At 42.0% G+C, this 60,948-nt stretch overlaps 1 protein-coding gene and 1 long non-coding RNA gene across 3 annotated transcripts; both read left to right on the forward strand.

Annotated features, from left to right (window-relative positions):
• Positions 1-34,897: 34,897 nt before the first annotated feature.
• On the forward strand, positions 34,898-36,822 carry LOC135491541 (uncharacterized). 2 transcript variants are annotated; one of them, XR_010447845.1, is made up of 4 exons: positions 34,898-34,990; positions 35,886-35,946; positions 36,297-36,372; positions 36,580-36,822. It is a non-coding gene; the product is annotated as an uncharacterized LOC135491541 (long non-coding RNA). The 2 variants fall into 2 exon arrangements; XR_010447844.1 differs by lacking the exon at positions 34,898-34,990 and adding an exon at positions 35,065-35,213.
• Positions 36,823-40,259: 3,437 nt separating this feature from the next.
• On the forward strand, positions 40,260-45,900 carry LOC135490674 (uncharacterized). Its single transcript, XM_064776007.1, has 4 exons — positions 40,260-40,277; positions 42,154-42,217; positions 44,726-44,791; positions 45,008-45,900. The coding sequence occupies exons 1-4, from the start codon at positions 40,261-40,263 to the stop codon at positions 45,311-45,313; spliced, it is 453 nt and encodes a 150-aa protein (XP_064632077.1). The 5' UTR covers position 40,260; the 3' UTR covers positions 45,314-45,900.
• Positions 45,901-60,948: the final 15,048 nt, after the last annotated feature.

Below are 60,948 nucleotides of genomic sequence, written 5' to 3' on the forward strand. Positions count from 1 at the left end.
CTAAGTTACTTTATAAAAGCAGAGTTGAAAGACTTTTGAACATGCATTGTGATTTCGGCTAAAGCAGTTAAATACACCTAGGAGAATGAGTTCTCCAAATTGTCGAGCATCTTATCAGGCCTTCCAACTTACCGAGCAGACTGCCCTGGAGAGTTCTTCTTGAGGCCTCGGAGAATGGCTGCCTCAGACGAAAAACATCCAAAATGAGCGCTCGCTGGTAACTTTTGAAAAATAAACTGTGTCCGTCTGGTAACATGGACAATATGTCATTATATGCACTAAATTTCGAGGTAAATTAACCAATCTGTAGTTCCTTAGCACGGTGACGGAGCTAATTGCTGTCCCTACGGCGAATGCGTAAAAAGTGTCAACAAACCCGCCATCCCTCGGGTAGTCAGGATATGCTGACACACGTCGCTTCGATGCTTTCGTAGGACATGGTAGATTCCCTCACTTACTATTTTTCCAGGAAAATATTGTCTTTACGTAAAATAAAACGCATTTTGGCTCACCGTAGGGGAGTCTATACGATACCGCAGTGTCCGTCGTCCGTCGTCGTCCGTCGTCGTCGTCGTCGTCGTCGTCGTCGTCGTCGTCGTCGTCGTCGTCGTCGTCCGTCGTATCCTAGTTCAAAAACAGTGGCACGTTTTTTAACCGCTAGCCCTATGAACTTTAAACTTTGTACACATGACCCCCTAGGTCAGATGACCCGTGACACTATATTTCTGTCCGATCTGATTCTCTACTTTGCCACCAGGGGGCCAAATGTGGATATCTAAAAAGTGTGATATCTCGCTTATTAGTGACTTGTTTTCGATAAAACTTTTGTGGTAGGTACTCATAGCAAGGATACATCATATATCTTACGGGTTTTTAATTTGATCTACATTTCAAGGTCGCAGAGGTCAAATGGCGTGAATTGGCCGTTTGAGTGTAACTATGGCACGTTGCTCAACCACCAAAGCTATGAGCTTGAAACTTGGTACATATAACCCCCTATATCAGATAACCTCTGGTGCTGAATTTCAGCCTGATCTGATTCTTGACTTTGCCACCAGGGGGCCAAAACAGAAAAAATAAGAAGTGCAATAGCCTGCTTATTAGCAAATTGTTTTTGATGTAATTTTTATGGCAGGGACCCCTAGCAAGGTTACCTCAGATGTTGCACGATTTTTCGGATTTGACCTACTTTTTAAGGTCGCAGAGGTCAAATGGCGTAAATTTGCCGTTTGAGTGTAACTATGGCACGTTTCTCAACCGCAACAGTTATGAACTTGAAACTTTGAACAAATGACCCCCTAGGTCAGTTGACCTTTTACACTGAATTTTGGTTCGGTTTGACTATTGACTTGGCCACCAGGGGGCCCAAACTCAAAACTCAAAAAGTGTGATTTCTCGCTTATTACTGATTTGTTTTTGATAAAAGTTTCATGGTAGGTACTCCCAGCAAGGATACATCACATATCTTACGGGTTTTTGATTTGACCCACCTTTCAAGTTCACAGAGGTCAAAGTTGAAAACTTTACCGTTCTTGGTACGTTTTGTCGTTGTTCAATGTAAAGAGTTTTAATTTTGTGTAATGATGCATCTAAGAAGCCACTATTTGTATGCCAAGTTTCAGCCAGATCGGAATTCAAATATGGCCGAAATTGCATGTTTTGTGGGTTTTTCCTCGTATTGTGGCAATCCAACGGTCGTGAGTTCAAACCCCGGTCAAGGACAGCCAAAAATATTTTTATTTTTCATCTTTTCCTTTTTTCTTTTCTGAGTTCTATCTTACATTTTCTTCATTTTTTGATTTATTTGGTGCCATAGATTTAATTAGGCGGCCATCTTGGAAATCGTTTTTTGCCGATTGCTGTAGTGTAACGAGTGATGAAATTGTTATGGTCAGGTGGATGTGTCTACATCACATATCACCCTGGTTTGTTATTTGACCTACCTGTCAGGGTCACTGAGGTCAAAGTTAAAAATATATTCACCATTGTCATGGAGTGGCACAGTTTCTTCACTATCATTTTCACCTAGACTCTACAAGCTTGGAACCACAAGTCTCGGATTCACCACTTGGCCAGGGCCGGCTCTGAACTGGTCACAAATGCATGTATAAATTATGAGAAACCTACATACTGTAGCACTTTCTGTAACTGTCTACTAAAAATACTTACGGTGAGCACAATGGCCCCTGGCCGTTTCATTTCTTTGGAAAATCTCATTTCGGAGACAAGACCACCATTGATTGTTTAAGCCTTTTAACAGTTCAATTGTCAATGTTTGACAGCGACGCATCGAATACTGCCTGGGGTTAAGAATCTGAAATTTTGATATGATATTCTTGACAGTCGGGCAAGTAAATGGTGAAAAGTAAACTGGTAGTCAGGATATGCTGACACACGTCGCTTCGATGCTTTCGTAGGACATGGTAGATTCCCTCACTTGCTATTTTTCCGGGAAAATATTGTCTTTACGTAAAATAACGCATTTTTCTTTGGAAAATCTCATTTCGGAGACAAGACCACCATTATTTGTTTAAGCCTTTTAACAGTTGAATTGTCAATGTTTGACAGCGACGCATCGAATACTGCGTGGGGTTAAGAATCTGAAATTTTGATATGATATTCTTGATAGTCGGGCAAGTAAATGGTGAAAAATAAACTGGTAGTTGACCACCGACATTTTTTTTATAATCGACAAATTGCACAAACATTGATATTTCCACTCTTTTCAGCCAACTGACAGAAAAATCTCAAAACACGCCCCCTATTGCCAAATTAGCAAAATTGAAATTTAATTTTTTCAACAAATAATTTCTTTATATCTGCAGACTTGCCACACCAAAAATCTTTTCAATACCTCTCCAAATGTGTACTTGATAGTTAAAAACATGCACGCGTCTAATTGATAGGTCTGGAACCTCCAACCTATGAATATTCAATGGTGGCCATGTCTCTCGCCTATGTCATGTGTGTGACGTCACCGCCAGAATCTGGAGGTGACGTAGCAAGTTTGATCTATGACCCGTCTATTCGGGCACTACGTGTCAGCATCGTTTCAACATTACCAAAACCGTTTGTAGCCGACCAAATAATTGTGAAATTGAACAATTATCTCAGGGAGTATACAAACAAAGAGGCCTTATACGTAGATATAAAAATTAATTATCAAAAGGGATTTTGAAATAATATTTTCACAGTGCTTGCGCGTTTGGCATTTGTAACACGTGATTCTTCGGTTCTATTTTGCTCCGGATGCTCGCATGGCCCGACTAAATGACACAATTTTCTTGTAGAGGCAAGTACTTTCTTATATCAGCATTAGGTCATATATCAACGGTGTCCATGAAGTTATATTCTGCCGTCAATTGATTTGTGATCGCATTTGGGTAATTGGTTGTAGACTGATAAGTCGCCCTTTTCGCCGATTCAATATGCCATGAAAATGCCAAGTGTCAAAACATTTTTTACATCTTATTTGCATGTCAAACATTATTCGTTGACCAATCAAATATGCTTTAGCTCAGCATGATACCAGGGGCAGTGCAAGTTACCATAAGAGCTCGCAATCACCCCAGGGTAAAGGAGGTTGCAACCGACCAACGTGCTTTGGCGTTTTCAAATTATGATTTCAACAACCTTGTTTCATCAGGTAATGATTGACCAAGGAGGATACCGCGGTGACGTCACGGCTTTTCCAAGATGGCGCTGCATATTGTAAACAAACTCGATCCACGGCCAAGGGAAAATCAAGTCATCAAAAAGTTAGATTTTTCGCATCAAATCAGAGTTATTAGTACTTTTCTGCTATGAAATAAGTCTTCAGACAATAAGCTATCATTTGAATAATGAAAAGTGCTGTTTTGATGGGGAAAAATAGGGGTTTTTAAACCAAATAGCCGGGCACCGATCTTCCAAAATTAGCGATGGTTTCAAAACAGTCTCCCAGATATGGGGCAATCTCTTCATTATCATAATGGGATTTGGAGTCATGTTTACAGATTTTACAAGTTCGAGACCTGTAATACCTAAAACTCGCATAGATCCCCATAGATCCCCTCGATTTGTCGAGTTAGCGCCCCTGTAAGATCATGCATTTTCGGACACTAGAACGAAATCTTCCTGCGGATATTGCGGTTTCGGTGATGATTTAAGGAGAAATTGACTGTTCTTAGAGTTGTATGGGACAGAAATGAGTTCATACTTCATGAATACATGAATATATTATGATATGGGCGGGCTTCTAAGTCAAAACAATAACAAACTCAACTGCATCTCTACTGTATATTGCGTAGTGCATTGCCTAGTGTATTTCGTAGTGTATTTTAGCGGAGACATTATTTCCGCACTTTGGCCACGCCAAACGTCTTTTTTATTCGTGGAAGTTAATCTGCTCTGTAAATTTTATTTTACACAGGAAGAATCCATACTAGGTATTGCAATATTTCATGTCTATTGGTGTTTTTGTGTACAGGAGCGCACCAGACAGTGAGACGTGGAGATGTGTTCAGTGCTGGCGCTGTCAGTAGACTGAATCTGATTGGCCATAGCGATCACTAATATGGGTCGGGATCACGTGATGTGACGTCACCGCGGTATCCTCCTTGATGATTGACAATGTAGTCGAGGTTAAACGGTGTGCCATCTAGCGCCGATTATAAGAAACGAAGACTCGACAGAGTGCTAGCTCATTTAGAAATATACGAATCTTTGCCCGATCCCGTCTCTTTAAATCAAATTTCTCGAGAATTATACTCGACGAATTAAATCGAAATTAGCGCTGTTCGTTAGAAGAAATCAATATGTTTATTTTGACACCAAGAAAGCCAAGTTCTGATTAGATATAACTGATTGCTTTACAATTATCTGAAGAAAACGCCCAAATAACGTAATTTCAAGTTGAACCGTTATGTTTATTCCTTTATGCTAATAGGCTAATAGGCTAATAACATTATATCCAATGCATGTCCTTTAGACATAATTGTCTTAAAAGATGTTTAATTCATCATCACATTTTCCCTGTGTACAATGTCAACGTATGATGCATGCATACCGAAGTTCACAAACTAACAGAAAAATGAACCTGTTATTGCTCGCCTTATATATTTTGATGTCAAGTAATAATGCGTGAGAGTTCTTTTCAACAGCCTGTAGGACTATTATGAATAGTATCGTTTAATCTTTAGCTGACTACAACTGGAAATTTGATGGTTCAGATCCAGCTCTCAGGTTCGTACAATACATCCATTCTATTAGATACATCGACGCTTCGAATTTCGGTGAACAATTTCAAAAAGTGAATACCGGCCTAAACACTTCATTTTACTCTTCAATGAATAGTTGCAGATCATCTGTTCAACTAACATCATTGAAACCTGTGTCTTTTGCATTGAGGAGAACGAAATATAATTATGCACGCTTAATTTGTAAGGCATGATAACTTTATTAAACTGACATCAGTATTTTTTAACTGAATGGAAACTGGAAACAGAAGATAGATTTTGTGTCGAAGGAAAGATAAAACTAAACCTTGATGTATATATTACGAAAAAATTGCTGTTCATTAACTCCCCCTGACTAAAAAGGCCTGTTCTTGAAGGCATACGCTGTTCATTGAAAATGAAAAATGAAATTTGTAACTGAATTTGAACTTGAAAATATTACCAATTGATCGAGTAACTTCGTTGTAAATGATAAATTCTGCACTGCCCGTTGTGAAGACAGATATCCCAAAAAATAAATACAAAGTTTCAGCAAATTCGTTTGCATTGGTACGACATTGTGTATAAGTGCATTTTTATTTTCCTGGCCGACCAGTGATTACGAACGGCAACTACTTCAAGAGCAAATTGAAGGGAAGGAACTAGTACCGAAATCAAAGAGTTTTGCCCCAAGGGGAATCGGATCAGGTTCAATGATTACATAATTCAAGAATATTCCAAATGGAGCCACCACGCCACCATACACAATGATGTCTCAACTAAAATAAGCCACATTTCTTTCAGTATGTTCAGTTCGGAGGCGTCATATACGTCAATTCTTCTTTATTTGGGAAGGTTATGTCTTTCAATGAATATAAACCCGGTCAGTGTGTAATAGCACCGGATATCAAAATGTTTCAGACAGGTTGGACTAGTATAATGCTCTACATTCGACCACATGTATGTGCGACAAGTTTCGGACTTTTAACAATTATTAACCGAGGCGTCTCTCTAATTCTTTATATAGAAAAAGGTATTGAACTTCATATTCATTTTTGGCCACTTGCAAGAAACAGGTATAGAAACATGAAATCTAAAGTCCAGTTTTTTTATTTGGCTCGTTTTGGTGCCTATTGGCTGTTGCTCGTTTTAAGATGCGAAATGTCCAGTTTAACATGCCACCCCTCGATGAATGGCAGACCACTGAGGCTGCTCCGAAGAAGAGGTGTCGGTTTCAAGCATGATTTTGCAATTGGAACTGTAATAGGTTGTAACAGACATCGCTCACGACTGCAACATAAAAGGAAAACTGCCTTTTATCATGGAAAAATTGCCAGAATAAAAATGTACCGTGCTAACCTCGAAATAGAAGAAATCCGGAGACTATATGAAGAAGATTGTGAGTACTTGCGATGATTCTACCGTCCCAAATTTGACGTCGCTGGCAATAATGGCGAGAAGTTACGTTCTGCCATTGATGTGATCCGTTTCAACTATTCCAAGTGAGAACGAAACTAAACTAGAATTCCGAAATTTGCTGGTAGCAAATTTGATAGTCCCCAGGTAGTCGTCATGTCAACAGAGTAGAAAGCGAGAACATTTTGCGCCGTCGTATTCCGATTTGACTGGTTAGTGGTGAAATCTGCTTTTTCTTTTGCAAATTAACATATTCGTTTTTCTAGTTCTAACGTTGTCTGAATTAAAGATGCTTTCCCAATGCTTGACTGGTCTGGCAAGAGGCATTGCCAGGAAAACGTTACGTCATTTTGGCCATTCTTCTTACCGCACGCCCTCCCTCTCCGTAAAACTTCCTGACATGGTGTGAAGTGGGAGGGCGCACAATGGGAACCACACTGCCGCGATGTTAATAGTTTCTATTTATAGAATTCAGCGGCAGAGATTTTAAGCACGGAAAAAGTAGATTAACTCGGCTAATCTCAATGGATTTTACCCAGGAATGTTTTCAAGGCGAGAGAAACATCTGATTTAAGTACTGCGCTTATTAGATTTCATGTTCATGCCGAAGATTGGCCTAAATCGTGGAAGAATGAGTGCATTATCGAGTGTTGGAGAGGTCACGTGATTGATTTGTAGTGTACGAGAAACCTGAGCGAAAACAATACTGACTCCAACTCCCAGAGGGAGGAGCTGGAGTCATAAAAACGCATCTAAAGCATCGAAATATTCTGAGTTTTGAAAAATCGTTTTGCGATGAATCGAATTGGGTTTCTTTATAATACCTCCATCGTCCCATCGCTCGACCAACTCCTGAGAATAATGACGTCATTATGACGGGGCGGAGCTTATGCTAATGTATCAGCGTCTCGCCTCTGCGCATGTCACAGCGCATGTCAGATTGAATCGCGGCTTCGGCATGTTGGGAGAAGACGATCAGACGAATCTCAGCAAAAAATGCTTCAAAAGTATCGAAATACTCAGGATTTTTAAAATACTTTTGCGATAGTCCATAGATGGAATTGGGTTTGGTGGTGTAAGGGTGATTGATTTCTGGTTTATTTAGCCGTTTTGCTGGACTACCGCAATAAATGTGTTGGTGGAAGAAAATAACAGTTTCGAGAATTCCAGTGATATCAATATAGTCCCCAGACGGGATCTGGGGCCTATAATTAGCAACAAACCATTGCTTGGTGTTGGCAAAATTATGTGACCCCAATTCAGAAAAATACCAAGTTATGCTTGCCAATGGATAAAATTCCATTAGTAGCGCTTAGCTTGAAATAATAATTTTCTCTAATAATCGAGTAGCCGATTAGACGCTTTGCGTGTTATGATTCAATATGTGTTTGCTTCTTGTTTTACTTGTTTAAGTCAAGTCACGACGCGGTGGTACGTATAACATGTAGATAGGCCTAGCAAACATTTAAGACTTGTTCTCGTTTTTACAAGTTCTTTTTTCATTGTTGTCGTTTTCGGCTTTCGCCTTCAATTTCAACTGAGGTATTATTTTTCTTTGTTAGAATATCAGGATAATGTTTTTTCTACGTTTAAACATTTCTCATTAAACATAATTTTATACCTATTTATAATTTTAAAAACCTAAGAGCGTCTTTGGTTTATCAAACAAGATAATTATTACGAAACGGATTTAATTACTGCTGTCAAGTCTAAATCAAAACTTGGGTGTGCAAAGGTAGCATACAATTATTATTGGAAAGGAGACAAGATGGACATCACACATTTTGTTTATAATGCGAGAGTGAAACGTTGCGAGTTTTATTATTGATTTTGATAAAACGGCCGATAAGAAACTAGAATAATCAAACGACTATACGCACATCACGATGTGAGTATTTTCTTCCAAACAGAAAGTAATAATAAATTAATAATAATAAATTGTTATTTGTAAAGCGCCTGTATCACTTGAAACAAATGTTCACCGGCGCTGGTGAGCTCTATTGAAAAGAAGGGTCTTGAGTTCTTTGCGAAAGGTTGAGACATCCGATGTAGCTCTCAGGGTGGGGGAAAGAGAGTTCCACAGTTGAGGTGCTAAAGTGGCGAATGCTCGACCTCCAGTATCGTTCCCTTGCAGAGAAGCAATCACCGGGCAAATCTAGTAGTTGAGTATTATGAATGATTATTTTTCCGGATTAAATTTGACCAATTACTAAAAATGTTACGCTTTATTGCCACAAAAGAACTGTGCGAATTATATGTCATCGGGAAATTTAGGTGGATTTCGCAACAATTTCGAAAAACTCCGAACGACGAAGTACGAAGTATTTAGATGTAATTTCTCGATGACTTCCTGAAAGAATTCACGGCGATTCCTCGTACAACTCAGTATGGTTGATGATTTACGATTGTGGCGTAAATAAATTAACACAGGAAGTGATGAAACCTTTGCAGCTCGTAGTAGACCTTGCGAGTACTGCCTAAAATACGATAGATTCCTCTGCGGACGAAGTACGAATTGTGCAAATGTATATACTATGTGAATGTATTTAATCGGCGATTTTTTTTCAATTTGCAACACAATTCCATCTGCAACAAAGTCTGAAAGATGATTTACTATTGTCTAGTTAATAGATTAGCACCGGAGTTGACGACACGACAGAATGTCTTCCTTTGTACTTCGTCGATCGTCCGGATGCAAGAGATGCAAGGTTTTTTTATAAAGGAACGGAGAAGTCTCATGAGGTCATTTCTGGTAATTTGTTAGTTAATGTGGGCCTCCTCAGTTTCTTCTGTGTTGCAGGTAAGGGACCTTGGAGGTCACGTTACGAATTACTACCGTAAAGATGAAACACTTAAAATATTGTTCGAGAATGGATAGCCATGTTTAGTTGCTAGCATTACAAACCGCACTTGGAGCAGCAGGACATGTTTTTACTCCACAGTACATTCGTTGACATTAAAACTCAGAATGCAGGAATAAGAGATGACTCGGATCCTGGATTTGGCACGTAATGCCAGAAGTTCAGGATTTTGATTCTCCGGGGTGGTCAAGGCATCTGGTCAAGGCATCGCTAATTTTTCCAAATCTTTCGGATTATTATCCTTTACTTGTCTGAATCTCTCTATCTCCTCTATCCTAAGAATAATCTGTCGCCTTTCGCCGCCGTACTCGCCGCTTCTCAAGTCTCGCCTTTGCAGCTTTGTACACTACCGCCGAATGTCCCATGCATGCCATCTATTACTTACAAATCGTCGCCCGAGAGGCTCTCCCGGAGACGCAACAACTCATACACCGGGCTGATTGAAGCTACATCTACACAATGCTATAAAGGCAGCTTTCCAAGACGGAAATTATGCTTATCCCCTTGAAACTTTGTATTGACACTCTTGTCAGTAACCTTGTCGGGTCAAAAGGCGATTGCTCAAATGCAACTCCGGATCTTGACGCAAGGGCCCAACGCGCCGCGTAGCGGCAAAAAAGCGAAGCTGGCGAAACATTTATAACGGGTCACCGTCACTTATTATTGGACTTATAGCGCATTTACGGGGTTGCAACTATTTTGCTTTATAGTGTCACCAGGAAAGAAAAGCATGCGACCTAACGCCGATCTATTTGTATAAAGTGATAATTGGAAGGTATATAGTAGGAAATATCAATAAAATAATCATTCCATGTCGTCTTTTGAGGGCATTTTTGATTGTAAAAAATATATGTGTACGTCACCGTAGTCTCTGCAATGATAATTTTATCAGAGCAGTCTCGCGCAAGTAGAAGTTCTTTACCTATTAGTTCTTCACTTATTAGTCTCAACGTCTGGCGCAAAGCCAGACGTTTTCCATTACGATTTCACTACGATGTTTGACAAGAAGGAGCAGTGCGCGAGATATGCTAATGAGCAGACTTCCCTCGCTTGAGTTTCTGAAGAATGTTCCATATCGCGCTAAGCTCATCACTACTGACTATGACAGGCGTGCAACGGTAGGTATCTGCTCCCCAACTTCCACCCTAATACGGTACAATAAGTAACCATTTGATGGGAATGGGACAATGCCCTCACTGTGTATGGAGTCATAGGGATAAGAAGACATTATTCATTAGTGTTGGTACAAGTGATTTTGCCCAAAAAGCATGCGCATTCAAAAAACAAAATATGCAAGGTTACGGTATCACGTACATGACCATGACGACGTGCAGAAAGTGCACTGGCCAGTGCATACCCTATGGCTATGTACTAGTAAACATGGTAAACATGAACAACATCATTATTCATCGGCAGTTCATTTTACTCCGAGCTTTTCCTGAAACATATAGCCATGATGATTAGGCCTACCATGTACCATTACCAATAACAGCACTAGATCATGTAGATGTCAACAAGTTCACATGAACCGTATAATCCCGCATGGCGCATGTGGGGCATGCGTCTAAACCAAAGCCCCAAAATCACTTGTTTTGGTCTATTTCACTTGTGTTTCCCCCGTCTCCCAGTCCATAATACATTTACACTTTACAATCCCCGATCATGGCCCAACAAAAGGTCATCGGTTGACTAAAGGAACACAACTGTTCAATGGATTTATAGTTGAATGCGATCAAACTACGTCTTTTCAATCGTGGATTGTAAATTTAACCCCATGGGCCTAGGGAAGGCCCTATAACAATACTTTCGACACAGTTATTATCTCCGCTGCCTCCACCATGTTACACACAGTGCTCACTGCTGATTCTAAAATGCGCCACCTATTCAAAACAGGACATATGTTCTTCTAGGAATAGATCTCTTTCCAATATTTCGTCATTCCACTATCGTCATCACCTCATCATACTTTCATTGACATTACAGGCACACGTCCACATCTACACAGTGGTTATCCAACTAGGATTATAAAGGTAATTTCTTAGCCCCACACAGTGGGTTTCAGTCTTGATAAAGGGGCACTATTGCTAGCAGCTAGGTAGGCAAGATAAAGTTAGACGAAGTAGCCGATAGGGGTCTCTCACCCCTCAAAGTCCGTCACAACTATTCAAGCTTGTACAAGGAATACATGCAGCGCTGACTCTAACAAGACCCAATGGGAATGTCGCACAGTCATCTGTCAAAAACAAGACCTATGTTGCAGTATGATCTCTTGCCAATATTTAATAATTGCACTATCGTCATCACCTCATCATACTTCATTGACATTACAGGTACACATTGACATAGACCACTGTTGCAGTCAACGACACAGTCGCTATCCAAGTAGCATTATAGAGGTAATTATCATTATCATACCTCATTAGCATGTGAACCAATCACGTCGCGTCCTTTGCGATCACGGCAAAGCCTCATGGAATAATGTCTTTCACCGTTGAATAATTTTTCATATTCCATGCCTACAACTTCAATTTGTTCATATTCCATGGCTAGAAGTTCAATACTAATATAATATCCAAGATAAAGTTACAAGAAGTAGTCAATAGGGGTCTCTCACCTCTCACTGTATGTCCACACTATTCACGCTTGTACGAGGAATACATTCAATGCTGAATCTAACAACACCCAGGGCCCTTACTCTGTATATTAGTCACTGGAAGATGGCCCATTTCACTCCTTGCTTCTACTTCACCTATAGTCTCATTGCAAACGCCTCAGTTCTATGATATCACATTCACTTTCAGCTGTCATGCAACGCAACAACTGTGCTATCTGCCATCGCACATCAACGAAGAAGTGCAGCCGCCCACATTCCACCTCACGTCTGTCCGACCAGCTGCAATCCTCGAGGACGCCCCACTGTACCACGATTTCACTACGATGTTTGACAAGAAGGAGCAGTGCGCGAGATAGGCAAATGAGCAGACTTCCCTCGCTTGAGTTTCGGAAGAATGTTCCATATCGCGCTAAGCTGACCACTGCTGACCATGACAGGCGTGCATTGGACTGGTACAGGTTGGAACTGAACATTGAATATGCTGGTGGTGACGCTTTCTGATGAGAAGTTGGTCGTGACTGATGCAGTATCCTTGGACTTGTCCACAGCATCGTTCAATCATTGCTCTCTGTGCTGCCTTGATTCTGTACTTACCCAAATACTTAGACCAAATCCCTGTTGACTGTGCTTTAAGAGAGACTGGCGCCATGCCTAGAGATATGACTGACCCCTATTGGCAAATTTGTATGACTTTATCTTGCCTACCTAGCTGCTGCCTATAGTCTCCCTTTAACTGCGGAGCACTTCAAAGTCGATAAAATGCCATGTTCCACCTTTTAATGTGTTCAGACCGCCATTTTCAAAATAATCAAGTCAGGACACTGCCTTCTAGTCTCATAATAAATTTTCCTTTCCTCAATAATAACATTTCTTCTTCTTCAATGCTTTCATCATTCCAAACTTCTCCTCCTCTGACTTTTACAGGGGTACAGTCATGGCAATCAAAACCCAAATACTGAGACCAAATGCCTGTTGACTGTGCTTTAAGAGAGACTGGCGCCATGCCTAGTCTCTCTTAAAGCACAGTCAACAGACACCAACCCCCTCAGACTCAGAAACCACAAACGCCCAACCCTTCCTGCTACCTTAATACTTCTGGATGCCCTCGTATAAGGTTGTAGTAACCACTTGGCTCATATACTGGTGTTGGTCGAGGCTCGGAATATATATTACATAAATTTATTAAACTATAACAAGAGGCGGCGCGCGCGCGTCATGTCAGCCTGGCTTTGTCTGAAATGTGAAATTTATCTGGTTTCATGGGCACTTGTCCACTTTAAACCTGGTCGAATTCCATCTCAAATTTAATTTAACAGTTGGCCTACGTATAAAGTAAAAAAATCTGCGCGATCAGAACAGCCAATATCTCATACTGGCGCCTTGTCTGAATTCCAACCTATTAAGCTGTTGTCGAAACAGACAATCTATACTATAATGCGCGTTGTGGCCGCTAAATAGGAGGCGATTTTTGTTTCAAAATTGGGCCTCGGAAATGCGTCGAATTCTTGCAACTTTTGGCTTCGTAGGTGTGGATCATAAGTAAGAGTGTCACTGAGGGTGTCATACGTTGAATATCTTGGTGGTTTTGGAATAAATAACAACTTTGTGGAGATGACGTCAATTGGAGAGCTCCAAGTAATCTCTTCGCCGAGAAGTCCATCAGTAATCTCTCTGCATTATTACCGTCACGAAAATTGCCGAGCCACCTCCCACTTCCGCGATCAACCAATCAGATGTCCTGTTCAAATGGTCACTTCCATGCGCGCATCATCCACCAATCAAAATCGACGTCACTGTCGCCAGCATGCAAGATGACGGCGCCCATCTCTGAAGGAAAAATGCTGCTTTTCCACCTCGAGACAGCCATTTATTCACAAATAGCTCATCTTAGGACACAATGTACCCAACGGGAGACAAGATTTTGCTCACACCGGTAACTTAAACCATCCTGGCGCTAATCGCTGGCTGATATCGAGTACATCACCAGTCTGCACCATCTTGGTTTTCCGAGAATTGGTTTAGCATTGTGGATGCCTGTACATCATGTACATGGTTACATAGTTCCGTTTTCAAGAAGTATTACACTCATGAAAAAAAGTCTTATTCACAAACCAGCAGCCTATTTACACCAAACCCACAACATACCAGCACCCACACAATCCGATTTTTATACCTCGAACAGCCCACGCCTCGGGTATATGCTAGTGATAATAAAGGACAGGTAAGAGAAAGGTGACACACCACAGAAATGAATTAGTGTTTGAGAACTTATTATTCTTCGAGGTGCATGTCAATTGAATTGTGAAGGCCTAAGCTACGCCAGTCTACATTGAATGGAGGTCATTCAAAGGAGAGGGAACATTTTAAGAAGTAATTTATCAGCTGAGGAATTCAGAGATAAAATTATACAGAAAAAGCACTCGAAACAGGCTTAAATTGTGTATTTGAAATGATAAAATTGGGATAAGTTGCTAAATAAATATCAATGTATATGAATCAACATAAGAAATTGGGTGATTTAAAAAAAGGAAACAAATCATCTTTAAATTTTTATTTCTTACCCATTTTCCTTGTTTCCAAAACTTATCCAAATAGCATTGTTCTATGACCAACATATATATCGATAACTGGTAAAAAACATGCAATGCGGAGCACTTGTGATTTGGGAGATATACTACTTGTGTATTGGTGTCTTTTTACTTTTTTAAACAAGACTATACAATGTATATCAGAAACTCACCTGATCAAGACTTGACTAGACACTCAATTGACTTCCGAAGCCGATATAGAGCTTGCGGGGAATGAACCGAGCATTTTATACGATTCTATTAATTATTTGCTTTAATGAGATTGCAATTTTATATTGGCTTTTAATCAAAATATTTCACGAACCTTGGAAATGCCTGCAGGTGCAAATCTGCATGTATAGACAGGACAGAAACTGGATGAATCATGTTAACCTCCCCGGGCCAGCCATAATTTCATAAAGGGAATTCCTTTATCGAGTGGACGGTCAGAGACGTCTCTTATGCAATGCAGATTAGGGAGTTTTCGCAGAACCCCGAAACGCAAACGCGAACGCCTCTCCCATTGTTCGAGGACACACAGGCGATTGCGTTGAGTTTTTCGGAAATTTGCGAAAAACCCCCCTCTCGCGGTACCTCCAGTTCGCTAACAATTCCTAAAACCACGGGATAGTGCCATACAAAAAAAGTTATTGATTATCATTTGATAATAATGTAATTGATAATTATGATAGTTTCATTACATTATTTGATATGCTCCGTTCTAAGGATGACCTTGTGAGTGAAGATGTCAAAGTTAAAGTTAAAGTTGGGTTTATAGTCTGATATCAACTGCGGTAGAGGTGTCCACAGCAGCTCATTGCAAACAAGTCACGTGAATAAGGAAGATATTTGTCAATTCAAAGGAACCTTGCTATTTGATTTGCTTTAGACTGATGCTACCCTCCTTTCTTCACCAGCCAGGCATCGGACTATTCTGGTTGTGATGCTTAGTGGAATATTAATTGCGTCAACAGATGGCGACCTAAACGCAAACACATTGCATGCAGCTTACGACTCCTGATCAATGATTTAATTTACAATAACAGCAATTTTCAGTTTGCTTGGTAATTAAATTTGATAGAGTATAAGGGTGCCGTGCATCCATTTGAAATAAAATATATTTTGAATAAAACGTTTCAAATTTTTAACAAGTGGCGAGGTCTTAATTATGGCACATGGTCGTTCAATGCCATTAAACGTATTCAATGTTGATAGCCAGTGGGATGGTGACACCAAGTCGTCCAGTCTCTAGTGAAACTAATATGCATTGATTACCTCAAGGATATTCGGGTTTTTTGTGGCAAACGGTAGAGTTACCACCGAATGTGATAATTTTACATTCGTGTCTACTCGTGGCAAATCCGTAGTTGACTGTCTAACACTGCCACAAGACCTGATTGGAAAGTGTATTAGCTGTAAAATAGACCTCGTATCTGATCTTGGTGAATAATTAGATTGAGTCGATTGTTATAGGTGAGAGAAGTTAATGCTCTGATCACTCTTTAGTTACCATGATACCAGACTGTGGTGTAGATCTACCGCTACGTTCTGATGTCAACTCGGCTGAGGCGACTCAAGATGCCAATAAAGGGGCAGATCTCTTTATGCGTAATGATATTTCGTCGAATGCAATTCATCCAACTATTGATAACGTTTTGACGGCTCATCAGAGAAAACAAGAACGTGTGGATCAGGGCCCGGTTGTTCAAAGCACCGATAAGATTATCGGTCGATAAGTGTTGTCGGTGGATAAAAATCAGTTGTCGGCCGATCGGTAATCCACCGACAAGTATGAGTTGCTCAAAGCCAATTTTTAGGCCCTTTTAGTTGTCAGTGGATTTGTCAGTGGATTATCCCAAAATGCAACTTGTCATCTCACTTCCTGTATCAAAAAAAATGTCTGACCAAGAGCTGTCTGCTGCAGAAGAGAATGGTAAAATTATTAGAAAGAAGAACTTTACGGATAAAGATGTGGCTCTGCTGCTCGACCTAGCAGAGCCACACATCAAGCTTTTAACATCAAAGTTGACAAACACTGTCACCAACAAACTAAAGAAGAGTGTTTGGTATGATATTTCAAGAACATTTAATGCCCAGGGGGTGGAACAGAGAACCTGGAGGGAAATTAAATGCAAATGGCAAGGGCTGACAAGTGGAGCCAAGAATAAGATAGCCAAGGAAAAGAGAGAGAAGAGGAAGACCGGAGGTGGACCAGGCCCACGACCGTTAGACTCCGTGTCACAGAAGATAGTGAGCTTTTTTGGTGACAGCCCAAGCTGGGCTGGAATCTCTGGTGGTGTGGAATCTGCAGTGCCATCAACATCAGCAGCACTGCCAACAGCACCAAATTTCAGGTCAAATGGGTCTTCTAAGACAGCCCCAGAGATGCTGGCTCAACTAGCCACCGGTTTTCCCCCACCTACACAGTTAGAAGGTATGACACACATGTTTGTCTAATTGAACTTTCATTTAGGCCTATAATGTTCAATTGCATTTTCAGGAGAGAAAAAAACGTCTGCTCGGCCCACAATCTTTTGGCAGACTGCCAGCCAGGAAATCGCATGTCGGCCATTTTTTCATTCTTTTCAAAAAGTTAAAATTTCCAGTCATATAAAAACTGGTAAAAACAAACGAATTGGTCCTTGACCTTCACACATCCTGAACTCTAGATACTCATAACCAATGTGATGATAATCTCATCTTATGACAACTTCAGATAAGGCCTGTGTGAGAGAGAAAACGAACTTTAACAGCAGTGCATGCTTGCACACTGATTGAACATGTTGAAATGATGCCGCAGGTCCAGTGACCTTGACCCTATAATTTATGCAAGTGCATAACATATGGGGTGCTGTTTGTGAAAATATCGAAAATATTGTTGGAAATAGGCTTAGTTTCTTGCCTCCGTTTTCCGAGTTATTAACTTAGTGAATAACAATCACATTTTAATGTCATAAATGTTGTTGTGTTCATAGATAATTTTTAAAATTTCGAGTTTCCAGGACAATTCAAAAACATTTTGAAAACTTTGTGACACAATGTAAAACACTACACACTACAGTGGACCACTCCATCCTAATTGGTGTTACTGTTATTTCAGATAGTCAACATTCCTATGAGTACAACGAGGAGCAGAGGGAGCTCATGAGACTTGTGGAAGAGGCCAGTGGAAGATGGGAATCGGAGCAAGAGCCGTCACAACCGGTATCCACAGACTCGGAATTTAATGCCACAAAAGAAATGGCCATCACCATAGAGCAGAGGGGCGGAAAAGGGAAGAGCAAGGGGAAAGGGAAGGGGAAGAAGACGAGCAGTGCATCTACTCAACTTCCTGCCACTGATGGACAGTTGGCGACTGTAGATTGTGTAAAAGCATGCCGATGCATCTGCCCTGTCCAGCACGCTTTACTCTTAAAGGAACTGTCGAATGCCGCCCTGAATGAAAAGAAGATGAAACTGGAAATTTTGAAGTTAGAGAAATATTTAAACTGTTAGATCTTTACAACTCCAGAATTGCCACTTTCGTCTTCATTTCATTCCACAAAGAATGTCAAATATCATTTAAACCCTTCCTGTATTTGAAGGAACTGTAATTATTTTATTATCACCCAAAATGTTACGTCTTACAGACACTTGTATATAAAGTTCAACGTCAAGAATAATATTTATCTATCTATGAATTAAGGAATTGAACCCGAGGCGGAGGACCTTGGTTGAGTTACCAAGACACTCTCGGGTGGAGCTAAAATACAGTCCAAACCCGAGCCGACAGGCGAGGGTTTGGACGAAATTTTAGCTCCACCCGAGAGTGTCTTGGTAACTCAACCAAGGTCCGAAGCCGAGGGTTCAATTTCTATTCTAAAATACCTCAAACTTAAAAAGATAGGCCACGAAATAACTTGAATATGTGCGAATTTGGCAAATTCCATCCATCGCCTGCCCGGAGCGCCGGTAGCGCCGTTGTTTACATTATGTTACGGCAGCGCGTATAGGAAGTCCGGATCGGCTCGCTCAAGTGACGCTAAAATCCGCGCAAATGGGCTATTTGGAGGGTTTTTCTCAGCAAATATGTGTAATGCTCATTAAAAAACTTAGGGTGGTTGATGCTTCCTTGGCTGATTTGTGTTTGAAGCAGTGTTTTGAGAGCCTCAAACTTCTGAAGTGAGCTGTGTGCATGGTTCCACATTTTAGTGCAACCCGAGGGAACTTGGTTGCGTGTCCAAAACACTCCACTCTCAGAACGAGGCTTAAGCATTTTCCATTTAAAAGTTGACTTTACGGTACCAAGGTATTTTAGAATTAATCTTTAAATCCTTTTCTTTGGCAGGATTCAGTTTCAAATTGCAGCAACACATACACGCCGCACATCCATTAATTCCAATTTGTTAGTTACTGTTTAGCTAAAGTGAATACCATTAGGTAGAGGTATAGGTCTGTTATCTTCTGTCTATAAGGTGTTTGCATCAATTCTCAACTTAAGTAGCGTGGACCACATGGAATTCCTGAATCTGTATAGTGATGAGCAAACCGGTTTTCGTAAGAAAATATCCTGTATAGAGCATATTTTTATGGTAACATCAATAGTAAGGAATATATGATGGCAGATGGTCGATCATCCTACCTTTGCTTGTTTTGTGGGTATGCAGAAGGCATTTGATTGGGTTGACAGCTATATGTTATTATGTAAACCTCTTAGCTGCAATATTTACGGTAAAATATAACGAGTTATAAGAAACCTCAATCTCGAATTAAGATAAACAATACCTTCACGAACTGGTTCCAAAAAACCACAGGTGTTCGACAAGGAGATGTGCTTATTCAATATTTTTCTCACTGATTCGGTGGATGGATTAATTGCCAAAGTAAGGGTGTCATATTCGCTGTTTTTTATTCGGTGACGATTATTAACAATGAATGGCGCAGTCACGGGTATTCAGTGCTGCTGTCATCAGTGATCAGGTGACAGCACGACTGATCACCGCAACATTTCGCCTTACTTCAAACAGGATTTGTGTATTTATGCAGGTTTCTAGCATGAATCTATCATCTAGGGCATGTGACCTTCCTCGGCGTCGCTCGGCAATGAAAAACCTCTTTTTGATTGATTTTTAGTTTTATGAATTGATCGTATTCTGGCAAAATTCTAAGAAAAAAAGCCGTGTCGCGATCCCTCGTCCTCCATTTTCAAAAAGTAGAACGCGCAATGATATTGCGCGCATGCGTATTCAATCTTAGATATGTCCCATTATGACCATTGTTGGCCGGCGATTGTTCCCATCGTTGATAAGATGACTGGTGAGCCAACTGTGGCAGAGACAGCAGGTCGAGTAAGACTTGGCAACGATGATCACCATTGACGACGCTTGGAGAATGGTGAAAGTCTCCGTACTGTCTGAGATTTTGAGGAAACGTCGATCAAAATCGCTCGATTCGGGAACCATTTTCGATTCAACCTGCAATGTAAACACAAAGAAGTCACACCGATCAGCACACAACTTACAAGCTCTGTGCAGGGATCGAAGGCGGATTACATCATACGGCGAGCAGAGAAGGCCTTTATCAACGTGAGGATTTCTCAGACCGTCCGTAAGTTAGATTTTCTGAAGGATAAACATACGAACTTATCGCGATCTTTAGACGATAGTTTCCATGGCGAAGAGGTTAGGATAAGGGTAGAAAGGTCGCAGATACGGGAACATCAGGTATCCAAAGCGAGGCAGATAAACAGGTATGGCCGACTTATTGACAAACGTGCACAGGAGGAAAAACGCAAGGCGGCCGTCAAAAACGCAACGATCTCGGCGGAATGTATCGACAAATTGGTAAAGAACTGTTCTCGGCGGATTCTCAACGATCCGGAGTCGTCTGTGTTGACGAAGGAATCTTTGCGGTGACCCAATCGAGGAAATCATCACGACCATAGAAACTGCATGTCGGAGGCTCAACGATGGCGATGCTAGTGAACTCCGTGGTACGGTCATCAATGAGATTGGCAACCACAAGAACATTGAACAGAATATCTCCTCGGAGGAGGCCAAAGCCATACGGACTCCACAGAAAGACGATTCGATCAAGATTCTGCCAGCAGACAAGGGTAGGTGCACTGTAGTGTTTGACAAAACTGTGTACTTCGATAAGTGTATGACTCTCCTTAATGACACCAAAACCTATCAGGTGCTCAAGAGGGAACCCATTCAGAAACACAAGAAACAATTTGCCAGCTTTCTGAAGAAGTTATTTGAGAAGGGTGCGATTGATAAGGACATCCATCGTAAACTTTACCCCACCACTGAGACCCCACCTTAGTTTTATGGCCTTCTTAAGGTCCATAAAAAGGATATGCCGTTGCGACTGATTGTGAGTAGCATTGGATCGATCTCGTACAACTGTGCCAAGCATGTGGCCGACATTCTCTCGCCCCTAGTGGAGAACACTCCACACCGAGTCAAAAATTCTTAGGAGTTTAGTGCCAAAATCAGGGATAACGAGGTAAATGATGACGATGAATTAAGGTCATGATGTGAGTGCCCTATTCACTAGTGTTCCTGTGGACGGTGCCTTATATGTCATCCAGAAACACCTGGAGGAGGATGCGACACTCTGTGTCAGTTCGAATATGACCCCGGCAGACGTCATCAGATTGTTAGAACTCTCCCTAAAGTGCACTTCCTTCGTCTTCAACGGGACGTTTTACCTTTAGATTCATAGGGTGGCCATGGGCACCCCCGTATATCCAAGTAATTTGTACATGGAGGATATTGAACGGAAGGCATTGTCAACAGCCTCTCATCCCCCGGGTTGCTGGTTTCGTTGACGACAACCACATTAAGAAATAGAAGGTGTTTGCTACTGAGTTCAAGATCTTTTGAACAGCATTGATCCCCATATTAAATTCACTACATTTGAGGAGGTGGACAATTCTGTGGCATTTTGGGATACCCTCCACCATGGTTACATCTCCACCAGTCTGTACAGAAAATCTACCCACACGGACCAATATCTTCATTTCACCTCCAATGATCCCCTTCAACACAAGTGGGGGTGGTTCTCACTCTGCACCACAGGGCAGAGAGTGTTGTGTCGGACAAAGACAATCTTGACTGAGATCAATCCAATGAATAAGGCATAGACTTGATGTGGTCACCCCTCATGGTTAACCAAGCTCAAAGTCACTGAGTGTCGTCCCCAGGGCCCAACGACCAAGCCACCACTGACCAACCTTAGTCCAAGGGGTCGGTAGTGGGCCTGTATGTCAATAAACTGTCTGAAGGTCTAGGTCGCATTTTCAGAGGATATGGCATCACTTTGCATCACAAACCTGGTAATACTCTGAGACAATATTGCTCGATGGATATGGCATCACTTTGCATCACAAACCTGTCAACAATCTGAGACAATATTGCTTGTCAAACCGAAGGACCCTACCCCGCCTGGGTAAGTTTGAGGGCCAGTATACCACATTAAGTGTAAAGGGGGCAGGGTGGGCATTGTGAACGGGATTACATCGGGGAAATAGTACGGACACTCAAGGCTCGGGTCAATGAACACCGTAGACCCAGCTGCTCTTCTTCCGAGGTTTCCGACCATTTGTTTTAGGACCAAGTGGGATAAAATTTCCAGCTGGAAAACGTGAAGATCCCATAGCCAGGGAACCCGATTGGCACAATAGGGAATCAAGGAAGCCATCAACATCTGGAAACACAAGCCGTCGCTAAATCGAGATGGGGGTGTTACCAACTGCCCAGGATATGGGACAATTGATCTGATACGTTCTGCACATCCGCGCATGCGCAGATCGTCACTGACGAAGTAGTTGGATTACTACGAAAGCTTTGGTAAAGCTAGACCATATTATGATATTTAAAAGTCTTACAAAACACTTTGATTACAACGGTACAATAATGGTTAGGCCTTACACGAATTAATGCAACCAGTCATATTTTCAATTGCCTACGCCTGTTCAAAAGACTATGTTCGTCCAGGATTCGACAATTAAACCCCCAGGGTGTCCCGATCATTCACCAGAAAACCACCGCAGCTCAAATTATGTGGAACAAATCACTCCAGCAAGTATGGCAACATGTAAAAATTACAGAAAACTCATTTCCCATTATACCGATATGCTAATGTGGTCGAACGTAATGCTGGGCATGCAACCGTCATTTTTGGCGTGGCCACCGATTTTTTGGTACGAAAAATTACCGATTTTTTAGGCGTGGGCACCGAAAATTTTGGACCCTAAAACCGACATTTTAGGCGCTCCGTCACGTTAGGCGTTACATACATGTAGGGCCTAGCTGGATAAAATGCCTGTGGAAACATGGCATCAATAGCATGGAATTCGTGCAAAAAAGCAAGAGATTTTCGAAGCAGAATGTTTTCGCGAGCATTACCTTCTTGCACGTTGTACTCTATATCCGGGTAAAGTGCGTATTTTCTGTAGTACGGGGGTAAAGGGGCTGATCAACGGTTGATGATTTTGATAGAAGACACTGGCATGGTGGAATGGCAATCTGTGTGTTGTCGGAGAAAATATCCTTTGATCTGCCTGAAGAATGTTGTAGACGAAGTAAGCTATATCTTAGAAGTAGTAGAGACGGACATGTTTGTTGCTAACAGTCGGTTCCAAAAATTGATCCTCTTTGGTAATGTGAAGCTGACCGCAGCCTTCAATGCACCTGAGGACAGAAGGTCGACCATCTATCTTTGAAAATTAACCACATCCATCGCAAAGAATGAACTAGGCAAACCACTACAGACCCTTTATAGTAGTGAACTGAATTGACACGCCCCGAGAGTTAGACTGTTGCAACTTTTGCTCAGACGCCTTAATGGACTTGTTACCTTCGTCGAATTGTAGCATTATTAACCCTAAGATATTTGGCTAGCCTTATACGCACTTCATCGCATTAAAGTAGACATTTGTCCACCACATCACTGAGGCTTAATCTAACAGGATTGTACATGTATATCTGCAATTTGATACATGTATATCCATTTTTCAAGCGTATAAAGTTTTCTGTAATTTGCTGTTGGTGTATCATAATAAGGTTCTGTTTCTGGTGCAGGCAATGCACTACAAAAAACTCTTTCTATCATACCTATTCTCATTACTTTCACTGAAATAATGGTTGGTTTCGATTTTCCCTCTCGTGAACTGAATTTGTCAGATTTGGGAAATTCTAGAATACGTCCGGAATCTCCCTTAAGAATATCGGGCACCTGAATTCTATGCTTTCGCCCGTGAAGTAATATGATATACTGCTTATATTCACCAAGAACACTGATATCAAAGGATAGACGGATTTTTAAAAATAATTTGGAATTGCCCATTTTTTGGGTCAGCTTTAAATATAAAGAAGTACTTTTATATGTACCGGGTTGAAATCGAATTGGGGCTGCCAGGTAATTGTTATATGTCAACATTTTTCGACTATCTCCTCGAAAGACTTTACTCTCATATGCGTAGCAGTGCCTATATGTGAAGGTCTTAACTGGAAGTGATTCCTAAAACAGCAAACGTTCAATGTATGTGGCGCGCTGAGTCGTAGAACCGATTCGGTATTTTCTTTTCTTGTAAAGAATCCTCGCCAATCTACAACTAAGGCACGGAGCACAAAGAATAAATGTCCGCGAGATCATGTCACACAGTCTTGTTTTTAAAATCCTGCATTAATCGACAATAAACAAACGGTTTGTTGTTGGCGTGAGTAGAATGTTCATCTAGCACACTAGTACCAACTGGTCGATGGACCACATTTCGAGTAATTTGGAATTTCCCATATTTCGGCTTTTGTTCGGGTAGTTTGAATATCAAGCAGGTCTTTTTCTGAATAATTGCTTCGTTTGCTGTTTGCAGATTTGCGTTCTTTGACAAAGTTACTCCAGTTGCAGTTTAAGCATATGTCATCTCCTTGTGTTGCTTACTCAGAGTCTAAAGGTGCAGCGATATCGGTACACTCTATCATAGGACCGATTTACCTATCACTGGAAGCAAACATACTATTTTACCTGCTTCACCGCGATGACAACTATACTATACTATACAATACTGACACCGACTCATAGCGCCTGGGTTGTCAGCTAAACTGAGTTGATTTCAATTATTTGATTTCGAATAAAATATTGACTGCGCTTCATTGATTTTATGAAAATTGATTGAATCTAGTTGCGTTGGCCTATTTCAGTCAACAGTCTTGTTTTCAATCTTAAACAATCGAAGCGTATTTGGAATACCGTACGACATGATAGTTTTATTTTGATAGTTTTATTTATACTATGCTTTGATAATTTATTTGGCTTTGCTTAAAATCTAAAATATTTAAAAAAATTTTATATTTTCAATTTCCGTTTTCTGATCTTCTATAAATGTACCTCCAAACATTTTCACCGACTCAAAAATATTGCCAACGCGTCAATATAGAGTTATCATTACATCACGATATCATCATATTCCAATTCTATTGCATTCCGCTTAAGTGTGTTATAAACTGACCACAAGGACCTGCAATGCGATAATCACCACTCTGAAGCTGCAGCCATTATATGCATTCTCCAAAGCAGCGATAATAGTATATACAAGCATATTATCTGTGCAATTATTGGCTTCCATTGCACGTGTATTGCCTGTATGATGTACACAAACGTACACGGAAAGAATGCTCGAAGAAAATGCCGTAAATGTGGCGATTTACTAAAGATTTTCGAGTTTGCTGTAATGTATCCCCGTTTGATATTACTAAAGTGTATATCTATTCCCATTCTGAGCCGATTAAACCTCTTAGAGGCCAAACTCATTTGCTTGAAATCATCGTATGCACGCACAAACCTGGTCACACATTTTCTAAACGCTAACAAACCCTCAAAATGACCTCGTTTTATAGGAGGATTTTTTCTGACAAAGGCTTGAAATGCAATGTGACAACCTGTTCAGAATTTTTGAAATAACAGAAGCCGCAAAAAGACGTGTAGTTTCGTGGATGAGGGAATTCACAAGCTCGTTTACCCAGGAGTCATTGCGCGCTACTACTAGTAGAGGTTGCGCACTCAAAGGATTTGATATACAGGTCCAGACTGCCTTAACTGCTTCCCCCAAGGTTGAGACCATGCATTGACTGGACTTGTTTTTTCACAACCCGCACTTCAAAGGAATTGATACATAGGTCCAGACTGCATTTACTAGTTGTCCTAGGGTGTGACCATGCATCTAATGGAGTGGTTTGTCTCAAGCTGAACTTCAACGGATTTCATGTAAAGGTCCAGACTGCAGTTACTGGTTGTCTACTGGGTTGTGACCATGCATCTACTGGGTTGTGGCTGTCGAAGGAACCATCGCAACTAGTAAGACTTACCCTCTGTTACAACCTTCAACATGTAATCGCACTATGAAGTCATATGAAACTTTGTACACAGGACCCCCAGGTCAGGACTGATGACCTCTGACAATGAATTTCGGTCCGATCTGATTCTTTACTTGGCCACCAGGGGGCCAGAAGTGGAAACCTAAAAAGTGTGATATCTCTCTTATGAGTGACTCGTTTTCGTTAAAAAAATTGATGGTAGGTTCTCCTAGAAAGGATACATCCCATACTGGACGGGTTTTTGATTTGACATAATTTTCCAGGTCACAGAGGTCAAATGGCGTAAATTGGCCGTTTGAGTGTAACTGTGGCACGTTTTTTAACCGCTAAAGCTATGAACTTGAAATTTGGTACACGTGACTCCCTACGTCATGTTACCTGGAAGACCGAATTTCGATCTGATCTGATTCTCGACTTGGCCACCAGGAGCCCAAAACTAACAAAGGTAAAAAGGGGTGTATACAAAACCAAGACCTAAGACATAAGACCTAAGACCTAAGATCCCCGAAGTACAAAACTAAGACCCAGGTACAAAACTAAGATCCCCGAGGTACAAAACTAAGACCCGGGGAGGCCAATTCCAAACTAAAATTTTGAAGAAAAATATCAGAGTCTTAGTTTTGTACATCAGGGGATCTTAGTTTTGTACGTACAAAACTAAGATCCCCCGAGGTACAAAACTAAGACCCAATTCCAAACTGAAATTTTGAAGAAAAATATCAGAGTCTTAGTTTTGTACATCAGAGGATCTTAGTTTTGTACGTAAACTAGGATCCCCTGATGTACAAAACTAAGACTCTGATATTTTTCTTCAAAATTTCAGTTTGGAATTGGGTCTTAGTTTTGTACCTCGGGGGATCTTAGTTTTGTACGTACAAAACTAAGATCCCCTGATGTACAAAACTAAGACTCTGATATTTTTCTTCAAAATTTCAGTTTGGAATTGGGTCTTAGTTTTGTACCTCGGGGATCTTAGTTTTGTACGTACAAAACTAAGATCCCCTGATGTACAAAACTAAGACTCTGATATTTTTCTTCAAAATTTTAGTTTGGAATTGGCCTCCCCGGGTCTTAGTTTTGTACCTCGGGGGATCTTAGGTCTTAGGTCTTATGTCTTAGGTCTTGGTTTTGTATACACCCAAATTTCAGTTTGGAATTGGGTCTTAGTTTTGTACCTCGGGGGATCTTAGTTTTGTACGTACAAAACTAAGATCCCCTGATGTACAAAACTAAGACTCTGATATTTTTCTTCAAAATTTTAGTTTGGAATTGGCCTCCCGGGTCTTAGTTTTGTACCTCGGGGATCTTAGTTTTGTACCTGGGTCTTAGTTTTGTACTTCGGGGATCTTAGGTCTTAGGTCTTATGTCTTAGGTCTTGGTTTTGTATACACCCGTTTTGTGATGGAATATTTATACGAACTGCAAAGAAAGACTGAGCATCTCTACATTCAGTTAAGCGCCAGAGCCATGAACCTCTTGTTTAGTATCACAGCCCAATATCATGCCATTGACAGTGCATCCGACAAATGAACCATACTAATTTTAGTGTCAAATGCACAAGGAAAAAGTACACACTATTATAATTTCTATTTTCGGAAACATTATATCGACAAAACTAAATAGACACAGGTATCTCTTAGTTTGTACTCTCCTTCGTCCTTGTTTTTTAGGAAACGGTCCAGCCTAGTCGACGGAAGTAACTGAGAAGGCTCTCATAGGTGGCATCACTCTTGTCCTGGCATTACTCTTGCCTTCTTACGTTCTTAGGCGGTGCACTTTGTCTCCCAATTCCGGATCTCCTCTCGGCCTCTAATAATCCAATACTTGGCTGACATCTCTGACAGTATCTTGTTCATTCCAGCCACATGATGCTCTCTTTCATTGTAGAATCGCACAAATAACTGTGTCACTGGGTGTATCGGAAGACAGGTTTTTAGCGTAGGTTATAATAGGCGACCGTTGCTGCGAAGAATGAAGTCGGCATCTAATTTTGGAGACAGGCCTGCTATCTGACTGGACTTGGGCAGCTCCCTTCCATGCATACACCCTGTACTCCTCTGCAAAGGCTCCTTTCAGGCGCTGTCTAATCAAGAGTAACTCGGCTGCCTTTACTTCCTCAACATCGAGTTCTCCTTTTTCCTCTCAGTGGGGGTTGCCTGACGATTTCTGATAATCCGCTTCATCCATGCATGAAGACGTGCCAATCTCTGCCTGCTGGAGAATCGGGAATGGTCCAATCTTGTATCTGAAAGGTTCATAACTTGCTTCAGACTGCTCTTTTCCTCTATGGTGACGTATCTGCTCTCATTTTTCATTTTATTCTTGGCCTCATCTCCCAGTTCCACAACTTTCTCTGGCCTCCCGGATGGATCCCTCTGCAGAAACCCCGCGCCGTCGCGCCATAGGCTTGACTCAGCTAAGTCCTTTGTTTTTACTCCCCTTGATGGCAGGTCTGCCAGCTTTTCCTTAGTTGGAACATATCTCCATTGTTGTGGGTCTGTATTGTAGTGTCCAAGGATACATGCTCATGTTCAGTTCCCACTAACCCTTAGGTTCTCCCCTAGTGTATGTCTATGACACTAACAGGAACCGGAGGTATTATGTATGTAGCCAATATGATGATCTCAATAGTAAATGTTATGTTCTATTATCCAACGATAATCTTCATGATCAGAGGACCATCAATCCTACATCTGGCGACGAGGATGTTAAAGAACGTCTCAAGCAACAGCACAACTACCGATTTCATGAAAAGCAATGACATTTGGGCCAAAATCTGAACTTTTCTCAGCTGAATCTCGCCCTCAGTCTCAGTGATAGCTCTACATTGCCCAGTGCATGCACACAGCTCCTAGTGCATCATGACGTCTCTCCCAGCCGTCCTAGCTTTTGACCTCTCTCAGGATGGTAACATAGGGCCCAGATGGGAAAAGTGGTTAACAAGATTGCAGCGCCTACTCCTTGGCATGAACATAACAAACGCAGCAAGGAAGCACGCATTACTGCTTCACTATGCAGGCCCAGATGTCGATGAAATCTTTGAAACACTTACGGTGCCAGACCCCCACTGGTGATGAAACGATTTTCGACACAACTGCCAAAGCCCTCACGACCTATTTCACGCCACGCACGAACACAGCTTTCGAAGTATACACGTTCAGATAGTGCAACAAGGATCACGGTGAGTCAATCGACTCCTACGTCACAAGGCTTCGCAAGCTCGCCAAGTCTTGTGGATTTACAGACGTCAACAAGGAAATAAACGACCAGATCATCCTTGCGTGCTCGTCTCAATCCCTACGCCGACGTGCTTTACGACAGAACCTCCAACTTGAAGACCTCATCGCTGCTGCCCGAGCTTTGGAGCTCAGTGATAAACAAGCCGACAAAGTGGAATCCGCCACTAAAGCCTCCGTGAATGCCGTCCAACGGTCAGCTAGCCGCGGCAGAGGCCGACAACGAAGTTGAGGTGGTCATCAACAACACAGGCCACAGCCCAGATCACGGTCTCACTCCAAATATCAACCCCCAAAGCACGATTCGCAACCATACACGACGACCAACCCGCGAAAGCAGCCCTCTTCGAGAAACAGCAAGAGCGGCTACTTCTGTGGCAGTTCCACACGCCATCATAAGAACGATGCAAGTTGTCCCGCCACAGGCAAAGAATGCAGCGCCTGTGGTACAGTCGGTCATTTCAACAAGGTTTGCCAGAAAAGTCAACGACAAGCACGTGCGGAACGCCAGCCAAAGTGAACCATCAACTCAGCCAGTAGATCTAGACTCGGATGATGAGTACGTATACTCAGTTAGAAACGTAGCTCAGTCGAAAACTCGCCTACCACGATGCCGCATAAAGCTGAACACCTGTCCTATGCAGTTCATGATCGACACCGGAGCATCGGTCAACCTCATCGACGAAGCCTCATACGATGAATTACGCCAATCTCGCCCACACACAGCACAGCTGCTGACGCCAAAGACCAAATTGTATCCATACGGTTCGAAGACGCCGTTGCCCGTCACAGGAACGTTCACAGCCAATGTCCGTCACGGAGAAATGTCGACACAGACAACATTCTACGTCGTGCCAGGAGCAGGAGGCAACCTTCTAAGTTTCACAACTGCCGAAACCCTAGGCATGATCTCCATCAATTTTAACGTGAACGCGGAACCTGACGTAATTCAAGAATTTCCAGACTTGTTTAAACCCGGGATCGGCAAACTTCGTGGACGCCAAGCCAAGCTCCATATCAACACCGAAGTTCCACCTAAACACCAGCGCCACAGACGGATCCCATTCCACATCAGGAAAGATGTGGAATCCGAAATCGATCGTCTCATCAAACTGGACATTATCGAGAAAGCCGATGGTCCAACGCCGTGGGTAAGCCCAATCGTCGCAGTGCCTAAGAAAAATGGCAAAACTCGCATCTGCGTCGACATGCGTGCAGCAAATACCGCCATCCTACGTGAGAAACATCCGATGCCATCAATAGATGAACTTATCACCGATCTTAATGGACCGACAGTGTTTACGACACTAGACCTAACCAGCGCATACCATCAACTCGAGCTCGATCCAAAATCACGATACATTACGACCTTCAGCACTCACATGGGACTTTATCGATACAAGAGACTCCTGTTCGGTGTAAATGCCACTTCGGAAGTGTTCCAGTGCACCATTGCAGAGATTCTTTGCGACATCAACGGTTGCATCAATATCTCTGATTACATCATTGTTCACGGAAAAACCAAGCGAGAGCACGATATGAACTTGAAAGCAGTCCTACAGCAACTTCAGGACTACGAAGCGCGTCTAAACCTCAAAAAATGCAAGTTCGCACAACACCATGTGTCCCTCTATGGTCATGTTTTTGGCAAAGACGGTCTAGCTGCAGATCCGAAGAAAATCGACGCACTCGTAAACGCTCCACCGCCCAACAACGCATCCGCAGTCAAATCTCTTCTTGGCATGGCTCAATACGTTTCCAGATTCGTTCCCAACTACGCTTCGATAACCACACCACTTCGTGAGCTGACGCGCAAGGACACACCATGGATCTGGGACAGCCGCCACCAACAATCGTTTAAGGACCTCCAGCAAGCCCTAGCTGGTGCTGAGGTTATGGAGTATTTCGACGCCAAGAAACACTCAGAAATCATCGTCGATGCCAGCCCAACCGGTCTCGGAGCCATCCTCACCCAAAATAACAAGGTCGTTAGCTATGCCAGCCGTGCACTCTCAGATGTCGAATCACGATACTCGCAAACCGATCGCGAAATGCTAGCCGCAGTATGGGGAGCCGAGCACTTTCATTTGTACATCTACGGCTCACACTTTACGATTATAACCGACCACAAACCACTCCTTGGAATCGTAAACAGCACGATGCCAGCTTCTGCCAGGATGGAAAGGTGGCGCCTCCGTCTCACTCTCTATAGCTTCGATCTTGCATACACTGTAAATCTGGACGCAAGGGCCCAACGCGCCGCGTAGCGGCAAAAAAGCGAAGCTGGCGAAACATTTATAACGGGTCACCGTCACTTATTATTGGACTTATAGCGCATTTACGGGGTTGCAACTATTATTCACAATGTGATCTTATTTCTGTTCCTGAAAAGTTGTTTTCAGTGTATTTTCTCCTTGAAATCGATCACTTCAGGTACTATTACTGTGCATACCTAGCTAAATTAGTGTCTAGTTTCGTCTCTGATGACATTTATTTCGTAAAAATCGCTGTTTTTTTCTAAAAAGGTGTTTTTGTGGTCATTTTGGCTGTTTATTTCGAGGGTACGGTAGGAGGTCATCGTTCACTCAATAACTCTTTTTAAAATGAAATAAAAGCGTTTTAAGATACATGATATGAATTGATATTAATATTCGTAAAGTGGGATTGTCGGTGGACGTTCATTGTTGAACAGTTGTGCTGGAATTACGAAAATATATCGATATCGTTGAGAGTTCATTCATCAGGGGCCTGCTCTCAATTTTCCTTACAACGCCTCTAGCACTGGGCAATTGCCACCATCTTGAAAAGCAGTGCCGCGGATGGCTATCGCATCGCCACTACACATGAGAACACGATGGCTGCCCTGCGCTGCATTGATAGTTCGTAATAAATTCACATAAAAACACACCAGAAGATCTCCGATTTTACTGTAGTTTCATGAAAATAACACCACTTCATTAACAGATGGTGTCGCCGCCCCTAACTCATAGGGTGGCGAACAGAGCTGTAGAGAAGGCCGATCATTGGCTGGGATTCCAGAGAGGGTTGTCCAGGCCTCATATCCAATATGCTTCAGTTTTGAGTCCAATCCTTATTGTTTGGGTTGTTGAAACCGATTCGTAGGTCTCCTTTGAATGGGATAATGGGATCGGGTCTTCGGCCATTGTACTGAGTGTCCCAGAACATTTTCAACTAATCGTCATTGGTAGTGTAAAGGGTGTCCCAGTGCTAATGGCTGATAGTGTACAGGGTGTCCATGAAAAAAGTCCAACTGACATATTGGCTTCTGCTGGTTTTAGGGACTGACCTGCCCTTTCAAAGTGAGGCACTGCTCAGGGAGGTAATGGAGCATGTCTTCGGGTCTTATCATCCCTTACCAGCTTCGGGCTTTCAAAGATACTTTGCAGTGCGAAATTGGTAAGAATGATAAGTTGTCCGTCACATATCTGGAGACAAAACCGAACATCCCTCTAAATGTACAGTCTTGTCCGAAGTGATCAGTGAAGGAATAAAAAAGAACGATGCAAATCCCGATTCAATTTTTTTTCAAAGCTAAAGATACACATTATTAGATTGTCCAGCTTTCAGAATCGTACCCACAATCATTCACAACACCCACAGTCAATTCAAGTCCATCACAATGTCCTCCTCGACTACATTCACGAACTCTGGTCCATCCACGGCAGTCTCCTCTTCTTCCTCCAAGATAGCATGTGGTCCAGCTTCGATTGGCCTTGGTTGAAACGATGCTTCAAATCAGTTGACGATAACGTCCTCATCAACACCATCCCAGGCATCTCTGATGATGTTGGTCACGTCTCTCTCAGGCCGATGTGAGGGCAGTCTCCTCTTTCGTCCGTGTGGTCCTTCTTCCTCGATTTCCATTGTCGCCGTACGTGACATTTGAAGGACTTCATGACTGCAACGTCTAACGGTTGTACGAGGGATGTGCAACCAGCAGGTACGTAATCCAGGCTGCCTCTCATGTCGCGGACTCTCGTCCGGAAGTTCTCTGTCCGGTGGACCTGATAATGATCGACGATTAACAGGAACTGGTCGGTCTCGTTGTCGGTGATGTAGGGTGATAGGACTTCATCTAACCACTTGTGCGCCGTTTCCTCCCTCATCCAACCAGTTTCCGATAGGGTAATCTTTACATCTGCTGGTGGGTTGTCTTGGAGGGCTGCAAACACCCGGACGAAACCTCTTCTGGGGAAGGTGATGTGCGCCGGCAACTTTGCTCCAGAGGCTGCGATGCAGAGGGTGACGGTGCATCCCAACTTAGTATTTGACCTGGATGATCAGACGTCTATGGCCTTCTCCCCCGTGGTGTTGGCCGTGTACATGGTTCTCATATCAAACAGGACAAAGGTTTGGTCCATGTTAAAGAAGAACCGCATCTGTATATCAAGACGATCGATGCTCCCAGTAACCGCATCTCGGAAGGTCTGGATCCTTGCAGCAGCATCAGCGGGGACGGTCGTTGTATTCTTGGTCACCTTCCGTAGGGACACGTGGCGTCTCTTCATCAAGCACTCCACCCAGCCTATGGATGCGTTGAAATCCCATAGCTGAGGGCGACAATGCTGAATCCCTTCTCTGACATCTTGGGCTAACTCATTCCACTAGCTTTGCCACACTGCCAATGCCTTATCTTGAATGTCGAGAACGGAGACTGCGAGGCGATGCTCTCTCATCTGCTGCAGCCATTGGTAAAGCTGGTCCTCAACCTGTGGCCATAACGGATCACGGGGCTCCATCACCGTCTTCTTCCGGCCATGCCCTTCTTCTTGCTTCTGCTCGAGGTCCTCGAGATTCCACCTTCTAAACGTCTCACAGGGGATGTTATAGTAGGCGGCGAACTCTCTCATACTGCGCACCGTACCGTTCACCAGTGCCTCCTTCTGGTCTCTCAGGTAGGCAAGTTTTTCTGTCACGGTGTAGCGCCGGCGTCGTTTTCTCAGCAGCTCTACAGCATCCATTGTCGCACAGGTTGTCTGCAATGTGGGTACCCTCAGTGGGGCTTCATTTATAGGCCTAAGAGGCCCTAGAATTCCTCAAGAAAACCACAAATCCTAGAAACTTCGATTCTGTTTTCTCCCACGTAGGCCTAGGGAGTCTAAATAAAAAAAGAGGGTTGGAGAAAAACAGAGGATGAGCTCCTCGTTTTTCTTCGGAATTTCGTGACTACTATCATTGCCTGAATATCACTTTGCTTTACTAATAAAGCATTTGTAGATTTTTCTTCAGAGTTTCAATAAGGACTTTTTTTGTTTTGGGGGGTTTGGGTCAATCTAAAAGGTGCTTCAGTTTTATGAGACAACCTGTATAAACGGTCGGCGAGTGGCCTTACCATTTACGTCATTCCACATGCGCACTCATCGACCAGTAGGCCCACAACACTTCGAATCAATAGGGCTGCGGTAATAAGTGGTTTAGCGTAACCGTGACAGCTCGGCTGAGCCATCACAAGGGCCAGCGAAGTCACTCATTGGTTACCTCTGGTGAATAGACTCGAGAGAAGAGGCCGGGCCTTGAATATCCCGAAGTGGTGTTATTTTCATGAAACTACAGTATTTACAAAGATCATATTTTGTTATTTATTGATAAAACAAGCCATTTTACCACAGCAGGTGACACATATTAGGCCTGAATAAGACTTTAGAATTTGAAGTGGTGGTGACGATGCCGATATCCAAGATGGCGGAATTATACCAGTGGTCAAATCTCATCTATTTTGGGTAATTGCATCATTATTTCTTTTTGTGATTGGTGATTTGTAAAATTGAGAATGATTGAAAAATCAGTATTTTTTCACCCAAAGGCATGAGTGAACATTTGATAAGTTTATTGTGATTTAATTGGTAATTTGGTCGACATTTTGACAATTATATTTAGCAATATTTCGATAAATGCGGATCTGCTTCTTCCTCTTTTCGTAGTGACGGTGTTTCGATAACTCAGGTCAGTTTCACGGCAAAAATAAGTGGTAGTTTTGAAATTCGAATGTGCATTTATTGATGTAACGATAAAGTACATTTCCGAGAATAATAGTGAAAGTTTCAGAAGGTGTCGATTTTTGTAAAGTAGTGTATAGGCGATGGATTGGCTCAGCCATGTGCTCGTCGTGTCAGCGGGGCGCAAGCCGTCATGGGGGATGTAGGCCTACACTACAATGCACGTGATTAATGGTTGATCATTCACTCTCGTTGACAGTGTATTATTGAAATATTTGATTGTGATGATGGTGTATTGTACTAGGCCTTGCATGCTCCCAACGTGTGGCATATTTCACATTGATACTACCAGTATCAATTACAAAAAAATAGATTGTGAGTAACAATAGGCCTACATTCTACAATCAATGCTACATGTCATGGGGGTGGGAACGGGGAAGGGGGGGGGTAACTGTCTCGACGTCCCGTTAGGAAAAAAAGGCTTATCCCGTTTCCCAATACGCAATTTTAGCCGAATCGTGACGCAAAACACGGCTTGTCTCGAATCCCGCTAAAATAAGGGTGTCTATCCCGAATCCCGACAGTTATTTTCGGCCCATCTCAGTGTCCCGAAAATACCCGTTCTCCCCCTCATACATAGTAGACCATATTGTCACATTGATGTTTTCTTTCATTACAGTTAGACTTCGAGATCTACATTTTCGACAAAGGCCTGGTGTAATATTACGTACTTGATGAAGGTAATATTAATTTCTTCAAATTTGAAGCATGACGTTAATGGGGTACCAGCACACCTTCATTGATTGCTACGTGGCGCTGGTGGTAACTAAGATATTGCATCGCTCATATCACTTGAAAAAAACATTTACCCTAGTTACGACCAAAGCTGCTTAGCAGAGGGCGATACCTCATCAGGGCGCCACAATCATATCATTGGTGTGAAAGCATTTGTATGAAGTTTTTCAGTTCTCAATGTGTTCAAAACCTTAATTGTGAAATTGTGCACTTCGAATTCAAATTTACGTCACTACGTTAGTTTGACATCCATTGATGTCACGGTAATTTCACTGTTATGCTGTGCTGCTTTCAGGTTTAATGACACGAATGAGTACAAGTACATTACATTTTTCGACGAAGGCCTTCTGTAATTTCATACGCTTCTTACGGTTAGTATTAATTCATAATTTCTAGTAAAAAAGTTAATTTTGAAAGTGAAAAATATGTTACAATACAATAGACCTGCAAATACCATATACGCAAGTTTTGAACAAATATCACACATACTCCCCAGTTGACTTGTGATGATATTGATAATGGTGGTGGTGGTGTTATCATGTACATGGCTTCTAACGTAGTAAATGTTTTCTTTTCAGCAACATTCAATAGATTTATTTACTGTATTATCATTTCGACCAAGGCGAATTCGACACTTCAATTACACAAGGTTAGTAACTTTTGTTCACAAAATCCAAATGGAGGCAAATACAGAACAATCAAACTTAGTCATTCCAGTCAGTTACTGAAGCACAGTGAAAACTGTCGGGAGCAGTGCAACTGATGGCATGTCAAACTTCCAGTGACTGTCCCTGTCCATATATTTCAAGACAGTACAAATCTTGTAATCATTTTGTTTATGCAATGTACGTTATTATGTATCATTTCAGCATAATCAAACTTAGTCATTCCAGTCAGTTACTGAAGCACAGCGAAAACTGTCTGAATTAGTGCTGCTGATGGCATGTAATTACTCTGCTACCACTACCAGTGACAGTCAATGTCCATATATTTTCAAGTGTGCGAAATTAGTACTCGTCTACTTCTTAGTGTTATTTGAATGCAATGTATGTTATAAAAATATTTTTTCAACACTATATCAACATTCTCATTCCTGTCAGTTTCTGAAAATCAGCTAAAGCAATCGCTACCAATGCAGCTGATAACAGCAATTCTTTTTGTTCCCAATGCCCATCCATGACAATATATTTCACGCATGTGACAATCATGTAATCATCCTGTTTTTTGTGTTCTATTCATGCAATAAATAAATTCAGTATTTTCAAATCATTGGTGCTACAAAACTATTCTCATTATAGATTATTCATATTTTATAAAATGCTGTCATGTCAAATTTTGTGTCCTATAAATCATTATGAAGTCGGCATTTTATATACAACTTTTGTACTCCTCCTAAATAAACATACAAATCTTGTTTTATGTAAACTTTGTATATGTGACCCGTCACAGCAAAACCAGGCGCATGTCGCTCTGAGCTTGGCAGGTTGAGACGGACTGTTTGTTCATTTATCTATTGTCTGCCTTTTGTAAAATATGAGCACATCAATTTCTTCCATTATCTCCTGGTGTCATTTAAGCTCATCTTCTGTGCGACATGTACCTGGTTTTGCTGTGACGGGTCACATATTCTATAGATATACAACACTCTAATGTCACAATGCCTCTCTCACTCGCTTTTATATAGCAAGATGTATGAATAAACATGACACACCAACTATGTACAAAATTGCTAACAAACTGCACCATTTGTCAGTACACCACATGAAATACAGAGATATGTCTTAATTCTAATCTTTCATTAGCGACACCATTTCTTACCCGAGTGCCTCCTTCATTCATACATCTTGTACTTTAACTCAAGATACCCATCTTTGAATATTTTTAGTATACCAAGTACTACAATGGCAATGTATTGAAGTCATGTTCTTGTAGTGTTATTGGCTTTCTATTATCTTGTCAAAATACCACTTGGTTCTCGCAAAATCTCAATAAAAACAAATGCTATTGCATGTATTGCATATTCTAACAGCTATCCACTGTATCGATTTATCCATCATCTGTACTATTTGTCACAAAAATGTTATATTATGTAAATCATATTTCATTACATAATGCACACTGCCAATTACTGCTGAACCATTCATATGTCATTTAAATAAATAATTTTCAACTTTTTAAAACCGTCTTATAGTACTGTTCTTGTCACTTAGCTGAACCAATTGCTCTATAGCATGACATTTCCAGAAATGCCCCAGGGACTGACAAGTGCTGTTTTAACAGAGAGGTGTCCTATAAAACTGAGAAGTCGAGTTGAATGGAAACAACCAATTTGGAACCAAAAACTACTGTCCTTATTAAAGAGGTTGTCCTCAATAGAAAGGTGTCCACAAAAAGTAGGTCCACTGTATATGAAAGTACAAACCCTGGTACATGTAGTGACATCATCTACTCCTCGATGTGGACACCTGCAAATGCAGCGACAATGTCACATCAGTTATTTAATTCATCGTCCTTTGTGCAGATGGCACCACCCATCAAGCATGTTGGTGACGAATAGTGTCGCAGCATTTCGTCACAGAGCTTACACGAAAATGCACTGTCATTCATTCAGCCATAAGTGTAAGACTGTAGGGTTGTTTCCAACCAAAACATGTTCGAAATGTGTCAAGCATTCGGAACACCCAAAGACTGATTAGAGAAGTCAAAATTTAATGGAAACAACCAATTTGGGACCAAAACTAGTGTCCTTATTTGAAAGGTTGTCTTTAATAGAGAGGTGTCTACTAACGGAGGTTCCACTGTATATAATGTAGGAACCCTGGTTGTGACATTGTCCACTCCTCCAGCAGCGCACAACCAAATCCACAACAATGTCACACCAGTTATTTAGTTCATCATGCTTTGCGCTAGATGGCACCAACTGTCAGGCATGTTGGTGAATATGGAAGATAAGTGTCCCTGCATTTGGTCTCAAACCCAGGTTGTGACGTTGTCCTCAGGCTGTTCATTCATATCTTTGGAATAGGTTGGCCAAGCCTCATGGTAGAGTTTGCTAGTAAATTTCGTCTTGGTGTTTTGAATGGTTGACACATTCTCAACTTGTCAATTCTTGACAACTTGTCAATTCTTGACAGGAAACAACCTTATGGCTGAATAAATGGTCCTGGTCTCCAGTCATCTGCAGCCATTAGGGTATTCATTCTTTTGCTGGCTGCTTCATTCTCTGCTAGTTGAAAATGGGTCATCCTAAACATCATCCACAAGGATTTTAGTCATTGATTGCAATAAATTGTTATGATCATAAATTCACAAACATCATTAGACTACCTGTGATAGATGCCGATTGTTTCAAATAGTTGCCACATTTCGAACTTTTCATAGCTGGCATAACGCTGCAGTCCTACACTTACATGAATGCATGAAACTCTCTCCATCAAATCGTGTGCCGTAAACTGCCATAGCCAATACAATCGCCAGCCCCCCACGACAATTTTACTTCCTTTTGCTTACCAGATAAGAAAGACTGTATAGCTGATTACTATATATATTAGAACCTTGTAGGTCAACACTGCTGAATACTACATACCTATTTATGATCACCAATCTTCTCCCACTCTTTCTTCTTACCGAATGTGTCCACACTGCACTTATGGTCATTGTACTTTCATCTTATGTAAAATGTAACTTTTTACACGGTTTCAATAAACGATTTGTAATTTGTAATTTGTAAATTATAAATTTCACTAATAATTTGACGCCGCCAATTCCACTGGTCTTCGAAATACGTAAGCTACACTGTTGACGACTATGACACTCCTCACAAACCACATTGTGAATCAGACGCCGATAGGCTTGTTTTGCTCTATAGTGTCACCAGGAAAGAAAAGCATGCGACCTAACGCCGATCTATTTGTATAAAGTGATAATTGGAAGGTATATAGTAGGAAATATCAATAAAATAATCATTCCATGTCGTCTTTTGAGGGCATTTTTGATTGTAAAAAATATATGTGTACGTCACCGTAGTCTCTGCAATGAAAATTTTATCAGAGAAGTCTCGCGCAAGTAGAAGTTCTTTACCTATTAGTTCTTCACTTATTAGTCTCAACGTCTGGCGCAAAGCCAGACGTTTTCCATTACCATTTCACTACGATTTTTGACAAGAAGGAGCAGTGCGCGAGATATGCTAGTGAGCAGACTTCCCTCGCTTGAGTTTCTGAAGAATGTTCCATATCGCGCAAAGCTCATCACTGCCGATTATGACAGGCGTGCAACGGTAGGTATCTGCTCCCCAACTTCCACCCTATATACGGTACAATAAGTTACCATTTGATGGGAATGAGACAATGCCCTCACTGTGTATGGAGTCATAGGGATAAGAAGACATTATTCATTAGTGTTGGTACAAGTGATTTTGCCCAAAAAGCATGCGCATTCAAAAAACAAAATATGCAAGGTATCACAGACATGACCATGACGACGTGCAGAAAGTGCACTGGCCAGTGCATACCCTATGGCTATGTACTAGTAAACATGGTAAACAAGAACAACATCATTATTCATCGGCAGTTCATTTTACTCCGAGCTTTTCCTGAAACATATAGGCATGATGATTAGGCAGGAATTATAGTAGGGTAAAATAGAGTAAAAATAATGACTACATCCATGTAGCGAAACGACTCCACCCATGTAGCGAAACGTCCTCCATGTAGCGAAACGACCATACCCATCATGTAGCGAAACGACTCCACCCATGTAGCGAAACGACCTACCATGTAGCGAAACGACCGCCACATGTAGCGAAACGACTTGTAGCGAACTGGCAATGTAGCGAAACAGCCTGATACCGGCCTACCATGTACCATGACCAATAACAGCACTAGATCATGTAGATGTCAACAAGTTCACATGAACCGTATAATCCCGCATGGCGCATGTGTCTAAACCAAAGCCCCAAAATCACTTGTTTTGGTCTATTTCACTTGTGTTTCCCCCGTCTCCCAGTCCATAATACATTTACACTTTACAATCCCCGATCATGGCCCAACAAAAGGTCATCGGTTGACTAAAGGAACACAACTGTTCAATGGATTTATAGTTGAATGCGATCAAACTACGTCTTTTCAATCGTGGATTGTAAATTTAACCCCATGGGCCTAGGGAAGGCCCTATGACAATACTTTCGACACAGTTATTATCTCCGCTGCCTCCACCATGTTACACGCAGTGCTCACTGCTGATTCTAAAATGCGCCACCTAGTCAAAACAGGACATACGTTCTTCTAGGAATAGATCTCTTTCCAATATTTCGTCATTCCACTATCGTCATCGGTTTATGCCTGTTTCGCCTATTCCTGTTTCGCCTATTCCTGTTTCGCCTACAAAATTCCTGTTTCGCCTATTCCTGTTTCGCCTATTCCTGTTTCGCTTACTTTCCAGTACCCCTGCAATAAATCGACTCTCCCACGGGGAACCTTAGGGATGCATGTCCATTTTATGGGGAAAATGTGAGGTGACAATTGGATGATGTTAACGATGTGATGACAATTTGACTAATCAAATGCCATCAACTTTGTTATGCCATGACCGTTTTGAAAGAGTCACCTTGAAAGCGGGGACAGTCCGGGACTTATTTGACCATATGACCATAGGACCATACTGACACACAGTAAAAACTAATAGATTAAGTAGAGTAAAGCAGTCGTTTATTTTATGAAAACTGAATTCATGAGTTTTTGATAAAAATACATAATATTGTACATTCTCATAATTATTTGATCAAAATCAGCTGTAAAACCCATGTCATAATATACATGTAGGTACAGCACATATAAAGTCAAACAAGGTGGAAAATACATATCATGATATTATGTCAGACAAGGTAACTGATGGCATCAACGTAACTCATTATGTCCCTCTCTCCATTGACGTATTGTTTCAATGCGTACATATGTGGCTCTCCTCGGGTTTGGTCGGTCAGTAAGGGACGGTTCATATTCCTACGTCTGTGGGGAGGTTAGCCATACATTTGAATAGGCGAAACAGGAATTAGGCGAAACAGGAATAGGCGAAACAGGAATAGGCGGAACAGGAATAGGCGAAACAGGAATACACCTCGTCATCACCTCATGATACTTTCATTGACATTACAGGCACACATCCACAGAGCACTCTTCAAATCATCTACACAGTGGTTATCCAACTAGGATTATAAAGGTAATTTCTTAGCCCCGCACAGTGGGTTTCAGTCTTGATAAAGGGGCACTATTGCTAGCAGCTAGGTAGGCAAGATAAAGTTAGACGAAGTAGCCGATAGGGGTCTCTCACCCCTCAAAATCCGTCACAACTATTCAAGCTTGTACAATGAATACATGCAGCGCTGACTCTAACAAGACCCAATGGGAATGTCCCACAGTCATCTGTCAAAACCAAGACCTATGTTGTAGTATGATCTCTTGCCAATATTTAGACCATATCCACAACTCCGTGGATATGGTCTATTGTTTTTACTGAGCCGATCGCCAGTACCCGAGGGATGTGGTTTTCGACACGTATCTCCGAAACTGCCGCACGGAACAACCTGAAATTTGGTTAGGTTACGTTTCATAACCTGCTAACGAACAACGTGTACTTTATTTTTGCAGCCGTTGCTTACTTTTTTAGTTTTCGGGTGATTTTTGATGAAAATCGCTGGTTCTGAACCGTTCCGGTAATAGCACTGCCTCCCGCGTTTTTACCGATTAGGCAAGTTGCTCAACGTTGATCTGTCCCCGACCTGAACAGGTGGGAGGATACCCGCTACATGGAAGAGCCAACAGACATTTCGTCTACGCATTCTAGACTGGGTGAGTGTGATTTTTTCGTGATTGTAATCGCCCTCAAATTTGTGTTGAAACACTGCATCAGACAAAATTAATTCATCAGAGGTCATGAAAAGGATCTTAAGAATATATATTCGCTGTTAGTTTGGGTGATTATAGGGAGCACGTCCATCTTTTGAGGCAAACTTGTCATCCGAAAGTTTCCAGATCCCCGCAATGGCGGATATACATTCATCAAAAAAATTACGAATTCGGGCAAGTTTCATCAAACTGTGCGCCTTAAACACCTACGAATGTCTCAAAATCACCCAGACTCTACACATGAGATATACCTTCACTGAAAATAATTGCTAAAACCTCGCTTAACGTGTCGCGAGTGCTGAAAGCAACAGTTTTGGAGATCGTTTTTCTGTACATCCTGCTCACTCCTGTAGAAATGTACAGTAAAGCACGTATACACGTGCAGTGTAAATGGACACACGAATGTACACACCTTCTGAAAATTTTGTCAGCAAAGGTGATAAGTGTTTGTTCTGAATTATGACAATGAAATTCATAGACTATTAGCAGGTAGTCAGTGTCTGTTGGTCTGAATAATGAATGATAAAACTTCTGGTGAAGTTAAAATATTTCCTCGCTCTGTTTTACAGCCTGACGCAGTGACGGGGATGATCAGCATCTGTTCTGTTCTGCGACCGCATCAGTCACGGATATAGGAGCCTTGACCACGAGGAGCTGATGAGGCAAAGTCGTATAACCGTCTTAACCTTGACATCGGTGCAGTGCTGAATTTGCCGTCCGAAGACAAACCAGTATAATATTCCAGCCGTATTTCGTTCTTTTCACTGTAATTCTTTTACTTCAAAAAGACTGAATAAATAAACCTACTGTGGCAGTTAGTTTAAAAAGATATTATTGCATTTTACGTTTTTACTCTTAGTGCTGATCGGTCATACCCCTTGGGCCTGGCCGTAACCTTGCATACTGGTTGTCTCGATGCCGTATGCTATGACCATGTATATATCTACTGGACTGGTTTGTTGCACCATGTCGAAGGAATTTTATGTAGAGATCAAGACACTTCCCTCGCATCACAATCTACACCTCAAAAGAATGGTTGTAAAAATCCGGTTGCCCCTATGTTGTGACCATGCATGCATCAATGGCCTGGGATGTTGCAACCTACACTTCAAAGGAATGCGAAGTCTAAATCACATTTATTTTTTGTCCCCAGGTTGTGACTTTCCTAACGACAATTGCAGACCATATCACTGGTGATAGTGTTTTGTCATCTTAAAAATGAGCACCAGGACAAAGCACCAAAAACCTGCCACTTAAGATCAGATCAGAAGTTACCTACGTGGTGCCAGTACCCACAAGTGCATGATTGACACCTAGATCATTTGAAGAAAAAATTGGCAGCAGAACCATGTGTGCATGGAGGGAGGTATTATAATATAAATACTGTGGAGACGCAATGTATTATTGGTCGTCCCAACATTGGGAGCTTTCATCCCCACCAGCCATATCAGATGGCCAACTGGTTTCCCTCACTCGACCAGAAAACTCATCAAAAGATACGAAAGATGTTGAGATTCAGATTACATTTGCTTGTTGTCTGCTGGATTCTGACCATCCATATGCTGTGTTGTTGCAGTCCCAGAACCATCGCTAATTCTAGTATTTATGATGCCCCTACTGTCACAACCTAATTCAGCTGGTTATTCAGGGTTATTTGCCTCTGATTTATCTGGTTATATCCTGGTGCAAACCTAATTTCTCAACATGACAAAATACTTTCACCAGGGATATGGTCTGCAATTTGCTGTTAGGCGAATTGCCCAATACTAGTTAATAATTGCACTATCATCATCACCTCATCATACTTTCATTGACATTACAGGCACACATTGACATAGACTTCTGTTGCAATCAACGACACAGTCGCTATCCAAGTAGCATTATAGAGGTAATTATCATTATCATACCTCATTAGCATGTGAACCAATCGCGTCGCGTCCTTTGCGATCACGGCAAAGCCTCATGGAATAATGTCTTTCACCATTGAATAATTTTTCATATTCCATGCCTACAACTTCAATTTCTTCATATTCCATGGCTACTCCCACTGAATGCAGAAATGAAACTATTAACACCATGTCTAACATCACCATTGTTCTTGCAGGCAACCAGTACACCTATCCCCATGCTAGAATTCAGGGCAGCAATCACTAATGTGCTGCAGCACTATGCTACCAACAACATCTCCTGGGAAATCTGCGGCTGGTACAAGCCTGGTATTAAAGCCACCGACGAAAAAGTGCAGCCGCCCACATTCCACCTCACGTCTGTCCGACCAGCTGCAATCCTCGAGGACGCCCCACTGTACCACCTACCACACATTGCCAATCCACGCCTCCAAGTTGAAATAGCAGTCGAACGTCCTTGCCAATTTCACATCGGCCACAACCAAAGGCAAACAGCAGCATGACGATCGCAACCACACCTTGCCAACAATCCGGCGCCTTCGACATCCCGGCAAAAATCACCAGACCTGCCCGACATACGTTCCACAACAAGGAGACCAAAACGCCCTGCACCCAGCCTCGTCATTCAGCGCTCAAGCACATCAACCAGGCAGCAAACCACACCACCAACTTCGGACGTGTCCGATGACAACTAACTTACTCCAACCATGGCCATCATGTACCACAGTTCAGGGAATAGACTTTCATAACGATCGAATCTCAAACTACGCGGCTCTTACTAATCCACATCAGACATTCCTTTCTTCAGATATCATGTCTCATTCTTGCCTCACCGGAGACAGTCTGTACTGTACAACCAAATCATAATGCTCAAATTATACACAATTTACATACCGTCCATGTGACTAATTACCTCAAAATGCTGCTCCGTTTGTGGCAACTTCTGCTACCCTACCACAGTGAAAACATAACACTGCTGATATTGTTCACTGCTCATGTTGGTTTACCTAGCTGCTGCCTATAGTCTCCCTTTAACTGCGGAACACTTCAAAGTCGATAAAATGCCATGTTCCACCTTTTAATGTGTTCAGACCGCCATTTTCAAAATAATCTAGTCAGGACACTGCCTTCTAGTCTCATAATAAATTTTGCTTTCCTCAATAATAACATTTCTTCTTCTTCAATGCTTTCGTCATTCCAAACTTCTCCTCCTCTGACTTTTACAGGGGTACAGTCATGGCAATCAAAACCCAAATACTGAGACCAAATGCCTGTTGACTGTGCTTTAAGAGAGACTGGCGCCATGCCTTGTCTCTCTTAAAGCACAGTCAACAGACACCCACCCCCTCAGACTCAGAAACCACAAACGCCCAACCCTTCCTGCTACCTTAATACTTCTGGATGTTTTTAAAGAAAACACATTTACATGTTATTTCTGTTACAGTTTCAAAACACTTATGACACGTTTTTTTACGTCTAAGTTTGTCTTGCACGTTGCCTCAGTCATCATTTTATGCCCCGGTATACCTAGGTGTATTAGACATGTATTAAAACAGTAAAAATTGATGTCTTTCAATTTTTGAAGCACATTCACTGTGTTGTAAAATAAAACACTAGGCGTTCACCAGGTTTCCTGTATTTTCAGGTGATTGGAACGCCAACTGGATGGATTAGACAGGAAGCTCTGGAGTTCTGGCTCACTGAGGTTTTCTGTCCTTTTGTTGATGGAATCGAAAGAGAGGAGGTTGAGGACAATTTGCTATTGATAATGGATCGCTGTCGTGTTCATCTGCAGGAAGAATTCCAACTTCAAGCCGCTGATGTTAATGTCGTTACTCAGTACATTCCCCCTGGGTGTACCTCGATTGTGCAACCATTGGATTGTTCAGTTATGCGGGCCTTCAAATCAAGAACGCGCAACGAATGGAAAAGGTTGAAAAAAAAACAATACGGATGCAAATGGAAGTTGTCCAAAAATTCAATGGGAAACCGTTTTGAACATTGTTTCAAGGTCATGGGATGCAATAGTGCCTGAGGCCATCGTGAGGTCGTGGGACGTGGCCGGGCTTATGCATGATGGAGCAGCAGCTGACCATGATTTGCTATTAGACAATCAGGAGATGGACGATTTTGAAGAAGATGGGCTTGGATTTGATGACGAGATTGACATTAATTAGTTGATTTGTTGACTTAAGATGTCAATGTGTTGGAATTGTTATGTAAGAATGTTGTTTTTGTTTGAGGACCTGTTTGTTCAGGATTTATCAACTGTTGAATAAAAAATGAATCTTTACATTTTAATTTTAGTCTTTCATGTCTGACAAAATGAATCAAGGAAAATGAAATTGCCACCAATCTTTGTCTATTACCCTTGGCATACCGGTAACGTTTATTTTGGAACACCCTGTATTACAAACAGCCTGAATATCGCCTTTTGAAGCCAATCCGTGAGGCAAACAACCCGCCGACACGCGCTATTGAACATATTACAATAACCCTGCCAATCACTAACAAAGCAGAAAGTCTATTATCTGAGAAGTACTTTAGTCAGACCACATTTGCAATACAGTGAACTGACCCCGATAAATGAATATTAAAATGTTGCCGGGGCTTATATGTACCACGTGAGTAGCATTACCACAGTTACGTGGTGAAAAAGGCGGTCCGCTGATCTACGAATATTTAATGGACTGTCGGTATAACTGAGAAGGTACAGTATGTACCCCTAGGTCAAATGACCTCAGATACTAAATTTCCATGTGATTTGATTCATGGATTGGCGTACAAAGGAGGTGATGTTTGGGAGTGACAGCCAAAACGTCATCTTGTGGATAAAGCGACTAAGTAAGACAACTGAAACCTTTCATCGCAAATCGAGTAGGCCTGATGCAGCAACATACATGTAGGATTGATGGTCCTCTGATCATGAAGATTCACGTTGGATAATAGAACATAACATTTATTATTGAGATCATCACATTGGCTCCATACAGAATACCTCCGTGCAGAATTTCGTTCGTGCATGCTCTTATTTTGTTTCGTTGTGAGTTAATTTCGTGCGTGCGTGCTCTTATTTTGTTTCGTGTTCTACTTTATGTATTTGTTTGCCGTAGATTACTTGTGTGTGCCCTAATTTTGTTTCAGTGGGCTAGGATATATTTTACGTGCGGATTTTGTTTACTTTTGCTACTTTGTGTAATTTTTTTTCGATAAAAATATTTCGATTGTATGAAAATATTTTTCGACCTATGTTATTTTATTTTTAGCATCTCTTTTTAATTTTGTGGCTAAATATTTGTTCTGGCACTTAGGAGCCACCGTAGTAAACACACAAACAAAACTGATAGTCCAATTGGTAAATGAACATCAATTAAACTGCAAAACACTAGTCTAAACATCAAATTCTAAAGTCATTATGAAAGTGAGGGAGAGGTTACCAGTACATCACCTCAAGAATCCAATCTTTACCATTGGAGTGTTCATGACATAGGCTACTTTCATGTTATTTCACAACGGACTGGTAACTTATGCGAGCGTGCTGGGCGCGTGCTCGGCGGACGTAGGCATGGTTTGAGCGGTGCGGCGTTATTCCCATCTTTAAGGCCCGTGCACACCAAAACCGCGCGTCGACCGCGGCGGAAAACGCGGCGGTTTCCGCCTGCAGACAGGGGTCACACAGGGGTTACACCAGCGCGCGAAACGATGCGCGAGGCGCGCTTTTCTACGCGGGAAATTCGTCCATTTGCCAAGATGATGGAGCCAGAAGAGGACGTCCGAGATATTTTGGCATTTTATGCCTATCTAAAGCATAGAAAACGCAAAGGGCAACGTACAATTTGGGTGCATGATATATTCCAAAAAAGGAAGAAGCTTGGCGAATATCATCACTTGGTGAAAAGTCTGTTCTCCTATGAAGACAAATTCTTTGAGTACTTCAAAATGAGTCCATGGCACTTTGAACATGTCCATGCTCTCATAGAGGCTGACATCAGGAGATCCGATACTAATTATCGCGAGGCAATCACCACTAGGGAACGGCTGGCCATTTGCTTGAGGTAAGTGATAAAAACTTGATCATTCAGTTCCTTGTAACAATGTTTATTTAACCAAACATACAAAGTGTAATGTTTTTGCAATCGTCGTTGCAACTGAAAGATGATGAGTGAACGCATCACATCACATCACACTTCTCTGTGATGTATGAAATTACAGTGCAACATACGGCCAAAATAACACTTTCCATAAAACCTATAAACAACCTATATCAAGGGTACAAGGGCATCTTCGTTGCACGGATTATTGTCACCGACCCTCCTGGTCGTACACTGATCGAGACAAGAAATATTGATAAAAGTAAATTCGAAACAACAAAAATTAAATCGCGAACATAGGCTTTCTGGGTGCTTTTAAATGAACAGTCAACAGTACTTCACGCAAACAGTCGTTCCTCTACATTAGTTGTGTGAAAGTGCCTGAGTATGATGCATCAGACTCAAATGTGTTACTTGAGAGGGAGGCTGGTGTTTCACTCCGAGGCATAGGGTTGTATGGAAGCCTTTCCGCTGCCATCCCATAAGGTTGACTATAGACGCTAGTACTTGGTTGTGTGTAGCAGTACTCCTGTCTTGGTCTGAGTTGTTCTGCTGGTCGAGAATAAAGATGCTCCATTTCAGCATCATGGACAACTTTGTGGATGGAAAATCGAACTTCTGCCTGTGCTTTTGCGGGGAGCTTTCTGATGCTGTTTGCCATGGAATTGAGAAATAGGGTTACATAGTCGTCGGTTTCTTCTGCTCTTTTAGGGGTTGGTTCTTTCTTTGCTTTGAGGTAGTCAACAATGGCAACCTCCACTTCATCTGCAGCTTGCGCCTTAAAGCATCGCCTCTTTTTAGGTGGAGGTCTTGGAGTTGAGGCCGGGATCAAGCTAGTACTAGTAGATGGTATGTCTGCAACTTTGGAAGAAGGCGCTGGTTTCACAGGTTGAATTATACTGACGTCATCACTGTCATCTTCAGACAAAGGTTGCGGAGTATTTCCCTCTTGTGCTTCAACATCAGCAGTGCTTTCTCTCTCCGCCTCGCTATCGCTCAGGTTACCGCTTGTTCTGAAGAAAAAAGGTGGATCACGGTTAGAGTCGGAGGCATTGTCTGTGGCCGAGGTTAATGAGTCGGTACGGCTGGTGAGACAGAGTTGGTTCGTCAGGTTGGACTTGATGCCAAAGTTATTGTGGGGATAAAACCTAGGTATTTGTAGTCTACTTACTGGCGTTCTCCTAGAGTTGGAATTATAAATTCGAGTAGATGGGCATATTTATACGGCTTCACTTCTTTGGCCCTTTGTCCACTTTTGGTCTTAGATTTCTGTCGATATTTCACGAAGGCATCCCGGATATTCTTCCACTTTGTTTTTGCTTCAGTAACTGAAAGGATATTGAACAAGTACTTATTCTAACCGCTTTTCTCGTTGCAGGTTCCTGACAACTGGCGACTCATACTTAACAATATCATTCAGCTATCGTGTCGGGAAATCAACAGTTACTTCCATAGTAAGAGAAACATGCGATACCATTTGGAAGAGGCTTCAGCCATTGTATATGCCTAGACCCAACAGACAACAGTGGTCTGACACGGCAGCAGGATTTGGAGACCGTTGGCAATTCCCAAACTGCCTTGGTGCGCTCGACGGCAAACATGTCCTTATTACAGCACCTGTAAACTCCGGTAGTATGTACTTCAACTATAAGAAATCATTTTCTGTTGTTTTGATGGCTCTTGTTGACCACAAGTATTGTTTCAGCGCTATTGACGTCGGGGCGTACGGTTCGAATAGCGATGGCGGTATTTTCAAAGCATGTCCACTCGGCAAGAAACTCGTGAATGGAACTCTGGATATACCTGAAGACAAGGCACTGCCAGGTACTACAGAACCTATGCCTCTTGTGATGATTGGAGATGAGGCGTTTCCGCTTCGTACTAATCTGATGCGTCCAGTACCGGGACGTGGACTCTCTAAAGAGGACAGGATTTTCAACTACCGCCTGTCTCGTGCACGTAGAATTGTCGAAAATGCTTTCGGCATCTTGGCAAATAGGTGGAGGATGTACCACAGGAAAATACCACTTGACCCAAACAATGTTGATTCGGTAGTCCGGGCCAGCTGTATCCTGCACAACATGATGCAAACCGACAGTCACCCACAAGGAGCACCAGCTTGTCCACCTATTGAGCAGGGCGGCGACATAACTGATGGAATTTTGAGGGACTTGGATGACAATGGAGGTCGTTCAGGTGCTGATGCAATGGACGTTAGAGACAGATTCAAAGAGTACTTTTCGTCTCCTCAAGGTTCCGTCTCGTGGCAGGATCAATGCTGCTTTGGGCATTGTGAGGAGTAGCGAACAAAAACTTTGGCGTGCCCGGGGCCTGTTTTTGAAGAGTAGGTCTATCATAGATTGTGGGTGACCAATGTCCGCGAATTCATATTCACTTAACATGTACATTGTAGCTTACTTGAACGCAACTCGGGACACTTTTCTGCGAGATGTACTTTGTACTGATCAGGTGTAAGGTGACTAAGATATAGAATTATAACAATTTGATGAAATTTCGTTATTTAGGATATCAGTCCACATGTATTACCTTGTTTTGACTTTTGACTATATGCGAGCAGCAGAATCTGAATTCTGGAATTTGACATTGGATACAATAGTGATGCCACCTATGAACGAGGAAAACACTTTCTTGTGTAAAGTGGACACATTATACATCTGCCAAGGTTGTCTTCTTTATAACATTTCATACATTTGTTATCTTGAGGTTCGCCTATTAGAGAACTGTAGCCTGGCTTAAAAAGGCACATAAGCATCGACCTTGAAAGTACATTTGAAGGGAAAATAAAGCAAACTCTCACCATCAATTCCAACTCGTTTTCCAATTGTCTTCCAGACATCCTCCTTGAAATCTGATCTTTTGTAATCTGCCTGTCTCTTGTCAAACAAAATCGGATTTTTCTCTACCTCGATAATCAAAAGTTCATGTATATCATGCTCGGGTCGCTCAGGAGAGGACTCGCTAGGTACATATCTCTTCGATTTCGCTTTGGGCATGATCAAGCCAGAGTTCCTGCTGTTGAAACAACTGGACCACGTGTGTAGATGAAGATATGACACTGCACCCTCTTCACCTGATCTGCAGACTGAGCATGCGCAGTGAGAAAAAACGCCGCGGCTTGCGGGCTGAATAACTCAAAAGTTATCTGGCGCGGCGCCGCGGCGGCGACCGCGCCGCGCCCGCGCGTCAATTTTTGCCGCGCGGTTTTGGTGTGTCCTATTCATAGAAAATCTATTGAAGTTATTTTCGCGGCGATGAACGCGCGTCGTTTTTCGCCGTCGCGGCCCGCGGCGCGGTTTTGGTGTGTACGGGCCTAGTTGCTGAGCTGCATCGGCGGAATCCATGGTGTCGTCTTCCTCATCGGCGGTCGTATCGTCGCGTTGAGTTGGGTCGATCCGTTTGAAATGGGTGACGTTGCGTGTAATCATGTATGATCCTCGGCGTGCGGTGATCATACTGCCTTTCTTGCTATCCACGGTTAAAGGCTTGGGGTCAAAATAGGGCGAGAGTTTATTTTGACGGTTCTGACGTACCAAGACGGTGTCTCCTTGACGGATGTCAGAGACTTTGGCGCGTCGTTTCGTATCAGCATAGTTTTTCATAGTTTGCTTCTTCAGCTTGTCGTTCTGTTGAACTCGGGAGCGCGTCCCTTTGAATGGCTTTGCATCACGTTCGGATATCAGCGGGAGTTGAGTGCGGAAGCGGCGATTGTTCAAAGCTTCGGCTGGGGCGACACCTGTGGTCGTGTGAGGAGTTGCCCTGTATTGGCGCAGAAAACGGCAGAGTTCATGCTTCCAGTTCTTCTTTTCGATCCCGGCTGTTCGTATCGCTTTTATCATCGGATCCATGAAGCGTTCCGCCTCACCGTTGGCTTGTGGCCACAGTGGGGTTACTTTCCGATGTTTGAACCCGAGTTGTTTAGCGAATTGATCAAAGTCCTTGCTGTTGAACGGGGGCCCGTTTTTTGATCGTGCGGTTTCTGGAATTCCTTGTCGAGCGAATATATTGTCCAATTTTGGAATTACGGTTTTGGCTGGTGTTGAGTTGATGATTTCTACCTCTGGAAACCGACTGTAGTCGTCTACTACAGTTAACAACATATCGTTGGATGGCAGTGGACCGGCGAAGTCCATAGACACTTCACTCCACGGAGCTGCAGGAAGGCGAGATATAGTGAGTGGTTCTGGAGGGGTAGAATTTCGAGTCGTTGCCTGACATGGTATGCATTGCTTGATGATCTGCTCAGCCATCTTGTCGATACCTGCAAACCATATCTTCGAGCGTAGTAACCGTTTTGTCTTGACGATTCCTTGGTGACCAATGTGGGCGAGGTCGATTGCTTTCTGCTGGAGTTTTTCAGGAATCAGCAAGCGGGTTTGTCGCAGGATCATGTCGTCATGAGAAAGCAGTTCTGCTCGAATTGGTTTGTATGGGATCAAGTCATTGTCCTTCCAGCTGTTTGTCTGTAGTGCTGTGTGTTTTTTTTTACAATGACTGGGTCACTACGAGACGCTTCTCTGATCTCATCGATTGACATGGCATTTGGTACGGCGTGTTGGCAAACGAAGTTGACGTATTGTTCTGCGACATTTTCTTCTTCAGCTGGAGTGCTTGGGTGGCGGCTGAGGAAATCTGCTGGATTGTTTTCATCTCGTCCCGGTTTGTACACTGTAAATCTGGATGTTTTTGAAGAAAACACATTTACATGTTGTTTCTGTTACAGTTTCTAAACACTTATGATACGTTTTATTTATTCAAGATTTGTTTAAACAGTAAAAATGGATGTCTTTCTATTTTTGAAGCACATACACTGTGTTAAAGTTGTAAAATCAAACGCTAGGCGTGCACCAGGTTTACAGTGTAGAAAGATAAGGAACAAACTTTATGAAACGTATTTTGGTAGGCGTGATGTTGAGCTTATAATAGAGAGTTGTTTTGATGATGTTCAATCTTATTGTATTGGATGTTTTCATGCGCAACATCAATTGATAGGATTATCACACGGAAAATAACTCAAGTTACCTTTTTGTAAATCTCTCCGTCCATCCCACACATGCAGTAAAATTCGAACGTTCTGGTTTCTTGAGGATGATATCCATCTTTTCCTCATCCGGTAACTCATCCCACCATTGTGCCCACATTAGCTCAGCTCTATTTCTGATGTCTTCTGATGAAACCGGCAGCCCAACGCGTCGAACACTTTGAAACCATTCCAAGAGACGTTCCTCCATAACAGGCCAATACGCTGGAAAGGAATACAGCATTATTAAAATAACATCATAAGTAGTTCTAAGATAACCTTTACATTCCTCTTAACTCATTCACCCCAACCACGCTAACCCAGAATGTTTAATGACATTTTCCGATTTGTGGGATTTTTTTTAAATTGAAGAAATGTTCTTCATTAGCAACAAATGAACAAGTTTTCTTCATAAGTTTTTCTCTCAAAAAACAGAATTTTGAGAAAAACTTACCAGAAGATGTCGTCTGCTGAGGCTCTGTACTGGCCGAGTTAAATTTCAACGATGGTTTCATATCGTCCTAACAGCTTCATGCAACATGGGTGTATGCTAATGTATCTAAAAGGGTTAACGTACCAATTCCACTATCCTTCACTTTCCTTTCTTGGCCTTTCGTTTTACTTGATGCAAAGTTGTCCCGAATCCACTCCTCATTGGTCAACCAGGATAAAAAAGTTGTCCTCTTTAACATCTGATCGGCTGCAAATTTGCTCGCGGATCTGTCCTGCATTCGGAATGCATCAATGTACTTTAATTTCTGTTTTGCAGAATAAGACGCTCGAAGTAAACCTGCCATTTTGTAATGATTGCACACATTAAGTCATGGGCGTGGGTCACTATAGACCTACTGGTTGCACCAGCGATTGGCCAAGATCAAAACATTCACAGAAGGTCTTGGACTCCCCATATGAGACTTAGAAACTAGATTCATATCACTTTTCCAATGCACTTGACCAACCCCGATAAATGAATAGGAGCATTGCAACTTTAATGTTGGGACACCCTGTATTTCAAACAACCTGAATATCGCCTTGTAAAGCCAATCCGTGAGGCATGAAACCCGCCGACACAGCTATTGAACAGACTTTTGTCAGATCACATTTCCATTGCATTTGAACTGACCCCGATAAATGAATATTAAAATGTTGCCGGGGCTTATATGTACCACGTGAGCATTACCACAGTCACATGGTGAAAAAGGCGGTCCGCTGATCTACGAATATTTAATGGACTGTAGGTATAACTGAGTAGGTACAGTATGTACAAGACTACAAGTCAGTAACACCAGCGGTGACGAAACGTGCCGCTGTTACCTAATGGCGATGCCGATAGCGAACTTTGACCTCTGTGACCTTGAAAAGAAGGTCAAATAAAAAAAACCTGTTTACATTTCAAGCACCCTTATGAGATGCATCTGCGGTAAGAATTTCATGATTCTATCTAGCAGCGTCCATAAGATAGCCAAAAATAGGTTTTCAAAGAGCGCAACCTATATGGCAGACAAGCAGTCAAATTGCGCTAATCTTCATTTTGAAAGAAGGTCTTGCCTAGGGGTATCCACACACCTAGTATGAACCTTCTAGATCAAGTGGTTAAGAAACGTGCCACTTTTTTGTCAAAAGTTAACGACGGACGACGACGACGAAGGACGCCACGGTCTCATATAAGCTCCCCTGAAAAGTGAGCTAAAAATGGGTAATTCAAGATCAACTACTAAAAAGAATACATGTACAAAAAATGCAAAATTCTTGTGTATATGTATATATTATTTCTGTGTCACCGAAAAAGAAAATCGCAAGCCTACTTAGGCCTATGAGACACAATACAATAATTTTAAATCCATATTTGAGTACAAGATGGTAGCGACATAAACTGCGTTTTAACGGCGTATTCAGTAATACGCAATGCATAAATGTGACGCATGTAGTCCGCAACCCGACTAGCCGCTGGGCCAGACTGAAGTCGTGAGATAGTCCTTATGTCCACGCCAAATGACGTAACGAAATAATTAAATAGATGGTTCCTCTCTGTGTCATATTTATCACATTCCAGAAGGAAATGGTATTGTCTTCAACACTAGTCTTATCACAATTTCGGCAAATTCTATGGTGCAGGGGTATACACCTGTATCGTCCGAGTTCGATATTGAGCGGAAAGGTTCCGTTCCGCATTCTTGCAAGGATTGACCTTTTTGCTCTACTTAGCTGCGTAACCACATAATCTTCAACACTGAAAACCTTTTTAAGCAACTTGTATGTGCGCAACTTTGGCAACCGGGTTTTGCTACTCAGCAATATACCTAGTCAATAGCACATCCTGAATTTTCGACAGCAATGCCTTCCTATCACTTTTAGAAAATTCCCTATTTACCTGTGTATTATCATTATATCAATCTATCATACCACACTTGTCTAAAATTGTCTTCAAATCTTTACACCAATTGTCTTTTCCTTGTTTAGACAGTTCAAGGTCCCACAGAAAGATCGGCTGGGCACGTCCTTCATGAAGTAAACACAGCCAAATAATAGGCCTAGCATTGTCGGATGACTTGACACGGGACTCTCACATCGATGCAACAAAGAAGAAGGCAATCAGCGTTTTGGGATTCAGAAGGAACCTGAAAGGCCAAGAAAGCTGCGTGCCTTGCCATGGACCGTTCACTACTTGACTACGGTGCTGCAATATGGGATCCATACCTTGATAAAGACATCAGAAAAGTAGAGATAGTCCTAAGAAGGGCGGCAAGGTTTGTAACTAACCGCCACGAAAGAACAGAAAGCGTGTCGGAACTTACAAATGACCTAGGAGGTAAGAGCAGCGCCTGACTCTTCTATTCAAGATCAGCAAGGGGATGGTGGCTGTGCCAGCAGACTCAATCGATTTATTGAGGACATAAACTAGAACACGCGCAACCGACAACGTGAAATATAATCAAATAGGCTACGGGCGAATACAAACACCTTCAAGAATTCCTGCATTCCGAGATCAGTACCAACCCGGAAAAAAATACCACAAGAGATCTTAGAGTCGAAAACGATAAGAACATTAAAAACCAACTGCTCTAAATGCCGCTATCAAAAAGCCCGCAAACGCTAGCGCAACTCACCCCATTCGCCTAAAACTCCACTCCGGAGGACTACGAATTAAACCACCAGAACCAGGACCAGAACAATAACAACTCTATTCTGCTTTACTAATGATTTTTTCCGTACAAAATTCTGATTTCGTCGTATTCTTTCCTCTGCGCGCCATCAGACTTCCCCGGACCAGTCCGCGCCAACTGAATGTGACACTGAAGACAGTCACACCCAGCTGGGATACCTGCCTGGCTCTAACAATGATGATTGTACTATTGTTTTTACCCCAAAGGACAAAACATTAGTCATCTCGCGCTACTACTGCAAGATGAATGATACTAAACCTTTGCCTCACACAAAGATGATTATGCTTCCGTCCTCAGGCTGAAAGACAGAATGTTAGTAATCTTGCAATACTGCAAGATGGATGATAATAAACCCCTGCCTCGCTCAAACAATAGTGATTGTACATGTGTCTTCAGCCTGAAACAAACAACATTAGTCATCTTGAGCAAGGTGAATGATGATAAACCTCTGCTTGGCTCCAAGATAGATGAGAGTAGTTTTCTCCTCAATCTGCTGAAGAATACAACATTAGTCATCTTGCGATACTGCAGGATGGATAATAATAATAAACCTCTGCCTCTCAGGATCATGGTTATGCTTCTGTCCTCAGGCTGAAGGACACAACATTCGCAATCTTGCAATACTGCAGGATTGATGATAAAAAATCTATGCCTGCCTCCAACAATGATGATTCTGCATTTGTCTTTAGCCTGAAGGACACAACATCAGGCATCTTGCGATACTGCCTCCCACGATGATGCTTCTGTCCTCAGGCTGAAATACAGAACGTTAGTCATCTTGCAATACTGCAGGATGGATGATAATAAACCTCTGCCTGCCTCCAACAATGATGATTCTGCATTTGTATTTAGCCTGGCCTATCGTCAGTCTGCTGAAGAATGCAACATTAGTCATCTTGTGATACTGCAGGATGGATAATAATAATAAACCTCTGCCTCCCAGGTTGATGGTTATGCTTCTGTCCTAAGGCTGAAGGACGCAACATTCGCAATCTTGCAATACTGCAGGATTGATGATAAAAAATCTATGCCTGCCTCCAACAATGATGATTCTGCATTTGTCTTTAGCCTGAAGGACACAACATCAGGCATCTTGCGATACTGCCTCCCACGATGATGCTTCTGTCCTCAGGCTGAAATACAGAACGTTAGTCATCTTGCAATACTGCAGGATGGATGATAATAAACCGCTGCCTCGCTCCAACAATGATGTACATAGTGCATTTGTATTTAGCCTGACCTGTCCTCAATCTGCGGAAGAATGCAAGATTAGTCATCTTGCGATACACGGCTGCAGGATGGATGATAATAAACCACTGCCTCCTACAATGATACTTATGGTTCTGTCGTCGGGCTGAAGGACACAATATTAGTAGAAGGACTGACTATATCTAGGTCCGGAGACCGCAGTTGTTTTTCCAGCTACCACCAGCCCTCAGGGCAGAAACAAGCATTGAACAGTTCAAGAGACAGATAAAAAAACTTCTTTTCGACAAGGGGAGCGAGGCGCTTTGGGCGTGGTGTTGACCACGGAAAGGCGCGATACAAGTGACAATTTATTACTGTTATTATTTTGCGGTACAGTAAGATGGATGATAATAAACCGCTGCCTTGCTCCAACAATGGTGATTGTGCATTTGTCTTTAGCCTGAAACAAACAACATTAGTCATCTTGCAATACTGCAATGTGAATGATAATAAACCGCTGCTTGGCTCCAAGAATGATGAGTGTCTTTTTCGCCTCAATTTGCTGAAGAATACAACATTAGTCATCTTGCGATACTGCAGGATGGATGAAAATAAACCTCTGCATTGCTCCAACAATGATGATTATGCTTCCGTCCTCAGTCTAAGGCATGCCAAAGCGGAATTTATTCAGGACAACTGTTTTACATCAGGACTGAATTTTTACGCCAGAATCACGCTACAATTGCGAAATTGTACAATAATTTATCTCAGGACAAAGATTTAACAACACCAGATAAAATATTCCTATCCATGTATTTTTTTTCCCTTCAGAATAATATATTTTCACGGTTTAAAAAAAAATTGTCAGGACGAAAAATACGGCAGGACTTTTTTTCCTTCAGAATTTTTTCGACGTCAAGACGTTTTGCAGGCAGAACGAAAAATTCTCGCAGAATTCACGTGACCCATACCAGCGATCACGTGACTCCTGGCAGAAATCACGTGACCGCGAAAACGATGACGTCGCGCATCATAGCTGCGTTTCCATTTGCCGTTTCTGTGTTTTGCCAATTCGCTGTCCAGGTAACCTCGACCCTATCCGCCGAGCAGCGGGTCGAGGACGCCTCGTTGATTTACAGTGGACGAACCATATTGCATGTTCATGCATGTTGATACTCGGCGCCCTGGTATCAATGATTTTTCACTGGGCTCTGGGTTACCGGGGAAACCCCAATTCCGATGCAATAATGTACTATCCAATATGCAGTGGCTTGGTTGAGTTTGGTGGTGTTTTATCATTAAAAGTAAGTAAGTACTAGGGTTTAATGCCGATTTGATTACACATTACGATTAAGAGACATGATGATACCTCTTTTGCTGCATATAGCAAAATCGCCAAACTTCAGAAAAGTTCGTGAGTTGGGAAAAATATAATATGACGCCATCGGTTTAAGTGGTCAAATGCGTTCTGCCAGGAGTCACGTGAGTCCTGGCGTCCTGGAAAAAAGTCCTGTCGTATTTTTCGTCCTGACAATTTTTTTTTAAAACGTGAAAATTAATTATTCTGAAGGGAAAAAATACATGGATAGAAATATTTTACCTGGTGTTGTAAAATCTTTGTCCTGAGATAAATTATTTTTATATATATACAATCGCAATTTGTAGCGTGATTCTGGCGTAAAAATTCAGTCCTGATGTAAAAAATTTGTTCTGAATAAATTCCGCTTTGGCATGCCATATCAGGCTGAAAGACAGAACGTTAGTTGCAATACTGCAAGATGGATGATGTGCTTGGCTCCAAGAATTATCCACAATAGTGATTGTGCATTTGCCTTTAGCCTGAAACAAACAACATTACTCATCTTGCAATACTGCAGGACGATGATAATGAACCTCTGTCTCGTTCCAACAATGGTGATTGTGCATTTGTCTTTAGCCTGAAACAAACAACATAGACCTCTCGCACGATGAATACTGCACGATGAATGATAATAAACCTCTTCTTGGCCCCAAGAATGATTGATTGTGCTTCTGTTTCAGCCTATAGGACACAACATTAGCCATTTTGCAAAAGACTAGGCCAAACGGACGGGGGGGGGGGGGGGGGCAGTCGTCTTGTGTTTCTGCAGGATGGAGGTATAAATTGGTTTGATGCGTTTTGTGGCAATGCAACAAAAACCCAAGTCAAAATCTGCAGAATGATAACAGCAATATGTTGCAGGCTACTTTTTATGTTTCAATTAGAATAGAAGAGTCCACTTTATAGTCCAACAAGAAATCTCGACACTCAGTATACTCAGAAAGCCTGTTATATTTTCTGAAAGGAACAAACAATACCACCGCACAAAATAAATGAAATAATTAGCACCAGCGCATACATGCGTGCTTATTTAGCTATTTGCTTCAAAATCCGCGTGACATGGTGAGCCGAGTTGTATCTGAGTGAAATGCTGAAATGGCCCCTATTTGTGTACAGCGCCTTCCGTGGCACTCCAACAAACTAAACCGATTTGTCTCGTTTGTCGGCCTCGATCGTTTCTCGATTCCTCCAAGTCAGCGAGAATGAGCTCAGGAGCTCAGACAAACAATATGTCAGCCTCCATTGAAAAGCATTTCTAGATATTGCTGTCATATTTTCTTTGTTTTTGTGAGTGTCA

Source organism: Lineus longissimus, chromosome 7 (assembly GCF_910592395.1).
Source record: "Lineus longissimus chromosome 7, tnLinLong1.2, whole genome shotgun sequence".
Taxonomy (NCBI): domain Eukaryota; kingdom Metazoa; phylum Nemertea; class Pilidiophora; order Heteronemertea; family Lineidae; genus Lineus; species Lineus longissimus.

What these genes read in the sequence shown, in the direction of transcription:
- LOC135490674 (XM_064776007.1), top strand. An exon ending in ATCCAACTAGGATTATAAAG is followed by an intron (nt 42,218 to 44,725) that starts GTAATTTCTTAG and finishes TTGACATTACAG; the next exon opens with GCACACATTGACATAGACTT. An exon ending in ATCCAAGTAGCATTATAGAG is followed by an intron (nt 44,792 to 45,007) that starts GTAATTATCATT and finishes TTGTTCTTGCAG; the next exon opens with GCAACCAGTACACCTATCCC.